This window comes from Phocoena phocoena, chromosome 4 (genome assembly GCF_963924675.1).
Source record: "Phocoena phocoena chromosome 4, mPhoPho1.1, whole genome shotgun sequence".
In the NCBI taxonomy this organism is placed as follows: Eukaryota; Metazoa; Chordata; class Mammalia; order Artiodactyla; family Phocoenidae; genus Phocoena; species Phocoena phocoena.
The window spans coordinates 90,524,438-90,596,526 of NC_089222.1; the positions used below are offsets into that span (position 1 = coordinate 90,524,438).

At 37.4% G+C, this 72,089-nt stretch overlaps 2 protein-coding genes across 2 annotated transcripts; one reads left to right on the forward strand and one right to left on the reverse strand.

The window, feature by feature from the left end:
* Positions 1–953: 953 nt before the first annotated feature.
* Positions 954–31,585, reverse strand: TRAT1 (T cell receptor associated transmembrane adaptor 1). The gene is made up of 7 exons (XM_065875873.1): positions 31,483–31,585; positions 23,260–23,370; positions 15,519–15,555; positions 9,259–9,320; positions 7,073–7,158; positions 3,283–3,288; positions 954–1,208 (listed from the first exon to the last, which is right to left on the reverse strand). The coding sequence occupies exons 1-7, from the start codon at positions 31,583–31,585 to the stop codon at positions 954–956; spliced, it is 660 nt and encodes a 219-aa protein (XP_065731945.1).
* A 29,274-nt stretch (positions 31,586–60,859) lies between these two features.
* On the forward strand, positions 60,860–61,080 carry RETNLB (resistin like beta). The gene is given in 2 exon segments (XM_065875874.1): positions 60,860–60,991; positions 60,994–61,080. Coding segments are annotated over 2 exon segments (219 nt in total).
* The last annotated feature ends 11,009 nt before the right edge of the window (positions 61,081–72,089 follow it).

A 72,089-nucleotide genomic window follows, 5' to 3' on the forward strand; every position in this document is an offset into this window, starting at 1 on the left:
TGTTATTTGTAAAAGCAAAAAAACAGAGATTGGAAATGAGCTAAATGTACTTCAAAATTATTTAAATGAGTTTTGGTATAATCAATGAAATGCTATGCAGGCATTAAAATTATAACTGTAGTTAGTTAAAAATAACAGTGGAAATAAATCTATAATATATTATTGTTAAGTGAAAAAAGTTTAAATAATATGTATAAAATAATCATTCCCCTTTTTTCTTTTTTGGTTAAAAAAACAACTAATGGTCATATATGTGGGTATATATATGGTCATGCCCAGAAAAACATCTAGAATATATAGAAAGTTGATCACAGTAATTATCTCTGGCTAGTAGAATATCTAAATTCTTTTTGATACTGTTTATTGTTACAAGGAATATGCATTAATTTTATAATAATTTTTAGAAGTAATAAGGATATTTCCATTTGTGAAAAGTATTTCTTAAGAAGATTATCCCTCTTCTCTTAGAAATAAGTTTTAATGTCTCCCATGCCTTTCAGTCAGAAATTTCTTCCAATTATGGGATGTTTCACATTGATGAGAAACGAGAACTGTTTAAAAAAAAAACATTGACTTTCATTTCTCTTTCAACATGATCCAGAACATATTTATGCTTAAAACCTTTTTTTTTTTGGTTTATTTCGCTGAGTATTAATAATTGTTTTGAAGTTATGATTTTGTTATCAGGATCAATTTGCAAACTTGATTTCATTTACATTTGACTACATCAGTATTTTTTAAGTGAATTCAAATAACTAATTTAAATAACTAATTTGTATGGTATTCCATTTGCTGTGTATAACATAAGCTCTGTATAAAAGGTAAGCCACCATCGCACCAACAGACGATCAGCTCATCACCCTGACAAATCATGTTGTGTCATATGGGGTCTTCATTTCTTTAACAACCACTTCCAGTAAGAGCTGGGTCACTGAGCTAGATCCATAGTCCAGCTAGTTTACAGTTTCTTTCTGTGCACGGATCAATCCAAACAGCCTGATGGGATCATCATGAATGTTTTCCTCTATTGCCTGGCTTTCTGGTGGGAAACTGTCCACCAAAGTGGTCTTAGAAAGGTTGATATCCATTGCATGTACCTGCCCATCTTCATCCTTGTCTGACAAATAAGTTTTCTGTTTCTTGTGCTTTCTGCGCTTCCCCTCACAGCTGTGATCTAGTGAGGCATAGAACATCTTTACTTCAGTTTCCTAGAAAGAAAGGTATATTAATTCTTCATTGTTAGCCATTCTTTAACGTTGATAACCTCTGGGTATTTCTAAGGCCTATAAAAAACACACAGCTTGTTTTCTGGGCTTCAGCTACCTTATTTGCCAAATTTGTCAATTAGGATGATAAGACTTTGGGGTGGAAAATGCTTAAGTGAACTTTTTGTGTGTATAGTTTTATTTCTTTTTATACTCAAAATATACATGAACCTTTTAGATGGATTTTTACCTGTCTCTCCCCCTGCCTTCACCTCAGGGAGTGCCTGCCCTGTGTTTTGCCTATCAAGTAACAATACTAATTTGTTAAACTGGGAACAAAGCATGACCGGAAGGAATTTAACCAATCAAAAATCTGCTTTACATATGTTTAATACTTGGTCATTTGATGGTACCCGCAAAACTCCCAAATTTTTCTACATTTTTGAGACCCAGAAGTATAATGTTAGGGACTTCCCTGGTAGCACAGTGGTTAAGAATCCTCCTGCCAATGCAGGGGACATGGGTTCAATCCCTGGCCCAGAAAGATCCCACATGCCGCAGAGTAACTAAGCCTGTGTGCCACAACTACTGAGCCTCTGCTCTAGAGTCCGCATGCCACAGCTACTGAGCCCATGTGCCACAACTACTGAAGCCCGCATGCCTAGAGCCTGTGCTCTGCAATAAGAGAAGCCACCGCAATGAGAAGCCCGTGCACTGCAACAAAGAGTAGCCCCCACTCGCCATAACTGGAGAAAGCCCACGTACAGCAACAAAGACCCAACACAGCAATAAATAAATATTAAAATCGGGTTAAAAAAAGAAAGAACTATATGTGTTTGCTACGTTATAAAAAAAAAAAGTATAAGGTTAACTGTCCATTTATATGACTGGCATTTGGCAAGAATTGCATTTCTCATTTTCCCATTTTTTTCCTTTTTTTCCTTTTTTTTACTTCCTTCTTGCCTACCTGTCCCCAGATCCTGTTTGAGCCCCTTTAGTTTGGTCTTGGAGATACTCATTTGCATCCAAGAAAGCCTGGTAGTCCTCTCTGGCCTAGAGCTGCGTCAGTACTAGAATAAGAAGGGCAGGAGACTAGAGAAACTTGGGGAAAGCAATAGGCCTGAAGACAAGACCTTGAATTTGGTGTTTGAAAGTTTAGGATTGAATTCCGGCTCTGTAATATACTGGTCATGGGACCTTGGGCAGTTTTTATTTGTTTGTTTGTTTTAACTATTTTGAGCCTCTTGCTATAAAATGAGAGTACCTATCTTACAACATTATTAGCAAATAGAGATAATATACAGTGGACCCTTGAACAACATGGGGGTTAGGGATGCCAACCCCTTGAGCAGGTAAAAATTCATATATAATTTTACGGTCAGCCCCTCCATTTCCGCAGTTCCGCATCCACAAATTCAACTAACCCCTCACCGTGTAGCACTGTAGTATGCATCTGGTGAAAACAATCAGCGTTTAAGCAGCCCTGTGTGATTCAAACCCGGTTTTTCAAGGTTATCAGAGCTGTAGGCTAAATTAAACTTTAGGACAGCTATTGAATAAACCAAAATATTCTGTATTAAGGATTTACCATTCAGAGTAAGCCAAAGGTATATCAATTTGTGGAGTCTAGGGTAAAGAAAGCAACATTTGGATTAACAAAACCCTTATGCATGGATAAGCTTCTCCCTGTAGGCACTTGTTTTCATGCTAAAAGTTAAATGTCTTAAATCTTCTCTACCAGGCAGGGGGATGGCTCTATTTACAACCTCTTTTGTATGTTTGTCTGACTTTTTATTTGTAAAATAATCATTTCTGGAAAATTGTATAGAAGATAGGTAACTTGTATCTTTGCTTGAGTCTCTACACTCTGCCAGTTAGCCCATATACTGTCTTCAAGTTATCTTCCTAAGGCATAACTTCAATATTTTACCATTCTGTCTCAAAAATTTTAGCCTAGAATCTGAATTTTATAGCATGGCATTCAAGGTTTTCTATGCTTATACTTCCACACTTTCTATTTTGATTCCCAGTACTCACCTACATAAACTCTCTATTTCAAGCAAACTGGACATTTCACTGCTTCCTGAATACACCTCATGCTTTTCAGACCTGCCTTGCCTTTGACTAGATAGATAGAGAAGATGTCAGTGAAGTTAGAAAAATAACCAAAAGACACTTGGTAATACAAAGGGGTGGATATCTTTTTTGACTGTCCAGCACTTTGTTCTATTCTCTTTCTTTGATAAATTCTCCATTTTCCTTTAGGAAATTTCCCTCTTCTATCTGGTCCTGGAGAGCCTATCAATCACAATACTGTACTCCAAGCTTAGCACAGGATTAAGCATGCAACCCAGGCTGGAACCAATTACACTACCCATCCTCCTGCCAACAGAAGTTGGCCCAAGGGTGGACATGTGACTTCAGTAGAGCCAATTACATGGCATCTTTGGGATTGAGGTACAGATGCAGAAATAGAAAAGATATCTTTTTCTGGATTTGGGAGGAAGAAAATCTGAGTCTCCAGTGGCTTTCCCAGCCTCAATGGAAGAGTCTGTTGGTAATAGTAGAGAATGAAGTCAGTAACAGAGAAGGAGGGTGAAGAAATGGAGAGAGCTCTCATATTCAATCATTTCAAAAACACAAGACACCCTTTCGTCTCCCAGTTACATGAGCCAGTGATTTCCCTTTTATGCTAAAGTGGTTTGAATTGGGTTTTTGCACTTATAACTGAAAGCAAGTAATGTATGTCTGGTCAACAACTGGTCCGCTTTATCAAGTCCTGCAGAGTTCAAAGAACAAGAGTCCTGAGAAAGGACCACAATGTGTACGTGTAATAGTCATTTGTGACTTCCAGAGTGTTGTTCTACTTGAATAGATGCATGGAAAATATAGACAGGGAAAAAAGAATTTGTATCTATGAAAAGAAATGGAAACCATGGAAGAAAGTAAACACCAGTTTAGGAATTAGAGAGAAAAACAGGTTGAAGTAGAGCTTTGTTGTTTTATTTGTTTTTAAATATTGCAGGGATTTGTGTATATTAGTAGGTCAGTAGTAATTCGTTTAAAGAAAGAAATGGAGACAAATTAAATAATTGAATGTGCAAGATCTTGAAGGAAATAGGAGAAATACTCAAGAGTACAAGTAGGAGTATTGGCTTTGGAAAGAGGAGAGGTTGCTTCTGACATAGGAGGGAAAGGAGGGATAGGTGAGAGGTTTTAACAGGAGGATAAGAGAAGAGAAACAAGTTCACACTTGCATCCTTCAAATTTTTTTAAGACATGGGAACTCTCATGAACTCATTTTATCGTTAGGTTTCCTGATCATCTCTTCCTAGTTAATAGTAGACTTAGATACTGAATTACAACTTCTGAATTGTACACATCATTTTCAAAGGACAAGAAGCTTATTCCCTTTTCCGACAAACACTTTATCCATCAGGCTTTATTGCATTATATTATAGGTTCGTTATGCTTTTGTAATTGACCAAAGTAACTATGTATCATAGTAGCTAACTGGGTAGTGTTTTTTTTTTTGTTTTTTGTTTTTTGTTTTTTTTTGCGGTATGCGGGCCTCTCGCTGTTGTGGCCTCTCCCGTTGTGGAGCACAGGCTCTGGACGCGCAGGCTCAGTGGCCATGGCTCACGGGCCCAGCCACTCCGCGGCATGTGGGATCTTCCCGGACCGGGACACGAACCTGTGTCGCCTGCATCGGCAGGCGGACTCTCAACCACTGCGCCACCAGGGAAGCCCTGGGTAGTGTTTTTGATGATAATGGTCATTCTAATAAAATGGAATTGATCAGGTATGAAGAGATGACTTCTGGGTGGGATAAACTGGGAGATTGGGATTGACATATACACACTACTATATGTAAAATAGATAACTAATAAGAACCTACTGTATAGCACAGGGAACTCTACGCAATACTCTGTAATGACCTATCTGGGAATAGAATCTGAAAAAGAGTGGATATACGTATATGTATAACTGATTTACTTTGCTGTACACCTGAAACTAACACAACATTGTAAATCAACTATACTCCAATAAAAATTAATTTAAAAAACCAAAGAGATTACTTCTAATTTTTGAAATTGAGCTTCCCTGGTGGCGCAATGGTTGGGAGTCCGCCTGCCAATGCAGGGGACACAGGTTCGTGCCCTGGTGGGAAGATCCCACGTGCCGCAGAGCGGCTGGGCCCGTGAGCTGTGGCCTCTGAGCCTGCGCGTCCAGAGCCTGTGCTCCACAACGGGAGAGGCCACAACAGTGAGAGGCCCGCATACCGCAAAAAAAAAAAAGAAAAGAAAGAAAAGAAATAATTTTTGAAATTAAATTTGTCAGAAGGGTGAAATAGAATGAAGACTGGTCTCCTTAGAAGTGTCTTTAAATATATAATTTATAAAGTAGCAGACTTTGAAAGATATTTTAAGGCTTTGCACAATTTCCAGTTGAGTAAAAACCAGACGCAGCACAAATAAAGCTGGCCTGTTTAATTTACATGTTTTAAACAGCAACTTCTACTCAGAATTCTCAGTTCTTTCATAACTAAGGTCCTGTGAATCTCTGCATTTCAGGTGGTGTAGTTACATTTTAACCTTCTTGACAGGTTTTCTCTTTATTGTCATGAATATTACCATGAATTTTGCAGATCATATTATAACATGCAGTTTTTCATATCTTTTATCTAAAAAATACATTTACAATTAATTGAACATCACATGACAGATTTGCCCATGAGAGGACGACCTTACATTTTGCTTAAACCTCACCACATCTTGGTTTCTTAATAAAAATTTCAAGAATTTGATTTTTTAGGAGATTCATACAAAGAAAAAGAGAAATTCTATCTTAATGGGAAGTTTCCAAGTTCTGACCCATCTTTGGGAGGAGAGTGTTTTCTATTAGGCAAGAATAAGTTTGGATTCTGTCTCCCCACTTAGTTTCTAAGTCTCTAGGTTAAGTTTTTCATCTTTTGCAAGCCTCTGTCAAATGGGAATAACCGTGCTGTCTCCCTTACAGGAATCTAAAAAGATATGCCTGTAAAGCACATAATACAAGCCTGACATGTAAAAACTGCACAGGAAATGCTGGCCCTATGACTGTTTCTAGGGAATAGCACAAGAGCACATAATAAAAGGGACGAGATCGAGGAGAAGAAAGAACCATCAAAACTGAAATTTATAACATTTCAGCCTCACGTATGCTAAGAATCGTGAATGGCAGTGCTATGTCTGAGGATGCTGAACTGATTGTGGTAGTAAAAAGATAAACTACCCATTTCTTCCTGGGTTTTTCTGTTTCTACTTAGGCTTTAGTCCTGCCTATCTCCACACAAGCCACATGTAAATCTCCTGTCATAAGACCATAGCCATAGGACTTGTATTAAATTTACACTCATTTTTAAAAAATAAAACAGAAGTATGGTCTTTTATAGTTAGTTAATTTATCTTTTCACTAAAGGTCTCTTTCTCCCCATCTGCCATAAATTCCCGACATCTAGGTCTTCTGAGAATTCTGCATGTGTCACCTTTTATATTTATTTCTATGATACATGTAATTTTTTTTCCCTCTGAAAGGAAAAGCTTAACTAATACTTTAGGAAGAGAATCCACTTTTCCCTTGAAATCTACTGCCTTTGTAGTTGTACGTAATTTTGACTCTTTAAGTGTAGCTCTGAGTACTATTTATTTGCCTTTGAGCTTTTCATTAGAGCTCAGGCTCCAGATTTGACACCGACTCAGAATGCAAAATTTCTAACAGGCTGCTTCTGATGTTTATCAGAATGTGCTGCTTTTATGCTCTTGAAACATGCAGCTGTGCTATGACCTAGGCTGAACTTGGCCCTTGATACGGAAAACAAGACTTACCTGTGAAGGTGGGGCGTCTTGCAGTTTGTTCACAGATCTCTCTGGCTGGGCTTTCATTTGTTCATAGTAGTTTTCATCCACTGGTTCTTGGGAGTGGAAAAGAGATTTACAATGGAAAAATAAAAAATCCTGGCATGAATAAAAATACATGACCCAAACAACATTTAGCTATAAATGTGAAACCTTCAGGGATCATTTGACTAGGCTTCTTTGTGAAGAAACAAAGAGGTAAGGAAGCACAAACTGCTCTGCAGATCAGACTGTGGAGAAGTCTGTTGGCCTACAGCATTAACAATTAGACAAAAGAAGGTCACTTGGGATAAGGACTAGATCATATTAATTTTTTTATACCATTGTAAGACATGACAATCTCAACTTAAACTACCATTTAGATATTATTGAGATCCCACGAGTTAAAGGATTGTCTGTGTTCTCTTTAAGCGTGATTACAAATGGTGCAGATGGCATAAAGCACAGAGCACATATATTGATGATTACGATTTGGTAATTTTTTCCCTAAGTAAGACATTTTACTAAGAGGCCTTCTTAACCTTATGTACCAGTTTTGAAAAAGAGGGTTTAGATTATGTTTGTCGTCCCATAAATCAGTGACAGGACAGTTCAGCCAGGCTGTTTTGAGGGTCTGGGGTGTATAATGCTTTTACTAAGTACTTGGGTGTTTTTGTACATGTCCACCAGCCAGCAGACCTGCTGCACTTATTTCATCCTGCGGGGATGCTTACTGAATCATCCGTACCTTTCTTTCCCCAGATACTCCTATTTAAAAGGGAGAAGAAGGAGAGTTAATGACTTGTAGGATGGCAAGTAACCTGGCAGAGATGTGGATTGCACCAGTTTGACCCCATAGATAAAAATATATGTTTACTATAATACAAGGTACTTCAAAATCATTCAACCCTTTCTGAAAAGCAATGCAGAGAACTGGCCCGTAGGGTGATGTTTCTCAAAGCATGGGTCATGGAAAACATGCATTAGAATCACCTGGAAGGCTTGTTAAATAGCAAGTTCCTGAGCTCTATCTTGGAACTACTAAATCAGAACCTGTAGGAGTGACACCTGTGCTTATTAGACATGGCTACTGCAGATATGGTGGGCTTTGAGCCACCAGAATACATAAGAAATTAAGTCCTCAGATATTACAGGTGGGCACCAAAATTCTGCAAGGGGAAATGGGAAGGAAAGTTATTTTTAATAGTCTATTCCTGAAAAATAGTTTCTGATTCCTCAGAGTGCAGAGCTTAGAGGACACTTTACCATGGGGGGAAAGACAAAAATTAAATAAATTCTTGACTCCTATAAAATTCTCATGTGTGTAACGTTAGGAGATTCCATACTGTTTTGATATATAGAGATTCAGATAAATTTAGCCCATTACTGGAAATCTCTGTGTTTGAGACTCAGAGATCAACAGGAATTAACCCCCAAGTCTCCTATCATGAATTAAGTGAACTTCTTACAGGGCAAGGATAGTGTTAAATGCTAGCGTTACTCTCAACAGCTTCTCTCATCAGAGCGCTGGAATTAGATCACAGCTGTTTGTTCTGAGGCATTTAGGGGCATTTTATTTTTGGGGTGGTTGGGATATTTCAAGTAATAAGGGTTGCTGGGAATTGAAGAGTACTTGCTACAAAAGAACAAAAAAATGTATAACCCACTCAGTGATGGTTTGGCGCTTCTCTTTCCCTGCTTGTCATCAGTGTAAACCTAGGTTCTCTACTTTAAAAGAACCAGTTAAAACAAGAGAAACCAGAGAATGTGTTCTTTGTTCCAAATTATTCACTGTAGATTTGCTTTTATACACAGAGTGTAAAGCACTGTTTTCCTGGGTCATTTACTGTTCTAGAAATAACTTTATTTCATAGAATTCTGTGTGTGTCAAAATTCATGGTAAGAGAGTCTTCCGGTATTCTCATTACTACTAGAGTAAAATAAAGAGAATAGAGAAAAACAGGATGTTGATTTACACTGAATGTTGCAATATGATTTATGATATGCAGCTTTGGAAATATATGCTAAATGATATGCTAAAAATACTGAATTTATGGTTACCATTGGAACGTTTAAACGTGACTGTGACAAAAAATAAGCTACCTCAAATTCTTTGTGGAATTAAGTGAGGTAATTGATTTATAAATAAATTTAATTTCTGGAAAAATAAAACTTACCTGGGACCACATTATCTAAGTTACCATAAATTGGTGTGTCTTCAAGGTCATACTCATTTTCCCTATAATAAGGAAACAATTTGCCTTGTTAGAATCTACTTTACACATAGTTCAAAACTAATCTCTCAGCTAAATTCAATATTGGGTAAATTATTGCATGCTCTTATTCAGCCTTGACCAGCCAAGGTAGATAGGCAAGTAAGTCAGTAAATGCAAGTGTGTATGTGTGTGTATGAATTTGAAACGATGTGTTTTGGACCCTCTTTGGGGGAACAAAAATAGCAAATACTTATTTAGCACTTGTTGTGTGTCAGATACTACTTGAAGTGCATTATATATATTCATTCATTTAATTCTCACAACAATTCGACCCGATAGGCACTACAGCATTCCCACTTTAGGGATAAGGAATCTGAGGCACAGATTGGTTATATAATTTGCTGAAGGTCACAAGACTAGTAAATGGCAGAGCTGGGATTAGAACCTAGATTATCTGTGCTCTAATCTATACATTGTACTTCCTGTTTATTTGCCAAGAATATCACTCTGAACATACCCCTAACACTCTGTTTACTAAATAAATATTAATTGACAGTGATGATAAAAAAATAAGAGGCCAGAGAAATATCATAGACTCAGCTTGGCAGATGCAATAAAATGATTGATCACCTATTACATCCAAATACTGTGCTGTTTTACATGCATTGTATCAAAAACCAAGGGAAATTCTGCAGAAATATTATTATTTTCCACTTTACAGATAAGTCTGAGATTCAGATAGATTAAAGTATTTTCCCTAACCTTATGTGTAATATCAGCAGTAAATAACAATTGTGAAAGCTTTTCTTTATGCCAGTGCTCATTCAACCCTCAGGACAACCCTATGAGATGCATTTTTTAAAAGCCCCATTGTGCACATAAGGAATTTGCAAGCTAGAGAGGTAAACTGTCAAAAGACACATAATAACTGTCAGTGCTAGGATTGTAATGCAAGTCTGGTCCTAAAACTCTGAATACTATTTGCTCTTGATGTTTGATTAACTTTCCTTGTAACCTCATCTGAATAATCCTAATAGGATTACAGTAGACAACCTACCATTGTCACCAAACAGTGACAATGGCCCTGTTGACCAGCTTTCACAATAGCAGGTTGGGGACAGAAGAACATTTCAGGCAGTGAGAGTGGCATTTCATAAAACAGCAGCAAATGTTTTAACTTTGAGATTACATATCATTGAGAGCTGGAGGGAATTGCATCAAAGGGAAAAGAACTCTTATCTCAAGGCAGAACACCTATATTACTCCCATGCTTCTGAAAGAAGACAGTATATGTAAATAGTACGTAGGTATCGTTAAAAAAAAAACAACAGATCAAATGATACCTGTATGAAATGATTTGAAAATCCAGATGCTGGCATGTATTTCGCTTATCTGATAACAAAGAAACTCATCCATAGCCTTTCTTTCCATTGGTAATTCACTACAGCTTAATATTGGGATATGGAATAGTCCCTGCTCATGGTTTTTCTCTGGCTATACGGAGAATATAATAGCAAAAGGTGAAGAATTTTTAATAAGACAATCCATCCATTTTTCCTAGCCCACACAGATAGCAGATACAACCTGCAAATGATAAATCATGTGCAAAAAATGAACATCATTTCATTCTCTATGAATGAAAATAAGACGTGATTTATAATGCAGTGCCTTGTGTCTACAGGCAGGTCTCAAATGATTAATCATTGCAAATAAACTATTATAAAGAAGCAGTTGCCTAACCAAATTAAAATGTACGTCTTTACTTGGCAATGCCAAATAGCTCCAGCCTATTGCAAATATCTAATAAACTTCAAGCACAAATGTTTGGCAGTGTTTTATGTTGAAGATTGATTACTATTTAAAGTATATTAATAAATATGCCCAGAGACTAGCGCACCTCTGAGTTTTGGGCCAGATCAGATTCTCCACTGTTCTCAACATGTCTGAAATGATCTTCTAACTAATCAGCACATTTACTGACATTCCAAGATTTAAAATAATATTAATTGCATCTTTTACTAGGGCTCAAATTTTCTACTTTCATATAAATTTTCTCTAGTCTTTTTAAAGTTTGTATTTATATTTTATTATTATTTTATTGTGAAGTGCTTTAAGGAAAATGCCTCAAATACTTTATTATCTAAGTAGATTAAATAAGTAAATTCAATTTTTAAAAAAATCATTACTTCTGCATGGGTGATTTTGGACATAAATTCTCTGAATTTCAATTTCTTTATTTATGAACAAGGATATTAAATTATTTAATCCCTATTGTTCTTTTCAGCTCCCAAATTCTGTGACATAAATGTAGGGTTCCAATATCCAAATAAAAATGAAAGATTTCTGTAAAACTAAATAAAACTATTTTAAGGGGCTGGGAAGTTGTAAGATTGATAAAAAAGAGTAAGCTTAGGGTCTATCAGAAGTTGTTTTTGCTAAGTGTTAACCTGATTTGCTTAGTAGACATTTCTTTGAATAGGCAGATATATGTTTCGGCTTCACCAGTGTTTAAACGTTACTGAAAGCCATGAGAGAGGATGAAATTACTAATGGAATGAGTGTAGATAGAGAAGAGGCTCACTAGACTGAGCCCTGGGCACTCTCATGTCGAAGGTTCAGGAACCAGCAAAGGAGAAGAAGCTGCTACTAATTGAGGAGGAAAACCAAAAAGGGGGTGGCCCAGAGTCTGGAGAAGCAAGTGTCTCAAGAAGTAGAGTGTCAATGTGTCAAATGCTACAGATGGACCACGTATAATGAGACTAAGATTTGCCATGTAGATTTCATTGGTGATCTTGACAAAAGCTGAGTCAGTGGATTATTGAGGACAGAAGATCGAATAGAGTAGGTTCAAGAAAGAAGAGAAGAGGAAGAGAAGTCAGCAAATATGGACAGAATGTAGATGGCACTTCCAAGTTTTGCTATGAAGGGTGCAGAGCAATGGAGAGGTAACTATAGGCAATCTAATATCAAGGGAACTTTTCTTTTTTTTTAAAAAGATGTCAAACAGTACTGTCTGTTTATATACTGCTGGGAATGAGACAAAAAGGAAAGAAAAAGCAATAATAAAGGAGGAGAGAAAAGGCAAAGTTGTTGCAACAATGTGTTCCTGAGTATATGCTCATTAAATTTTTACTTTCTCTGGCAGGGACTGTGCCATGGGTGTAGGTTTCTTGAATTTGGGGTGAGTGGCTATCAAAGATAGATTCTTGGTCCAGGAGAAAAGTGTAAACCCCAGCAATTTTTGTATAACTAGGGTTAGTATGACTAGGGTTAGCTAAGAACCAGTAGTATTTCCTATGAGGGGGGAAGTTAATGGACTCTCAGGCAATGATATCTAACATTAAATTTTTATTCTCTTGATGAGTGTTCATATGTCCTTCTAATGATGTCTACTTTTTTGTAAAGTCAGTCAAACACAGGAGCTTATATTGCCAGCGCTTTGGAGCCCTTGAAAAGAAGAGTCTTTGTCAAAGTTTGGGGGAAAGGAGACTGGAAAGATCTGCCAGCATGAAGAATTCTAAACAAGATGGGGAAAGAAAACTAGAGCAGTGACACAGAGCTAGGGGTGCCCAAGAGGCAACCAAGAATAAGGTTTTTGGAACCTATAAGCACATTCTGGGGGATTCCCAAAAATACTTAGGTTAGGGACTGGACTTCTTGCATTCGCACAGGGTTGGAGCTTGGATTATGGTTACTTGTACATTGAAACAAATAAACAGAAGGCTTGAAAACATGGAGATACTTTGGTTCCAAGTGTGGCAGTGGTCACAGTGAGGGTCTCATCTGCATATCTACTTGGAAGTCTGAGGCACCAGGGAAGGCTACCCAGGAGTTCTATTGTCATCAGGATACTCAACCCTGGGAACAGGTGGGGATTTGTCCTAAGTCCTTGAGAGAGATTCTGAACACTGAGGAGCTATAATAAGCTTAGTGTAAATCTGCACTGCTTTCCTACATTAAGGGGTAAATATAATTCAAACAGGTGGGAATTTTCTTAGACCTTAATTTTCACCTAATAAAGCATTTAGCCTTTTTTTTAAAAAATCAGTCAGCTACCCTTGTAAGTACAGTATTATATTATAATCCATACTTTTCAGATGATAAAATTCCACTTCAGCAATGCTCATTTTCCCAAGATTACAGACCTGGTAATTGCAAGAGTGATTAACATCCAGGACTGTTTGTACCTCAAACCAATGCTATTCTCACTGCATTATCCTCTTAACACAGATCAAAAGACAAGAATTGTGTAGAATTACGTTTAAAGGACAAATAAAGTGGCCCAGGGGTAAATACCAGGAACTGTATATTTAACTTTCTATTAGATATAGATGCTTTGCTGTCCTTAAAGTGATCATGTTCCTGACTTACTAATGTAGGAAGGCAGGGATTTGGGGAAGCAGGAAGATAAGACCAGAGAAGCAAATTTCTTTCCCCTCCAGCATAGCTTCCCACCTAAACCAATGCTGAGTAGGAGCAGGGGGACAGTGCAGCAGGGAACCCAGTGTGAGGGAAGTTGCCTCCCTTCTACCCAGCTTTGAACCATCTAAGGACTGAGGAAGCATCCACAATTCTAGCCCTTCCTAAGAAAGATAGCCCTTATTTCCACCTGCTGTTTTAATGTTTATTTCTTAATGGCCGGAGATAGTTCATTCGTTTTTTTCTGAAGCCTCCATGCTCTCCTATAAAGGTGACTTTGGCTCCCAAACTACATAATCAGAGAAATAGACAATCTGTGAAGTACATACATAAGCTTGTGAATTAATATGCCAGCCTCTTTTTAATAGATACAATCTGCATTGTATATTCAAATTTTGCCTAAATGGAGATTTATTACAGTAGATAACAGATTATTAAATCCTTGAGGGAAGGATCGCATCTTTTCATCTTTGTATCTCTGTTGTCTAAACAAATGCTTATTTGTTGAATGAATATTTATTGAAGGAACAAATGTTATAAAAGAACAAGCCTCCTTTCTGAATTTTCCCTGCAGCTAAGAGCCTGCTTGCTTTGAGATGGGTGTTTTACCAATTTTTCTTTCTGATTCTTCCCATCCTAATCCAAAAACCACCAACCCAGTCTTTGGTAGAACGATAGTATCACAAGACTTTCTATCACACTGCATCTTAACTGCCTTTCAAATGACAAGTATCAAATCAATCGTCAGATTAACTTCTACATGGTTATGTAGGATTCTTTTTGTCATATTTTTTGTTGTAACCAAATCAGCAAATCACTCTTGAAATGAACTAATGACTTAAATTATCTCATGTTATAGAATCCAGTGTTAAAAACAGTCATAAAATATAGATTGTCTTTTTTGTGTTGGTCTGCCTGTAGCCCAGATCTGAATCTTCCAGAGACATTTCCACACGGAGAAGAATTGTTTTTTAAAAAAGGACATTTTAGAGGCCAATAAAAAGCTTGCAGTCTTACCCTGTACAGTGAGAAAGCTTTGTGTTTTTGAAAGACCTTTTCAGCCTTTCAGTTTACCATTTCAAAAAGGTCTTGAAGAATCCTCTAGGAAATTTTCTATATTTAGATTTTTTTTAATCCTAAAAGAGAAATTTCCAATCTAATGATACATTTGGGTCAGAATATATTGTCCAAGAAAATGAAACTTCTTTACTATGCTTTATATTATAAACCTTCTTTAAAAAAAGTTTTATACGACACAAATTTATCTGCAACATTCTTAATAAGTATAAGCGATTAAGTTATGTTATATCTATAACTGCATATTATTTTAGAGTTATTTATTGGCAATACCCTTAAAAATGGCACAGCACAAATCATCCTTGTTTATGTATGTGTGCATACATGTCTTAAATTGTATCAATATTGCCAGATTCCTTACTACCTTGAATTCTTAAGAGCCACACAATTCTATATTTAATTAGACTACATTTTTACAACCTGAACTGAATCCTAATCTAGGATATCTTCTTCCAAAATTAATGAGGATTCTGTAGATACCGGGTTAGAGTTTCATTTCGTCTTTCATCCAGCTCTCTCACTGACTCAGGATGAGTAAGTAACTAGGGCAGATAATAATATTCTAACTATTATTCTTCAGGTGGAAATAAAAGTAATTAAAACTCACTTTTCATTTTATTTTAACCCAAGTGAAACATTCCTGAGCCAAACCTATAAACAATATAACATTAGTTACTTCTCCTTACTCCTTGGGAATCATAATCTATGACTCATATTCTACATACCTGGGAAAGTAGTCATCGGAGTACGTGTATGTTTTATCTGAAAGATATTCAAAATAGACAAATTAAAAGAAATTTTGGCGTACATGTCTTAAACCTTCTAGAGCATGCTCTGAGGGGAGCTTAGCCTCAATGTCAGTTAACATCTTTAATCAAGCCACTTGACCACCACTGTTTGAACTAGGGATAAGGTTATTCTCTGATTTGGGCCAGTCAGGTTCTCTCTTGGTAATCTGGAATGAAAACATGGTGCAGCTTGGCAGTAATGCAGAGCCCAGCTGTGTGGCCATTTCATGCAGGGAAACACCAAGCAGAGTACACTGGAAACCTATCCCTGCCTTTTCTGTGGTTCCAGCCTGTTGTGGGGCCTGGCTGTACTCTCTGCCTTCAGGTTCTACGCAACACCTCTGCTTCCTTCTGACAGATTTCCCTATTTGCCCTTGCTGGTTTGGTTAGGCTTTTCTTCCTTATCAAGAAAAAAAAAAAAAAAAGTCCCTAGAAGACACTTCTATTTATTTACTTATTTATCTAATCTTGGAGTGCCCATTATCATTTCTTGCTATGTGACAACATCATAAAAATAATGTTCAGGAAGTTCCTCTGGTCATGATTACATTTCACCCACATGGTAAAAATAGAGAGGTAAGGAGAGATAAGGGTTCTAGAGAGAAGAAATCTAGAAAAGGTTGGCAACACAGTCTCTAAAAGTAATCAAAACAGTAGAATGGCTTTTAAGGGAAACAGTATGCTGGTCTGCAAAAACCAGACTGACAGGAGATTTGGTGTAAGATTGTAAAATCATGAAAAAAGTAGGGGTCAAATCTCAAAGTATCCACTGTTGAACCTTGGAGGTGGTGGTTCAAAGGCAAATGAAAGGAAGTATTTGTACTTCAAATTAAATATGTGTATTCAAAATTGGAAAAAAATAGTTTCAAGAAATTTTTAGAGAGGCAATAGGGAAAATTAAGAGAAATTCAGAGTTCAGTTTTAATAATTAAGGTCAAAATTATGAAGCAGTGTGTATTACTGGTTTCTCAATAAATTTTCTTTGAACTGAATAGTTGTATATAATACGATATTTATTATATTTTGATTGCATTTTATTAAACCTGGCGTTAAATAAAAACCAAAATCTTGCAAAAGCTATCATATGAAAGTAAAGCCCAGTATTATCTAAGTCTCTGACAGTGACTCAGAGACAATAGCAATCAAATGGTGATCTTTCCGTTTTAACATATGGAAAACACTGTGTGTTGGTAAGAAACTAACAAAAATGTTTCCCAATAATTGAGCAAGTCACCAAACAACTACAAAGACTATTTTTAGTTAGATTTATGTGTGACAGAGTTGTTATTCTCCAGAGAGGTCATTAACTCTTAGAGAAACATTATTAAATAATGTTTCAAACAAATTATTAAAATCACCACATTGGAGGGCGAAATGGATATGTCATGTGTCAATGTGTTTGGAAGAATTCTGTAAAGGACCAAATGCGGGAAGTTTTTGCAAAGCACAAACATCAAGCAGCTATGGGACCGAAAGTGATGAATCCCATTTGGGATCTGTCAGAAATATGTTTCTTCTAGCCCACAGTAAATGTCTTACCGTGGACTGCATCTAAAAGATGCAGCTGTTTTCAACTACCTTCGGACTAGTTTTGTGAATATGAATGCAACATGGATGTGGGGAGAAACCTAGAGAAGTCTACTGTTGCACAGTATCCATAAGTTAATGGAAGCCCAGCAAAATCAGAAAGCTTGAGAAATGTAAAAAATATCAATAAGCATAGGAATAAAAATTAGTTAATATAGATTAGAGAATTGTTAACTGGAAAATATAAAGTATGTATTGATTTCTTTTTATATGAAGTACATGTTTATACTCAGGTCATTAATTATTATTCAGATTTGTCTGGAATTAAAGTGCATACACAAGAATTTAGCCCACCTGTAGCCTGAGGTATCATGGAACAAATTCAGGGTTAGGAATCAGAAGACACTGGATTTGGGTACCAGCTCTTCAATGCATTTCATTGCAAATGAACATGAAAATCATTGCAAAACTGATTCTTAGTTTATCAATAAAATACTGTTAATAATGCCTGTATCATGGAGTAGATGTGGAAGATAAATGAAATAATTTATGTAAAAACATTTTAGAAAATGACAAAGTTGGTTATCACTATTATATTTCTAAATCCATATCGTGCAGCAAGCCACGTTTAATTGTGCTGATTTGAATTGCGAAGTTTCTTCATTAAATGGATTAGCTGAAAAGTAGTTGATATAATTTAAATGCTATTTGAAAGATAAAAAAATTATAAGTAAAGCTTGATTTGAAATGAAATAATCAAATCTCACCTTTCGCAAGAAGATTTTCACCAATTGAGTAGTAAATTCAAAGAAAAGATAAAAACAAACAAAAAATAATGACAGTACTTAAATAGAATAAAAAAAACTAGGTATGGAGTAAAAATGTTTCTCCAAACAGACCAATAGTTCTTAAAGATAATGTGGATTTTCCATTTGGAGGTGCTTAGAGTATGAATGATGGTGCCTGGAAAATACACTGCTGTAATATGTAAAAGGATAGTTCTATAGAAGGAAAAGGAAAATGTAGTTCAATGTATTAGCAGCAGAGAAAAGCAAATAAATAAATAAATACTTAAAAGATTTAGACCAAAAAGCTTTGTGTGAAAAAGGAAAGAGAAACAACTATATAAAGGCTACAATATAATAATGTGATGCTTAGGTGGAATGAAAGGGAACTAAAACAATGTGAAGAAGGAGAAAATAAGTAATGGGTAAAGGATATTACACATCAAAACCAACTGTATTGAAGAAGCACCCTGAAAGGGAACCTTAAAAGTTCGAGGTCACCACATCACATTACTCTTAACATTTAAATGTATAATCTGGAGTGGGACAATCAGTACTTGCGTGGTTTTAGTTTTACAATACTTACCATAAGAAGTGTGATAGAATATGATCTCTTTCAATAGAGGTATAGCAGTCAAAGGTTTAGAGATTACGGCAAAGGAGAAAGGTCTGCAAGCTCAGGCTCCCGAAAAGAGCTTGCTCTGTCCTCAGGCCTTATAGGTTTATTTAAAAGTAACTGGCATGATTTAAAACCTACTTAAACATTTCAGTTATATTTAATAAAATCAAACACAGTTTTTATTTTATTATAAAGCAGTTATGTTTGCAAGACTCTGTGTGAGAAAAGCTGGGTGAGTTTTCATAATCCTCTCTTGTGATTCAGATATAAACACTGTGGTCAGGTTCATGGTTGAAAGGGTGTGAGCTAACATTTTCTTTTATGTTTTCCCCTTTATAGTGTTCACTCTTCCATGTGCGATACATAACAACAAGAAACAAGAACACATGGTTTGAACTCCATAATACAAATTTTATGATACATTTTTAATGTGAAATATGTGCCATAATTTTCTAGCAAATAGGAGATACACTGATAGGACTTTGATGTATGAGCAAACCATGCAGTTCTTTATCCTTCTCAAAACAGAGAAGAAAGATTAGATAAAGAATATTTTGGGGACTTAAAGGAAGAAAAAGTGAATGCATTCCTATCAGGAAAAGAAATAAATATAATCCTACTAAAGAACAGATTTGGACAAAGAATCACATACAAATGAAAGATTTATTTTGGGGGAAGGAGGACTCCATTTCAAAGCTTCTACCTAGCCCTGCTACAGAAAACATCAAGGAGTGGCTTATCTTGTCTATCTGATTGAATGTGTAGATACTGCATTGTTGCTGGGATAGAGATTTTCTTTTTTAAGCTATTTAATACACCTGCAAAACTTACTCACTAACTGTTTGCCAAGGTGGAGTCATATCTTGCAAGTTTCTTAGCCACAAAGAATAGCACAAAGACATAGAAATAAAAAGCTACATAAGGCCAGGTGCAGGGGCATTGTGTACACAGACCAAGGGGCAGAAAAACTGGCTAATATGATGCAATCTCTTCTAGTCTGTCTGTCCAGGAGAAACAAAGCAGTGAGGAGTCTTCAGGAGGACCGAAAAGGAGTCAAACAGTTTGCAGAGCTAATCCCAAATCCACTTGGAATCTCTGGGTGAGAAAGACAGACAGTGCTGTTTGCTTTTATGAGGTAGAAAGGATGGGTCATTAGTAATACTTGAGTGGTTGGGAATGGACTGCAGAGAGAAAAAGGGGAGATGGGATAAGAACAAAGGGCCTTATTTGGCAACAACAAACACTGTTCCAAGGCTAATCTTAAATTTGCACATCTATAAAGTGCAAGACCCAGGGTCGTGTGCTCCGCCTAAGGAGTAAAGATCGAGTGAAGTCTCAGTCTTCTTTTGTTTTTTTTCTGGATCCATGAGCTCGGGGGTGAGCCTACCCATGACCCAACCCAAGTCCCGGTGGTGGAGGTGGGTGGTACCATAATTCCTAGCAGATTGCAGGTCTAGGGTATTCAGGGTGGGGTGGGGTGTGGGGGAAAGAGGGTGTCCTAAAAGGATGGGAAGGTGCACATGAGGGTATGAGATAACACTCCATCCCTATACTTGACCCAGTGCTGAAAATTGTGACTCCCCTGCTGGACACTTCATCCTGCCTGGAGTAGTCAGACAGAGTCTGTGGGACCTGGCTCAGACCTGGGTAAGGGCGTAGTGTCTTTGGCTGGTGGGAGTGATGGTGCAGTGCAGTAGTGAGGGGCCTGAGCATCAGGGGGCTGTGGTGGAGACTGGAGCACTCTGGCATGTCTCCACTCCCCTCTCTCTAGGTGTCTTTTTCTCCCCCTCCCACTGGCGTCTCTGTCTTTTTCACCATCCTTAGAAAGGGAGAGGCAGGGCTCTGCTGCAGGGCAATCCGCTGGGCTCATATGCATCTGTAGGGCATAGGATCACCATGAAGGAGTCGGTGAGGGTACAGAAGAGGGATGTGTTCGAGAAGTCTTTAGCTCTTTACTGCTCAGATAAATTAATTGGAGACAGACTAATATTTAGAACCAACTCCATGGAAGCCTACAGAAAACTCTCTAAAATGAACCTGTATGTTCACAGACTTGAACACAACCGTTATCACTAAAACTCAGGTTATTGTACAGGCATGTTAAATAATAAAGAGACGGGGGCAGGAAATGGGATGAGAGCTGGAGAGGGCTTAGAGAGTTTAAGGATGGTGGGAGGGGTGAAAAAGCCAGAGAAACTAATGTTCACTGAAATAACAGACATTAAAATTAAATGAAGCCATAATAAACCTCTAACAAACATTTGTGGAAGGAGCGGAAGAAGGAAGCACCCGGGCCACCAGGAACAGTGACGTGGGCTGTACCCTATCCAGGACCCACCTACTAAATCCTCATTACTGTGCTAAGGTATCTACATACTTCTCACAAGAACTCCATGGTCTAGATAGTATTTCCCACATTTTGTAGATAAGGAATCTGAAAGTCAGAGAAGTTACGTTCCTCAGACAAGTTCTCCCAGGTAGATATTGAAAACAGAGTTCTAATACAGGTCAGCTTGACTTCAAAAGCCGTGATTTTAAAAACAATTGAGGGAACTGAAATTGATTTTTAAAAGTACGTCAATAAATGTCATTCACAATTTCCTGTTTTTTTTAAGCGTTCTTTCCCACTCTGTTGATTTTAGGCAATAGAGTCACGTATAGCATGCCTGGGTTTGTACAATTAGAAAGAAGAAAAAAAAAAAATCTGCCTTTGTAAAAAAAGAAAAGCCTGCTTTTTTTTAGTTAGGCAACTGTCTTTTAACAGTGGTCAACTAATCATCACAAGCAAATAACTCCCCCCAAAACTTTGTATGGTAGCAAAACGGTATGAATATGGGTAAATAAATTCCAATACACAAACAACCAAAAATGAGAATTGGAAAACCTATTCACCTTGTGTTGTAATAGACTGGTACAGCCAAATAGTTCTGGGCAGAAGTAATAGGTCAGTAAAATTAGACCAGCCCTGGTCTTGATCACATTGATAAAAAGTGATTCTAAACATACATATTCCCCACAATTCAATGCAATCATAGGGCTGAAAAAAAGGACTATTTAGGTTGAAAGTATATAGGTCAAATTTGCTAAATAAAATTTAAGTTAAACAGTTGGGTTTACATTAAACACATAAAACCGCTTGTTCCCTGGCCCCATACATATCTCCAGAGGATTTCGGCCGGAATCAAGCAAGAGTGAAGTACTGGCTCAGATAAATTCTTGTCCTGGTTCCCACCTTAAATTATTTCATCTCTTACAGATCTCAGTTCACCTTTTACTAATTCAGGTGACAATATTATCTGCATTCATAAAATACTTTAATAAAATAATTGAAGTGTAGTCATCTTAAGCTATTACACAAAGAAAAGTGCTACTCTTAGCTCTCTTCTTTCTATAAAGGAAGGAAACTTTTTAGAAGATGTCTGATGGGTCATCTTGCCCTGACATATAAAGTTTGTTAGTCTGAAAAATATTTGAAAATAAAAAATAACTACTGAAATCATTGCTAATGAAAATGTGTTGCTTACCTGGAATTTCATCTTTGGCATAGAAATGATATAATAGAGAGCCTAAAAGAGTGTTGGGTTTCTGGCTGAGGACATTTGGTCAACAGTGTAAAAGTAGCATGTGCTGGTGGAAACTGTTTTAAACAGATAATTAGAAAAACTGAGCATTTATCCTTGATTTTGGTATTGAATAGATGTGAGACCTCAGCCATGTCACTTCATTTGCTAGTGACTCTCATCTTTTTTTTTCAAATCTGTATGACAATAATGCCTTCTTCATACCTTACATTAGCATTATCAACACTTAAGACACTCTTAAGCGGATCAAGGACTCTCTCAGGAATCTGAACATTGTTCTAATTTAGCTTCATGTACTTTTACTTGGACACATGTACTTAACTTAGTTTTGTTAACTTTGCTTTATTTATTTTTTAAAGAAAATGTATTTACCTTTTCTTTTCTATTTGTTTACCACTTAAATGTCCTGCCCCCAAGAGTTTTTTGGTTCTAGAATATTAAGAGCACTCCAAGAAATAGCTGAACTTTCATTCCTCCATTCACCTGTCATTGTATTCAGCATACATACCCATGTTGAGTGCCTACAGTGTGCAAATATTGTGCCACTTGATGCGCACCACACTAATTCAATCACGGCACAAGAGGGTGAAAGCCACGGGGTTAATACTTCTGCCCAGCTTAATGGAAAGAAAAGCCGTCGGTGGCAGATCTTAGACTCTGGGAGTGTTTGATAAAAAGCCCGTGGTTCAGTCTATTGCTTTTCCAGTTCCCTTCTGATCCCAACCAAGCCTGCTGCACTCTAGAGGCCAACTGTTGCTGAGAAGTTTGAATAGACTTGTGTGGAACCTTAAAGACCTAGTCTTCACTCTTCTCATCACACACCAGAAAGAACCTTTACAGATGCTCCAGAATAGGCTACAATTTCATGAGTTGTTCAACTGGAGGAGGAAGATGGAAAAATACATTTTCCCAGGATAATCCCTTCCTACGCTATACCCTCTAGTAGAAATAAAGCTAAAATTGGGATTCTGTTTGCATTTCTAACATGATTACATGTTTAAATTAAGAGAACCCTCAGCATGAAAAAAAAGTACCAAATAGATTTTCTACAGATAAAAATATCTTATTGAATAACATTTCATAAAATCGTCCTATTCTGTAGGTTTTCCAGTGACTCAATATCCGCTCAAGCAGGTTTCATATGGCTATTTCTGAAAATGTCTTACCTTGTCGCTGCTTTTCCACATAGTGGGAAATGTTGAAGATAAGCGATATAGTCAGAGCTAAACCCAAGAAGGCTAGAATTGCCCAGACATAAAAGTGGCATTCAGAGTTTTCTGTGAACAGAAGAAAACACACGCTTAATATAGTAGCTGCATACTCATTTGTTTTGAGCTAGGTATTCCCACAATTAAAACCACTGTGTTTATTCACAACAAAGGACAAATCTCTGTCAAGAAATTAGTTAGCATTGACAGCCAAAGGCTTTTTACAGATTTCAGAATGGGTATTCAAATTCCCGCCTGGGTAAAAGGAAGCAAGTGTCCCACATTCTTAGTAAAGATGAAATGGAAGACATTTTTAGTCTAGCTACTAAGATTTGACAAATAGTGACAGGTTATAAAAACTTTGGTTCAAAATTAAGAACTTCCATATTATGCAGAGTCATAATAGGCTATACTTTTCCCGTTTCTTTAATCCTTTGTCTGTAGTCATATTGAATCCATGCTTTCATTATTACGGAGAATCACTTATCACCTTCTACTAATCCCAGTACTGTAGGACACTGTGTGTTGGGATAAAACAATAATACTGGAATAATAGTAACCCAGTTTTGTCAAGACTGGCCATAAGGAGTTTTCTCATACTATTTAGAGCTCCATGAGCAGATAATGGAGGGTTGATTCTGCTCTTCCCCTCTGCGAAGGCCTCTTTTTTCATTCCTGAGCTGTAAAGGGGGTTTTGTGGGATATTGCCTGTCAGTTGCCCTTGATTATCTATGGCAATCTTTACACGTATATAAGTGACTACTAAGATAATTAGCCTAATTACAAATATATTTGTAAATATATTATAAAATATGAGATATAGTTACATACATATATAATATTTGGCTAATTATCTTAGTAGTCATGTACCCATGTGAATACTGACCCCAGAAAAATAACTTGTGATTGTATAATGCTATATATTTATGTATTCAGTCAGTATCTCTTCTGTGCCAGGAACTATGCCCTATATTAGGGAATCAAAGGTAAAGAAAACAGAATCTTTGCCCTCAAGGAACTCTGTTTAGTTGGGGATGTGAATGTGTGAGCATATAATTAGAAATGCAATGTGAAAATAGCTACAATAGAGATTATGTTCCTTCATAGTCCCAACTCTCTCTCTGTGGCTGCCTAGAACATTTTAAGCCCTCTCAAAGAAATCCAAATACGTTAAACACAAAAAGCAGAAGAGGCAAAATCTTTAATAGGAGGGAAATTAGCTTTACTTCCCTATAGCCTGTCTTTAAACCATCAAATAAAGACTCCCTAAATCCAGATGTTCTTTGTGTTGCTCTATTTTACTTATTTTCTGAATCTCAGATTTGACGTTTGAGTTGTTAATTTTCTTTGAATTCTTAACATTGCAGTGGTGGTTGAACTGCCCTCTATGTATTTGAGTTGCTTTATTTATTTATTGGCATCATTTATTTTTAAATGAGCATAGTTAGGCATAGTGGTGATTAAATATATATTTATTTATGATATAGATGTACATATTCATATATGCATATAATTTGCATATCACTTATTCATCTATACATTGCTTTTGTTTGAACTAGTTTGTGTCTCTTTTAACACCTGTCTACTAATGTCTGCTACCTCCTTAATTTTGTACCATGTAGTTAGATGTTCAAAATACTATATGCTCCACAGAGAATAGGACCATTTCTGCCTTCTACTCTGCTGTGCCAGACATATACTACAGGATTTATAAAAATTTTTCAAGAATTAATAAATGGGAAAAGTTAACTGATAATGGTAGTGAAATGAGTGGTTTCATTTTCTTTCAGGGAATTTTTATATTTCATAAAGTATTAGAAAACTGAGAAGACTTGAGCAGTCTTTTATCTTCTGCAATAGAGCTACCAATTAATTTGGTTAAAAACACTAACATTTGGAGGCACCTAATTTATCATCATGAACATAATCCCATAAATACTTACAGGATTCTATAATATAATAAACTATTTTAAATATATTAAAAATTCTAGTTATATGATACTGCACATATTTTTAGATTTGATTTTTGTCTAATTGTTTATTTAAAAAACAAGTGCCTGCTGAGTATAAATTTTAAAAATTCCAACCATCAAATATAGAATAACACTTAAGGTCCTCTATTAAAACATAAATGGGACACTAATATTACACTTATTAGCCTTTTTAAAAAAACTCACCACTGTGTTTGGGGGATTTTTACCATGTTAGTATGTTATTTTCAGTTTTTGCATAGAATTTCATAGTGTTACTGTAATATAATTTATATACCCAATTCTCTAAGATGGACATTCTGATTTTTAAAACATTTTTCTTACAAACAATAACGCAAGAAACTCCATTGGATAGACATTTTCCATGTATGTAGACTTATCTGGAGAAAGGTTCCTGGGAGTAAAATTGCTGGGTTAAAGCAAATTTTTAAGGCAAACTTTCAGAGCTCGATTGTTCCCCACCTCCTGTTGATAATAACCCCTTTCAGGTGGTTGATTTAACTATCATGGTGAACAATCGGGCCAGCAAGCTGTCTCACTTGCCAGATGGGTCTCAGTTTCCCTCTTTGCTGTCACAGTATAGGGTTATTAATTTCTGATTTCTGTTATTAAAGTAATGATTAAATTAATGATTCTATTATTAAAGAGTTTTCTTCTTTTCTTTTCCTTGTGTATGTCCCTTAAGGACCCACAGTCTAGATACAGTTCTAAGTTCATTCACATTTTAAAGCAATTTGAGTGCACGCTATATTTTCTACTGTGGTATGTTACAACTATCATTTTAGGTTATTCACTCAGCCAAATGTAGACTCTCATCACTCACCCTCTACAGTCAGTGTTTGGTGACACTGAAATAAATGAACTTTAATTGCTACAAAGAGGCCAGACTTATTATACACATCATGTATGTTCAAAGTTAAAAACAATTAGTAAACTCAGATAAGCAAAACAAAAAGATAAGAATCAACTCTAATCCTACTATCAAGAGACAATCACTGTGAACACCTTGGTTCATACAATTCCAAACTTATTATTATTTTATGAGTAGAAGTTGTTATGGTCGGAGGCATAGGATTTAGTTATACTGACTACACTGTTATTTACATTTCCCCTGATAATTTTATAGCATGAGTCTTTTCCTATAAGCAAAATATTCTTCCATTTCTTTTAGCTGCTGTCTATTCCACTGTATGGATTTTCCATTATTTATTTATTTGTTTGTTTGTTTATTTATTTATTTCCGGACGCGCAGGCTCAGCGGCCATGGCTCACGGGCCCAGCCGCTCCGCAGCATGTGGGATCTTCCTGGACCGGGGCACGAACCCGTGTCCCCTGCATCAGCAGGCGGACTCTCAACCACTGTGCCACCAGGGAAGCCCCCATAATTTATTTAATCAATCCCTTATCGTTAGACATTTAAGTTGCTTCTAATTTTTAGTTATATAAGAAATCTTGTGATGACTAGCTTTAGCTAAAACTATACACCCAACCTTAATTTTTTTTAAGGTAAAAATTCCTGAAGGTGAATTGCTGGATCAAAGGACATGCACATTTCAAAGAATTTTGGTGTCTTGAAGGCCAATATTTTAAAACACAATACTAAGCAGACCCTGCTCAGGTCAATTTGGCCTCTTTTCCTATTAGTTCAGTTGGCCCTGACTTTATGTTGATAGCTCTTTCCATTAATCCTTGCTCCATCAAGCACCACTCTTAACCCAGCTACTATCTTTACACACATGATCCCCATACACTCTTCTCCTCCATGGTTTCTGGAGAAAGTTGTCCCTTTGTTTTTTCTTTGGAGCCTGTGACATAGGTCCTTCAGGAGAAGGTACCTGCTCCTATCTCTTCCCTAAACATAGAGGATGTAACACTTTTCTTTCCTTACCATAAGTAATTTCTGCAAAATGTTACTTTAAGTTTCCTGCCTGTCTTTTAGGACTTACCTACTATATCCACCCAATAATATACCATGCTTCAACCATTCTGAAGCACTTGCAATTTTCAGTAGATACCATACTTACCATTTCATGCCTTTATGTCTGTTTATTTGCCCCTTTTCCTGAAATACTTTCCGCCTTGGCCATCTGACAAACTCCTAGTCATCCTTCAAAAGTACCTTCTTTCTGAAGAACTCACTCACTAGACTGTGAGCTACCCAAAGGACAGAAAGAATGATTTATTGATCTTTATCTTCATTCTTTAATTTCCTCATTATACCTATTGTTATGGGTATTTGTTAAGACATATAATGAAATTTGTAGAATAGCATTTCTTACTAATAGATGCTCAATAAATGGTAGCTATTGTTATTATTATTATCTTACTACTAGTAAGACTCCCACTATTATTTTGGCAACCTATTCAGCACAAAGTAGGTGCTCACTAAACATGTGCCAACTAAGTAAATGAAGAGTGGATGAAGAAGGATAAATGTAATAACCAGGGCCAACAGAAAGGTTCTGATCAAGTATGACATCTAGACACATCCACAACCCAGGAAAAGACCAAGTGAAGATTCTGCTACATTTGTCTCTAGTACTATTGAGAAAGGATCTATCTATCTCCCAGCAGGTGGAAAACAGATCGCTGTGAGGAGAGTGTTCACTGTAGCTTTGGTGAAACTACTCATCAACCACAACCTAATTCTCTCTGCCCAGAATCTATATTGCCAAACAAATCTAATGATTATTATTTGTTTCCTAGAAAACTTGGTACAGGGAAGTTGGAGCTAACAGCTAGCTATCTGATTAGATTTATAGGGGTGATAACAACTATAAAGGTAAAATTTTATTTTCTTGTTTAGAAAAATCAGTCTTTGGGAAGTTTGATTAGTGTCATTAAAATCTCCAGAAAAAGAAATTTAGAAAATAACACTAGCTGAGGTCTATTGCAACTCTAGGACATATATGCTTGCATAAAACTTGGATGCTTGCATAAAACGTAAGAGTCAGGGTGAGTGGAAACAATCTCTTCACAGACCACATAATAATTTTGAGAAGCATGAAATGGGGATGTGCTTCCATTCTCTTTTCTTCAACCTTTACCTTAAAGACCTAATATGTTTGTTTTGACATATTAAATGCACACTCTCCTACTATGAGAACAGAAAAATGGATGTTTTCCTGTATGCTCTCAACATGGTTCTACCAGCATAAACCAAGAGTAACCTCATGAAATTGTTGTTTTGTCTAGCCATTGTCAGAGAGAGAATGACTGAAGATTTACTACTGCACTTAAAACTCAAATTATTGTTTTTGGTAGATGTTCTTTATTATTTCTTTTTATTTTCAGCCTAGAAATTATATACCATAATACAAAGTAGTATAGTATAACTTACCTGAGAACACAACACATTGACCAAAAAGCTGCACTGCTTAAAATTAAGAATTTGATGGATGTTTTGATAACTTACCTGTAGCCAAATTGGGTGACTTGTAACCTTGCTTTAGAAATAGTCCAGTCTAGAATTATTGCATCAAATCCCCATGACATATTTTAGGAATTTGTTCATTCATTTATACACATGCTTAAAGGGTACAAAACTGATTTTGGGAGGAGATTTTTGACCCTCCCTGTAGGTTTTCCCTGGATCAACCTCTAAATGGTGGCTTCGATGATTTCTGTACTGGGACATGTGCCAGTTATGTACCCAAGATTTCTTAAGGGAATATCAAACTTGCTTCCATCTCAGCTGATGACCTGCCTAAAATAGAAACAGAGAACTAAACTTCAGGTTGTAGCCAGAAAATAAAAATTAACTCTCTGTTGCTCTTTTTGTTTTCTTCCATTTCTACATTTTCTGTCTTTGTTATCAGAGCAAAATAAAACTCATTCTAAGAAAAAGAACCAACTGTATGAAACTTGCTGTTGAATTTATTAATTATAGAGATGCTATGGACTAGAAGATATTGCTTAATACATCACTTGGTATCAAGTATAAGAAGCTGAGGATCTCCTCAAGAACACGTTCATTTTTACTCTTATAATCCATGTGAATATTGTCACTGGTCATCTGTCTGGCCTTGCGTATCATCTGACACACACTCTATCTTAACTAAGTCTCTAGGAATTATATGCTACTCATATTTGTGAACTAATCGTACACCTTGCTCCTTATTCTCTCTTTGTGTTGATGTATTTGGTTGTCCTTTATACTGTTCTGTGTACTTCTAATACCACTCTTTCTGAGGGAAGGGTAAGAGAGCAAATAAATACATAGAAAATTATAACAAATCTCTAGAATTTATTACCCTTGGGAGAATTAATAAAATCAATCTCCTTCATACTTAGTTTTTTTCCATTTCTCACAGCATCTAGTATTTAGTATATACTGTGGTTTGGGTAAATAAAATATAGCACAGTATAAAAAGGTGTACTTCAGGGCTTCCCTGGTGGTCCAGTGGTTAAGAATCCACCTTCCAATGCAGGGGACGCCGGTTCAATCCCTGGTCAAGGAGCTAAGTTCCCACATGCAGTGGGGCAGCTAAGCCTGTGCACCGCAACTACTGAGCCTGCACACTCTAGAGCCCTTGCACCACAACTAAAGAGAAACCTGTGTGCTACAATGAAAGATCTCTCGTGCCGCAGTGAAGATCCCGCATGCCACAACTAAGACCTGACACGGCCAAATAAATAAATAAATATTAAAAAATAAAAAGGTATACTTCAAGGCAGTAAGCAGAAAGCCCTAATTTCATTTAAAAAATTACACTAATTCTAGCTAGAAATTATCCTATCATTCGCAAAAATTATATTTCAATTAGAAATTTTCCTTTCTCCTTTTTAATTAAAGGGTGCACTGAAAAGTTGTATTAGTCCATTAATTGCTACAAGAAGACAATTTTTCTCTCAGCTACAAAGAAATAATCAAACCAATATCATAAGACTACACTTACACTAAAGGCTTTAGGAAAGTCCCTAATAATTTTCATGAAATATGTCAGCAACTCCAAGGTAAGAACATGGACTACACTGCACAGTCCTTTAGGGCTGGGTTTTGTCTTTGCTGTAACAGTAAATTTGTTTTACATAATCAATTGGAGGCCTTTTAAAACACAGGCTGAATTCTAACGTGGGGGTTGGTTTAGCATGGTCTCCAGTGTTCCTCTCTTTCTAGGAGTCTGTGATTCTTTTCTAACCCTTCTGCTTTCCAAGATATTTTTCTTTTGTAATGTGATCTGAGTTACAAATAGGAAGATTTTCATTTAGAAGCTTTGTATTTCATCACATTCTTGGTATCTTTCATAATTTGTTGATTGACAACAATAAATGCCCCCATCTTGATAAACGAAACAAAACACACAGAGATAAGAAGATATTGAATAGCTAAATGATGGAGACTTTCAACTTGAATGGTAGATTTGTGTAAATGTTCACATACACACACTCACATACATACTTTGCACCTCCCCTTACCCAGTTACTTTCCATATGTAGTATAGAAAGTACTCTAGCCCCATGTGGGTATCTATTCAATACAGACAGTCCCTCTTATAATAGTGCATGTGCAAAGTACCTAAAAATTCTTGCCTGACAAATGCTATCTTTAGTATCATTATTCATTAATTGCAATTACTTTCATTTACGTAGCTTTTATCAATTTAAAAAGAACTCCTACACAATTTTAATTTAACTATTTGTACTGTTAAAAAGCCAAAAGCATCAGGAAGTTGTTAGTGAGGCAATGACAGCTAGGAAAACTATGATTTCAGTTTCTAAACAGCTTTCAACTACCAGGGGCTAATAGTAGTAAGTTTAATTATAAGACCTCTGACTCATTTAAAGCCAAAAGTTCTTGGCAGGTGCTGTCTTTGGAATTCACAATTACATGTACTCTGGAAGGAAACCCAGCTAAGCAAATGTAATGTCTTTCTGCTGGCAGGTTTGATTCATACAGGAGCCTTTACTTAAACAATTAACAATAGAAAAGCAATACATATAATGCCTTAACTATTTCTCCTTCAGAGGATCTGTAACTGAGACAAGTGTGTGAGTTTATAGTATATAGGATATGGCTTTCCTTGATGGTTTCTCTTTCTTGGCTTGTAAACTCTCTCAGAGCAGTGACCATCTCTTCTTTGCATTCCATGAATGTATATATTTATTTTAGGCACCCTAGAAAGTTCAACATGAAAGTTCTGATATTACAATCCCCATGGATTCTACTCATAAAATGAATGTTTCCTACTGTGGTGATCGATTGGTGTCAAACTAGGCACATGCTTGATGACTCTTTGATGTGGCATGTTGTCACTGTCCACACAGCCTCTGCCACCACTGTCCATCCCCATCATCCCATCAGTAAAAGGCATTAGAGTTGTGGACTAATCACTGGAAGAGATTCTCAAATCTAGTCCCAGGCTTTCAAGTAAATAAGATACTGGTTTTTTTTGTTTTTTGGGTTTTTTTTTTTGCAGTACGCGGGCCTCTCACTGTTATGGCCTCTCCCGTTGCGGAGCACAGGCTCCGGACGCACAGGCTTATCAGCCATGGCTCACGGGCCCAGCCACTCCGCGGCATGTGGGTTCTTCCCGGACCGGGGCACGAACCCGCGTCCCCTGCATCGGCAGGCGGACTCTCAACCACTGCGCCACCAGGGAAGCCCTAAGATACTGTTTTTAATGCAAAATTTGAAAACTGCCAAATTTAAATGTGTCTATTATGAATAGAAGGTTATTTGAGAAGTGAATGATGTGTGTCAGGGAGGGGCCATGATGGGGAGAGGGACAATGGCAATGTGAAGCTTTGGAACATCTGTTTTCAAACAGTATAGGGAAAGAGGAGTGTAGTCACTTACTAGCTGTGTGACTTTCTGCAAAACACTGACCCTCACACTAAGCCAGCTGTAAAACTGGAGTTCAGATCCCCACCTGTGTGACATGAAGGTCCCCTCTTTCTAGTACATCACGATTCCTCTTAACCAATACCTGCTGAATTTAATGGAGGAAAGTGGACATACAGGAGTGAGATGGAGGGTAGATTTTAAGACAGTATGTTATGATTCCTCCAGTACTAGACTCTGTCTCTTTCATAATTAAACTTGGAATTGGTAAACTTGGGAAATCCTATTGGGATTGAAGTGCTGCCAAATTCCCTGCTGTAGACAAACCTCTCTTTATCTGTATGTAGCTGCTCCATTTTGTATATGTACTTATTGTTTCCTATTGGAGAAGCACCTTGGTAAGAGCCTCTGAAGATGGCATGGGTGTGTGGAAACTGTCATCCAACAAAATACTGTAACTACTATGTTTCTTTAATGTTTTTAAGAAGGCCTGTTAATTTTTTCTCTCTTCTTTTTAATTCAGGAATGCTGAATAAATTAAATGAAAAAAAATGCCTGGAAAAGAGTCCAATATTTATTTATGTATTATTAACTAGCAATTTGTGGATATTTATTTCTCAGAGCTGTGACCTTTAAGTGGCAAACATTCCTGGGTCAAGTTTTCTTGAAATCGCCTGTCAAATGTTACCTAAATTAAGTGATGAAACACTGTCTTTGACCTATTTTTAATTTAAAGAACATCTGAGTTTAAAAGATGGTTCATAAATCAGTCCTATCTAGTCTCTAAAAGACAGGCTTTCATTGTTCTCAAAAGGTGATTGAGGCTCACGGGAAGAGAAAAGTGAGAAAAGACAATGAAAATCCTTTTTTTGAAAAACAGCGAGGTGTAACTAAATTGTGAATCATTGTTTAAACTAAATTAATGGTAGCCCAAAGGAGTTGTTTTTGCCTTTGATTTAGCTAATATTGATTTTATGTGAATGCAGAAGCACAGTAGAAAGTAGGATGCTGGCACATTTATTGATGCAGTGACTACAAGGCATATACGTAGGAGAAAAGGAAAGACTTGGGTTTTTCTTTTCATACATTGTTTTACTCAACTAGGAATAATCTCACTTTTCCATTGTGTTCACAGTTATTTTCTTTTTTACTTCACCTATCTAATGTAAAAAATACTATAATCTGAGTCTCTCCTTTCACATTAAGGATTTTTGATTTTTGGTTTTGTTTCTTGGCTTTTAAGATCTATGAGGCTTTAATGGCAAATACTGTATACATTTTATCTCTTCTGTGGAACCGTAGGTCTTAACTGACAATGGAGGAGCTCCTGTATAGCACCTGAAGGGATCTAAACATAAACTATGAAATACTGTGAAGGAAATTTTATCATCCCTTCCAAATTTAAAATTAATTAATGAGAAATAGTTGAACATCATATTCACTGCCTTTGGCCTTCCCACCCTTGCCAAGTTCCCCATGACTGTCAGCTCATAGCAATTGTTCATAGTATTGCTAAGTCCATTTCTTGCAGGGCACTAGCAAAACTGGAACAATTGTTTTTTTTCTTTGCTAATATATGTACCTGGAAAAGATAAAGAGAATTGTGAAAACCATACATCAGTTTATGTTCCCTGTGTGATTAATCCAATCAATCAGTTTTAAAATCCATGGAACAAAACACTGGGAAACAAATTCACAGGAATTAAAATATCTATTATCTTTATAAATGGCTTATACATATTGATATTAAAAATACTATTAGCACAATTATAAGCAAAAGTGTAATTAGACAATTCACAAATGACAGAATTATAAACAGTTTAAAAACCCATGCACAAATTTTCATCCTCATTATAATCAAAGTAAAACATATTAAACAATGGGTTAGCGTGTTGTGCTTATCAAATTAGTAAAGATTTTTAAAAATGAGACCAGCTTGTTAAGGAGAAACACTCTAGGATGAGAGTGAATTGGCATCAGCCTTGGAAAAGCAATTTGGCAATAATGAGACTTAAAATGTTCATAACTTCTTATTCAGTAATTCCATGTCTAGAAATCTTTTCTAAGAAAATAACCCTTAATATAGAAAAAGCTATAGAGCTGTTCATCTTTCTGTCATTTAAAATATAAAAAGACTGTATACAACATTAATGTCTAACAATAAACAACTAAGTAAACTATAACACAAAAGATGTCACTTTGTGCATTCATGTAAAACACCTAAGCAGAAGTTATCATAAAGATGGAGATGGTTATGTTAGTGAAAAAAGCTGAACATATGATTTTATTTACATTATTATTTCAGTTATGAAAAGCAAACCATGAAGATATATAGAAGCAAAAGTTGGAAGGAAATACAACATAATATCTTATTTTTCTAAGGTGATGAAAACTATGTAAATTTTTTTTCATATATATTTCACAGTTCTGCCACGTTATATAATAAGCATGTCTTCTCTTATTACAAAAAGATGCTTATTAAGGAAGTTAAAAGTATGTAAAAGAATAAAGGAGGAATGATAGATGATAGTCAATGTGGAGCAGACATTCGGCTAATCAATGTGGATTCAACTCTCATAATCTATTCCACAGGTGATGGGATTTTCACTGGTCTTTGCAAATTGTCATCTCTCTGAAAGTTGATGATTGAATTGATTTCTGGGAAGATAATATAGCGCCTAAAATCCAAGGAATTAGAATGTTGTTACTCCTAACCAGCTTTATTTTTTTTAACTTTATATTTTATATTGGAGTATAGTTGATTAACAATGTTGTGTTAGTTTCAGTTGTACAACAAGGTGATTCAGGTATATATGTCTCTATTCTTTTTCAAAATCTTTTCCTGATTAGGTTGTTACATAATATTGAGCAGAGTCCCCTGTGCTATACAGTAGGTCCTTGTTGGTTATCCATTTTAAATATAGCAGTGTGTACATGTTAATCCCAGAATGTTGTTACTCCTAACCTGCTTTAGAACTAAACTAAACTAAAGAGGAATATGCATGGTCCACGAAAGTTCCTTTAAAAATAAGTACTTTAAATGGCGTGATTATCAAGGAACACTTACTGAATAGCTACAACTAGCTTTATATTATAAAACACTGTCCAACTTTTTAAGAGAAAGTAGTCAACTTATGCTTATTAATATATTTCAAAATATGTTCTAATTGTGGTAAAAGTTATCCCACATTTAAAAAATAATTCTGTAAACGAATTTACTTTCCAAACCTTAAGTGCCTTTTTGCTAGAGGCTTGGAAATTATTATGTAAATTCTTAGGCATAGGAATTGAACACAAGAATTTAAAATGCCACTTACCTGGCATGCTTCTTTTCTCAGAAAAATCCTTATGTAGCCATAGGCAAATGTATGGATTAAAAAGGCTCCCACAAACTTTTTTTCTAAGTAATATTGCTCTGTTATGTTAGAAGCAGTGTGGCAGTAAACCTTGTCTTATCTGTACCTCAGTTTTTTCTCTCTTCTGTTTCTTAAAATCTTTTGTGTGTACTTTGTTCAGTTACAAACAGGAAATGTGGTGATGGAGGCTTCTAGAGTTTTGATCTGAAACCAGTAAGCTGTTAAATTTTTTGTGAAACGTGAGAAGAAAAATCCCACAGTCCTCTGTACTCTGCTATTTGAATTTTTATCAGTACCTAAATCTAATTTTAAAACATATAATAAGTCAAGGTATAAATTAGACTAGGAGGGATTCCCCGTGTCTCTGGAGAGAATCTGCGGATCTCCTCCCAAGTGAGGTCACATGAAAGCAAAATAAAATATACTAAACTGAGGAGGAAACAGTAAGAAGCCCCCAGGCATGCTCAGCTGTTGATTGTGTTTTCTTTGAGCCATGTCAGAGGAAAGAGAATTAACACGTTTTGAACACTTACTGTCTATCAGGTACCTTCTGTACATTATCCCACGAGGAGATTGGGTGCCTGCCTTTCCCCCCGCTCCAATCCTTGCTCCAGCCAATGTGAGTCCCTCTGTCCAATCTAGGGTCACGTGGTGACAAGCTCCAGCTCTCTCCCACCCCCGAGTCTCAATATCAGAAGTTCTTAAATGATAGTGTGCATAAGTATGTTATTTGGCATTAGTTTAACATGCATATTCCTGGGCCCTACTGAATTAGAATATCTGGAGTGGAAATCTGCATTTTCACAATTACCCTTGCTTATTTTAATATAGGTGTTGTGGACAATTTTCTGAGAAACTCACATATATTTTATAGTGAGTAGCATTTTATTTCTAGCCTCAGTCAGATAAAAAATTGTCTTGGTCATATCTATGTATACAGTTTGTATGTATTTCTGTGTATGTATGCCTGTTACATACTATGTGCTTGTGAATATTTGCTTATGTAACTTCACCAGTTTTCTTTAATTATAGAAGAATGACAAGTCTGAATCCAGTTTATTACAAAAAGAGATGTACTCAAAACTTTAAGAACTCAAACTCTAAAGGAAACTTAAAAATGAGACTTTTGATGCATAGACTCAGAGCAAAGATACTAGGTGGCTTGCTCTAGCTGATTTCTCTAAGATTCCTGAGGGCAGGCAGAGCACTGATCTTATCCATCATTAACACTCCAGTGTCTAGAATAATGCCTGGCACATTGTGAGTTTCAATAAATATTCTCACAATGATCGAATAAATACAAGAATGTTAGTTTTCTGCTTTCTCCCTGCTCCATCACAGAAAACAACTCCCTAGTAAATAAAATACAGTGCTTCTCTATTCCAGAGTTAAACTAAACACTAACAGATTTTTCCACTTTGATCACTTTCCCCCAAAATAGTTCTTGTGAATCATTGAATCAGAATCCATAAAACTGAAAGAGACCATGGGATTCCCTAGTCTAATCTTCTAAAAAAGCAATTTCAAAATATGTTTCCTAGAACACATTTAGTTCTAGGTCTTCAAGAAACTCTTGGAAAAAAAAATACTCCTTCAGAAAATATATTTGGAAAAGTTGTATATTATTTTCACCTCTGTGGATGCATATTAGTATATTAAAGGCTTAGATAAGTCCTACAAAGAAGGAAACCTGAGAAACTTTCTTACCAGAGCTTTTTCTAAACCTGTTTGTTCAGAGAACTTTTTGTTCAGCTTCCATCTGTTAGCAGGGTGGCAGGTTGTATGAAGCAGGCCTGGATGCCCACAGACCAAGAGCACAAGGGAACAGAAATCTCAGGTTCATTTAGAGACCAGAACACAACAGAGAATCAAAAGGATCCATCCAAGAATTAGATAGAACTCAAGAATGGAGACTGTCGAAGAGCTGACTCCCAGACTTCCAGGGAGGTTTGGACAATTGACAGACACATCAGTTCAAGAGGAGAGGGCCCAGCTGTGTGGTAGTCATGAGGGGTTAACCTTTGGTCCTAAAACAGGATGACTGGCAAGAAGGGTAGAAGCCTCAGGCTCAAAAGGGAACTGCATAGATTACCCAAGCAGGACCTTAGCACAGGGGCAAAGTAGATTCCCATTTTTATCAACTGGGGCATATGCAGAGGACATGGGAGAGAGAAAGAGTCTCAAGACTGGAAACTGAGGTGCAGGCATCCCCTTGTTAGAATGAGAACAGTGCAGAGGATGGGAAAGGAAGGTATGAGGATGCCCTCATCTTGGCTGATTCATAAAGCACAATTCTAGAAACAATAAGTGTGTTCAGTAGTTGGCTTTGGATACAGAGAAGGTCAGACTCAGCAATAATGACTCAGGTAAAAATGTAGGAATTCTGTCGTTTAGCTCAAGAAGTGTAACTCTCAAGACAGCCCAACAGGGAGAGAGACAAACAAAACCCACTAGTGGGACAATCCCTGAGGATGGCTAAGGTTTGCCTGTCTCAAGTCTGCAGCCTCACACACACAAGTCTGCAGAGATCTGGAGAAGACAAGAGCAGAGGAGACAGGCAGGGACCAAGGAAGGGTATAACCCCCCACTTTGGGTCAATAAGGCAGTCCGTGGTACGTGTTGAGTAATTACCTAATGGCTTAGAAGGGTTAATGTACATGATTACACATAATGTGCATGATTGGTATCTCTAAAATAGTCAAACTTAGGTTGATAAATCTGAACCTCTTCACAATTTCTAATAATTATAATGTTCTTGAAAAGTGATCTGCATTACAATGTTGCCCATGCCATAGATTTATACACTCAGGAGATAGAACAAGATTGTCCAAGGTCACAGAGAAAGTTCATGTCTGTGCATTAGATAGCTCCACAGATGTTTGAAATTTGCCAGGGGAAAAAGTGATAGCTTTTCATTAAATATAGATGGCTGAACACATGAAGACGTTATCAGAATATAAAAACACCTACGGATATATGTTCGTTATGGGATATATTAGTGAGTGCATTCAGAGATTTGAATGATGCCTTCAGGAGTCATGTTCAAATAAAAAATAAACATGAGGCTTCTGTAGTGCTTTTTCATGAGAGGGGTCATCGTAATGAAGTTTGGAAGATAGCTAGACTAAACAGAAACCTCCTGAGAAAACTGAAGAAATTAGAAATGTTGTAGGAAATTTGAGGGAAAGGTATGTGGTTTTGATGGGCACCTGTCAAGAAATGAGGATTTTAAGGCCAACAAAATTGATGTTTTGTTGCCAAAAGAAACTAGAAAGCGTATCAAAATGGCAGCTACCATTCAGAGCTTCCACACTCAGAAAAATGCGTCACAGAGTATAAAAAGAGGCCCAGTTTCCAACCTCTTTTTTATGGTTATCTATTAGCTTTATAATTAATCTTTATCACCATAGTGTATTTATTTATATCTGTATATACACACGGATATATTATACAGACACACACACATAAATTTTAAGTCCAAGGAATTCCAAAGTAGTAAGAGTAGGCAGGGGATTACCTGGGACTTCGACATTACATTTTATATATTTATCTATTGTTTAAACTTATTTACAGTAACTTGTACTACTTTTATAGTTGGAATAAAGAACGCTTCCTTATTTTAAAGACTCTTGAAAATACCTTTATTTTATAGAAACAGAATTTATCTCTCTGGGTGATTTTTTTCTTTATTCTGGTAAATCATTCTTTGGTAAGACTGAAGCTAGTACAAAGTAAGCCAACAACTTTATGAAAGACGAGAGGGAAGGGGCCCCTGTGCTTCTAATTATGCTGTTTTAAAATGTGAAATTATTCAGAATTAATTATAGTGTTACAGTTGCGTCTAATCAGACTATATTGACGATTCGTATTTTCATTGAGTTTACACTATAAGATCCTCCAGAAAACATAATTATCCAGACAGAAAAGAAAAACGTTAAAAGCAATAGAACACTGCATGGATTTGGCATAAGATTCTCAGACCTTTTTATTACGTTTATTATAGCCAAATAGAACCAGAATTATTAGAAAATCAAACACTGAAAGAAAAGAGTGGATAACAAAAATTCAGAAATAAGAGAGAAATAGCTAATAGCAGATAGAGTCTATTTTCCTACGTGTAAAATGCTTAAGCATCCCAATTTTCTGGAAGAAAACAATTTGCTCTATTACACAGATTTCTATGTGATGCCCTAGAGGCAGTGTTATTAGCAAAGTTAAAGCATTCTGAGAAATTTTGTTCTTATTTGAAACACAACTGGCTCAAACAAAGTAAAACCAGTTTATTTATCGTAAGACTTATAGTTTTAGTGAGCTAATACGCAATTTCTCTTCTCAAGAGGAGGATTTATTATGCAGCATTTCCAAAAATTGTCACATAAAAGAAGAATTCCCTTATTTTTTTCAAAGCATTTTGTAGAACTACTGTTCTGAGGTATGTATTTTAGCATCTTTTTCTTCTTGTTGAACAGGCTCTTACCTTCTGGCCTCCTTCCACATTTGGGGCCTGGATTACTTGAGAGGCACCACAGAGAATATCAACTTTACCACCTTTATAAGAATTTCCATCTTGAAATGTTTTGCTTGAGATTATAAAGGAATTAGCCCTTAAAATTCAAATGCCCCAGGACAGGTAACAAAATTAGCATCCTTAGAATATCTTAGACAGTGATACTTGTTCTAGTGGATCCTCTTTCAGGTGAGATATACATTAGATTAAATTTTGAACAAAATAAGATATTTGGGGCTAGGACCTTTCTAGGAGAAGGTAAGCTCTAGTTGGAGGACCCTAGGATGAGGAACATAGAGTAGAAGTAGAAACAGGAACACCAAGAAGTGATGCACAGTCAGAATCCTGGCTAGAAACAGGTGCACCTGTCAAAAGGAATTGAATGAGGTGCAGGCAGGGCTAATGGAAAGAACAGGAGATGATGAAGCACTTGCCACTTAACAACAGAGGGAGCCCATGACAACTCCTAGGCTTAAAGGTATTAGAGAAGTATCAGTTACTGGAACCCAGTGAGATATATAGCTGTAAGAAAGGACTGCCTGGCAGGAACTATGGCTTTCAGTTAAAAACCCAGCCATTTCCAGTTATGACCAGGCAAAGAGGGATTTGTGGGAAAACATCCCAATTTTGTTCTATGCCCTCCAATCTCAATCTCCCACTCATTTTCCTCATTGGTCAAACCCAGTCAAGTCAAAGAGAAAGGCAGCCTTCAGGATACAGTCTGTAGAAGTCAGCCTCACATGATCTAAGAAAGGTGAAGAACAGAGAATGAGTCTGGAGAGATAAATATGTAAGTAAGGGGTGCTGAGAATGAACTTAATTTTAAATAGATACTATCTGTCCTGCCAGACATGGACTTTATAATTTTGTAAGTAGACTTATTCTCCAGAGCACAGAAGAGTAAATAAGAGCAATCAATTTTGAAATTTTTAACTAGATTCATCAAGACAATTTCATTGACCCTATAATAATACCTGCGATGTCCTAAATGATAAGTTGGTTCTGCCACAGGAAAACTAAGGATAAAATTTATCCAGAGATTGTACTAAAATGATGGAAGGAGTATATAATAAAGGAAACTATGTGTGAAAAGTTCCCAGAGTTTAAGAAAAATAAAAAATTTTAAAGTGAAAAGACTCAAAGGTGGCCAGAGGGGAGAGAGAACAGTAAAGCCAATGTGGCAAGGGCTTCACATTTGAGAAGTTTAAATGAAAAGTATATGAGACTAGCCTGTATTATTCTTGCAGTTGTTTTGTGAAGTCTGAAATAATGCCAAATGTAAAAAGGAATAAATATATGTAAATTACTTAGAACAGTAGCTGCTATATGTGAAATAGTAAGTATAGATGTTGATGCTGTCGGTATAACCTGATAACAAAATAAGATAAAGACACTACAAGGAAAGAAAATGACAGAAAAGTTATTCCTCATAAACACACACAGGAAAATTCTTAACAAAATTTTAGCAAGACTAATCCAGCAACACATTAAAAGGATAATATATCATGACTGAGTGGGATTTACACCAGGAACAAAAGATGGTTTAACCTTAGAAAATCAATCAATATAAATCATCAGGTTAATGACTAAAAAACCTCAAAAAACAAAAACAACCATGTGATCATTTCAGTAGAGGCAGAAAAACTATTTGACAAAATCTCAACATGCATTCCTGTCTAAAAAAATAAAACTCTCAGGAAACTAAAAATAGAAGGGAACTTCCTCAACATAATTAAGAGTACTTGAAAAAAGCCTACAACTTACATCATCCTTAATATTAAGGATGTCATCCTTGTCAATTACTGAAGGTTTTCCCTCTAATATAGACATAAGGCAAGGATATATACTCTCACCACTTTAATTCAACATTGAACTAGAAGTTCTAGCCCAAGCAATAAGCAAAAGAAATCAAATGCATCTGGACTGGAAAGCAAGAAGTAAAGGAAGAGGTCTCACAGATGACATGATTCTGTGGAAGCTACAAAAAACGATCTGCTAGGATTAATTAGCAAGTGTAGCAGGGTTTCATAATATAAGATTAATGTATAAAATTTTATATTAGCAACAAAAAATCAGAAATTAATATTAAAATAGGAACAGAAATGAGATCAGTAGGTTTGAGGGGCTAGAGGTTGGAAGAGAGATTGACTGAAAAAGGACAAAAGGGAACTCTCTTGGGAAAAATTAAAAAGTCTATTTTTACTCTGTGTAAAATTATACTTTGGTAAGACTAACTTTAAAAACTTGGAGATAGGAAAGAGAAAAAAAAAGAATCTATGTGTCCATGTTGATAAGTAAATAAACAAAGAAATGGATGAATAAATAAAAAGGGAAAATTGTTTCTTGAAATAGAGTGGAAGGAATAATGGAGTTAGAACATCCATCATCTATCAACTTAATAACTGATTCAGAAAAAATAGTCAGTAGGTGCTAAGCTAGTAAGTTAATGATCAATGAGCAAAGTGATATTTACCTATTTTAAAATCACAAACTTTGACCAAAAAGTCTACAAATTACTTATTAATTTAAAAGGAAAATATTAATCTCTTGGTAGAGAAACCTAGCAGATATAATCTTAACTAAGTATCAATGTTAATGTTATCAACAATGAAACAACTAAAGTCATGTCTCTCCTGATATGGTACACCAAGATAAACTTGAGAACTGGCTGCAACTTTGAAGGTGTTCTCCACACACATACCTCAATTGGCAACATCTGAGGAAGCCTTAGATAATTCAGCCCAAATCACTGGCTGACCACTAAACCATGCAGACAGAGAGGTCCCCCAAAAAGAAATACTTAAACAAAATGACCAGATACATTGTCAGCTTCAGAAGAAGATATCCTGTGGTTTAAGTCCAGGCAAGTTACTAAAACAAAGAAACAAACAATAGAAAACCACAAAACACTGAGCCTTAGAAACATAAAACAGAATGCACAGGTGCTACAATTTTATCTAAAATTCACACAATCATTACAAGACATGCTAAGAAACAGAAGAGTGTGACCCATATTCAGGGAAAACAAAGCAGTCAGTAAAAATTGACTCTTGAAAACCCAGATGAAGTACCCAAATGGAAATTTTAAATTTGAAAAGTATAGTAAATGAAATAAAAAATTCACTAGGGAGACTCAACAGCAGATTTGAAATAGCAAAAGTCAGTGAATTAGAAGATAGATCAATAGTAATTGTCTAATCCAAAGAACAAAAATAAAAGAGATTAAAAAAAAAGAAATAGTCTCAAAGATCTGTAGAACAATTTCAAGAATATATCTATTGGGAGTCATGAAAGGAGGGGTGATATGGAAGTAGAAAATTATTTTAAAATATAACGGCTATAAACATCCCATTTTAGTGGAAAACATTTATTTCCAGACCCAATGAACACCTAGAAGCTCAGTGAACACCAGGCTGATACACAAACAAAAGAAAACACAACTAGACACATTATATTCAAATTCTTGAAATCCAAAGAAAAGAGAAAATCTTGAATGCAGGAGGAGAAACACAACTCGTATAAAAGGGGACTAGAATGTGATTAATAGTTAACTTCTCCTAAGAAACAATAGAGGCCACAAGAAGAAATGATATAATCAAAGTGCTGAAAGAAAGGAAAAAAAAAGGCAACCTAGAATTCTGTAGCCTAGTATAATTAGCCTTAAAAAAAAAAGCAGAATAAAGATATTTCCAGATAAACAAAAATTGATAGAATTCACTGCTAGGATACCTGACAAAACAAGGGAAGTCCTTCAGGCTGAAGGAAATGACACCAGATAATAATTCAGATCCACAGGAAAAAATGGAGGTCACCAGAAATATGTGAGTAAATAAGAACTATATGCATGTATGTATAATTTTTTTCTTTTCCTTCCTTAATTTCCTTAAAATTAGAAGATTGTTTAAAGTCATAATTCTAACACTATTATTAGATTTACAATATATACGAAGGTTTTATACATATGTCAATAATACAGAAGAATAAGGAGAAATGACATAGGGCTTTACTAGTATGCTATACTTTAATGAAATTATGTCAGTGCTAACTTGAATTGTGAAAGTTAAAAATGAATATTTTAAACCCTAGAGCAACTAAAAACAACACAAAATCTCAAAGAATACAGCTAAAATGATCAATGAGGGAATTAAAATGGTATCAGGAAAGGTTTTGTTTAACACAAAAGACAGTAATGGAGCAATAGAAGAACAAAAAAAATGAGATATGAAGAAAACAAGCAAAATAGTGGATATAAATCCAACTATACCAATAATTACGTTAAATATGAGTGAGCTGAACACTCCACTCAAAGGCAGAGGTAAAGGGATTAAAAAAAAACCCCAAAACACCAAGATCTTACTCTGTTTACAAAAGAAATATGTAAAATTCAAAGATACAAATAGGTGAGGGTAAAATGATGGGAAAAAAATGCATGTATACAGTAATGATAACAGAGTTAGAGTGGCTACATTAATATGAGGTGAAATAGACCTCAAGACAAAGAATATTACTAGAGAACATTTTGTTGGTAACATTTCATAATGATAAAAGGGTCAATACATCAGAAAGATATAATTACAAATGTATATGCTCGTAACAAGAGAACCCCAAAGATAAATGAAGCAAAAACTGACAGAATTTAAGGAGAAATAGAAAATACAATAGCCAGAGTTGGGGACTTAGCAACTCCTGTCTCCATAATTGATAGAAATGGAGAGAAAATTAGTAAGGACATAGAAGCCTTGAACATTGTAAAAAGGATCCAACTGACATTTTATTTTATATCTTTAAGTTTTATTTATTTATTTAAATTATTTTTTATTGGAGTATAGTTGCTTCACAATGTCATGTTAGCTTCTACTACACAGCAAAATGAATCAGCCATACATATACATATATCCCCTCCCTTTTGGATTTCCCTCCCATTTAGGATACCACAGTGCATTAAGTGAAGTTCCCTGTGCTATACAGTATGTTCCCCTCAGTTGTCTATTTTATACATAGTATCAATGATTGACATTTAAGGAGTATTTGCCACATAGCAATGGCAAAATACACATTATTTATAGGCACAGATGGAACAATCTTCAGGATAAACTCTATGCTAGTCCATAAAGCAAGTCTCAAAAATTTTAAAAAGATTGAAATAATAAAAAATACGTTTCATTATTACAGAATTAAATCAGAAATCAATAATAGAAAGATATTTGGGAAATCCCCAAATTTTTGAAAAATAATGACGGACTTCTAAATAACTGATGGTCAAAGAAGAACTCATAAGAGAAATTGCAAAATACTTAAAACTTAATGAAAATAAAGGCACAACATATCCAAATTTATAGGCTGTAGCTAAAGCAAAGCTTAGGAGGAAATATTGATCATAAAATGCTTACATAATTAAAGAAGAAATGTCTAAATCAATAATCTTATCTTCTACTTTGACAAGCAAGAGGGAAGAAATCAAACAAAGTAGAAAGAAGAAAATAAAGATCAGAGCAGAAATGAATGGACTAGCAACTGAAAAATAATAAAGAATAGCAATGGAATCAAAAGCTTGTTCTTTGTAAAGATTAATAAAATTGATAAGCATAACTATAGATCCTATAGGAACTAAAAGAATTGTAAGGAAACATGAACGACTTTGAGCCTATAAATTTAACACTTAGATGAAATGGATAAATTCCTAGAAAGACACCAAGTACCAAAAACTGACTTGAGAAATAATAGAAAATCTGGATAGACCTATGCAAAATAAGGTTATAATTAAATTAATAATTTAAAATGATGGAAGAGGGAGAATGCAGGGACGGAGAGTTTACTTTATGAAATTCTATAGTATTTGAACCTTTTACAATGAGAATGGAGTTCTGAATTATCTGTGTGATAATAGAAATGTCTGTTTCAGGACTTCCTTGGCAGTCCAGTGGTTGAGACTTCATTTTCCAATGCAGGGGTACAGGTTCAATCCCTGGTCAGGGAGCTAAGATCCCACATGCCTCAGGGCCAAAAAACCAAAACATAAAAACAGAAGCAATATTGTAACAAATTCAATAAAGACTTTAAAAATGGTCCACATCAAAATTTTTAAAAATTAAAAAAAAAAAAGTCTGTTTCTGCCGGTTGTAGTTATTTAGAGTTCAGCTTAACAATTAAACTCATAGGACACATTAGAATTCACCCAGCACCAGTTGTTATTTAGTTTTAAGAAGGCAAACAGGAAATAGCACACACAACAACAAAGCTGTGGTCTTGGACCTCACAGGCATAGCTTGCAATGTGCCTGCTATGCTGTTTATAGAACACACATGGTCATAGAAATGAAAACATGCAGCTCTCATAGCTCAGGGAATCATCAGCTCTGGGGACCCTGAAGCTTTTGGTCCTTGTCACGTTGTTCTCTCAGGTGTATGTGATTAGCCCCAAGTCTCTGCAGCTGCATCTCATAAATACCAGTTAATCATCACTCAGTCTCAGTGATGAGGTATGTTTTGGTCCTTTAGTCCTTGGCCAGATCCTCTCTTAGTATAGAACTGCTCTAGTTCTTGTCCTAAAAATTCTTTCAGTTAATATTACAAGGAAGAATGAACATGGATCAAATCCTCAGACTTTCCTAAGACTAAAACAAAGGTCAAAGAAACAGCTGTTAACCCCCTTTAAGAGTCTGGACAGACATCACTCAAAGATTAATAACAGATATGTGTTAATATTACAGGTAATTTTTTCTTTCTTAGTTAAACTTTCACCTGTTTCTGTAATTTTACAATGAGTATTAATTAATTAATTCAGAAAAATAAAGGTGTTTTCCAAAATTTATAAACAAAATCAAGTGTTTGCTCAATTGGGAAAATGAATAGTTGGTACAGATGGCAAAAATTCTCACACTTGCCAATGTTGGAGCCACAAAGAATTTCAGTGCCATGTGGCAGCCTTAAAAATTACATTTTAACTTTAATAACTCTAATTAAAAAAAAAATACTTCGAGCTTCCAAACAAACTTCAAGACTAAAATAGAGAAAGGAACATGTTTTGAGTATATCCGATTTCTATTTTTGTAGCAGGTTGGGTTCTCGGGAAGGACTCCGAGATAGACATTAGCTTGTAGGTTTACTAGGAGTGCAATTGGGATCAGGTGAACCTGTGGAAGACAAGCATGTAAATAAAGCAGAACTGGCCAGAGGGAAGAGTCAAGCTGCAATGCAGTCTCAACAGAAGCTTCAGCAAAGCCCCAGCTCTGAAAATAGGATGACCTTTCAGAGCTGTTGTGAGTGTGGCAGGGCGGGGAGAGGTAAATGAAGGGAAAGAGGAGCGGTGGGGCCCTTGCAGGCCCATGTAGATAAAAACCGCCTTGGGGCTTCCCTGGTGGCGCAGTGGTTGAGAGTCCACCTGCCGATGCAGGGGACACGGGTTCGTGCCCCGGTCTGGGAAGATCCCACATGCCACGGAGCGGCTGGGCCCGTGAGCCATGGCCGCTGAGCCTGCGCGTCCGGAGCCTGTGCTCCGCAACGGGAGAGGCCACAACAGTGAGAGGCCCGCGTACTGCAAAAAAAAAGACCGGCTTGAAGGGGGTCCTTGGTAAGTTGACTCTTCACTTGGAGGGATGCCTAAAGGGAGCTGATAGCTTGAGGCCTGTTTTCCTTCCGACAATCCTACCAGCAGCTGGGTTATCAGTCCTTTATTGCTGAAGGGGAATCTGGGCAGTACCTTACGATGTTCACCACAATTAGCAAAGGACAATTGAATTATGCTAAATTTGTCTGGTAATACAGTCTGTGTAGCAGACACTATTAGTTGCTTAGGCAAGATCCAGCTTCTCCTTGTGTCTAATTTGTTTGAAGCATGACGTGCCCAAGCCAGGTGAAATAACGTGAATGTCTAAACCAATTATGAGAATCCTGTTCTGGGCTTCCCAGAGCCTCCACCTACCCTCCCACCCTCTGCAACAGTTACATGTGGTCAAGGAACCTGATGGTAATAAGATAATGAGACTCAAGGAAATATCTGCTATAGGCATTCTGAAAAATGTTTTGTTTTCTTTGTTAAAGAGGAACAGATGAAGCTGATATCCTCTTACCTCTTCCTAATTCCCTCTTTTCTTGTACACAGCTGTGGTACTTGCAGCTGCAGAAGTTAATTTGCAACTGAGAGGAAAAGAAAGGTGGAGAGAATTTTTAAGAGTTTGTTTTGACTTGTGAGCCTCTGAATAGAGCCACAAACCTACCTCTTGGTTTCTTGCTCCTTAAGGAAAATAACCCCTAATTATTTAAGAAGCTAAAATTGGATATTCTGCCACTGACAGAAAGCATATTGCAAACTGACCCTAGTTATAAGATAGGATGATGATTCTATTGAAAATATATAGTCGATAGATGTAATGTGTGTATGTGTGTGTGTTTATCAAATTGTGATATGTTTTCAATAAGATATGTTTTCCATAAGTTTGAAAACAAATACTGTATCATCGTTCTGGGATTTCACACTGCATATTAGCATGAATGATATTATTTACATTAAGATGTTCTACCAAAGATAAACCTACTTCAGCAAAGTTATGCTTCTTAAACATATTTGACCAAAAAGTACCTTTTGAAACTTCACCTACTAATATGGAATGGTTTGGGAAACATTATTTAGTATGTGTTCTGATCTATGGTTCATTAACTTGTTCCCTATTTCTATGATTATTTTCTGAAGCAGTATTCCTAGGAGCATCCAGCTGAAGTTGAATTAAGTAAAAGCAATAAAATGTGGTCACATTTTTTCTTATGCTTATGACTTGATTACTCAAGCAAGCAAACTAGCTCTGAAAACTTGACATGCTGAACCGTGTTTTAGGATGTGGTTAAAGTCCCAAAGAGAAACATGTGTAGCAGCACATTTACAGGTCACAACTAATCTGCAAACTTTGTTTGCTGGTCACAATTAGCATCCTGTGTCTCTACAATTGTTATTTTTATCTGCCTGCAATCAGCCCCCTTTCACTGCTGTGCAGGCTTGCTCATTGATGGTGCAGAAACAGAGACACGAAGTGGAGGCATGCAGCTTCCTACTTCTGGAGAAGGAGTTCACCCTCTATTTTGAGACAGGAAGTAATGATTGTGGCCACTTTAACAAAAGTCCTGAGTTGAGTTTGCTCATGTAACTTCACAACCCGGCATATATATATATGTATATATACATATTACACACATACATATGTGTATGTATATCTCATGATCTACAGAAGGGCTTTGGTACACTCCCTCCAAAGCCATTCTAGTGTGAATGACTGGATACTGGCCTTGCTTCTCTCTTTGACCTGCTTCAGAAATGGCCCATTTTCCCTTGTAGTTATTCAGGCATTCTTCTGAAGGATGACTCAGTGTCTCACAGACATGTCAAACTAAAACTTTCTGAAACTGAACTTTTGATTCCTTCTCCATCTTCCACGTTTTGATAACAGCACTGTCATCACCCGGAAATGTAATTCAACTCAGAAACCTAGAACTCATCCTTGCTGTCTTGACATGTCTCTCACTCTAACATCCAATCCATTTTCATGTCCTGATTTGACTATTAATTAATGCACACCATCTCTTTGCTGCCCCCTGGAGGCCAGTCACCTCCATCTCTTGCCCAGACTACTGCAAAGCACCTCCCTACTTCTACACTGATGGCTTTTATGAAGAATAATATTTTAAAAACTAAATTAGACCAAGTCACTCCCTTGCTTAGTAGGAGCTTTCCATGGCTTTGCATTGCACTACGAATAAAATTCCAACTTCTTACTATGCCCTCAGCCCCATGGTCTGGATCCTGCAGTTTTCCAATTTCAACACGTAACACTATTTTGCTCTATAGTCTAGAGCACGGCAAACTATAGCCCATGGGCCAAATCCACCCATAACCTGTTTTTGCAAATAACGTTTTACTGGAACACAGCTACTCTCACATCCACGGCTACTTTTGAGCTGTAAAGCAGAGTTGACTTTTAACAGAGAGCATATGGGCTGAAAAGCCTAAAATATTTACTGTCAGACCCTTTAGAGAAAAAGTGTGCCAGCTCTTCCTCTAGAGCGTCACTAGCTTCCTTTCCCCCCCTTGATCAAGATAAACTTTTCATTACCTCCAGTCTTTGTATTCATCCTCCCCTCTGCTTGGAGAGGGTAAAATGTTTCTTTACAAACCTTCTTCCATCTTCTCCTCAATGACTCACCTCAAACTTAAATATTCAGAACAGCCTTCCTTTATAACTCTGACTAAAGTAGGGCACCCATCTCCCCAGGTGCACTCTACACTATCATATCCTGTTTCCTGCATTACACATTAAAAAAGAAATTATTTTGCTTGTTTTGGTTTATGGTCTACTTTGCTCCCCAAGGCTCTAAGCTCCAGGAAGTCAGGTCCTGTGTCTGTCTTCCTCAGCATTGTTTCCCCACTACCTAGAAAGTGACTGCACAAGGTAAGTGCTCAGCAAATATCTGTTGATTTTTAAAAAGTAACTACTATAGCTAACTTTCCTAAATGGCATTCAGTCATTTAATTTCACATCTAATATGAATTTCCCACAAAGAATACAGTGCTTTTCGTCTCCCTTCAAATGCATGAGAGGATAACAACAGACCCTGTGACTGCAGCTCCTAGAGGTCATCTAGTTGCTCTTTGTATTTATTCATGCATTCATTCATTCAACAAACATAGATTGATACCATCTCTGGGACGTGTGGGGCAAGACACGATTCGATAGACTTGTCCGTTGAGCAGAAGTATGACTTTCGTTATCTTAATATGACTAAGAAATTTTGAAAATCAAAGGGACACCTTCTGAGATTTCCCCAATGCACTACCTTACTCATCCAGAGCCAGTGCCTCAGAGACTCAGCAAGAATTTTTCTGTTAACCCCAGGACAAGAACAGTCAGCACTGATCTTAAAAGCCCCAGTAGAAACTGCTCTGTAGAACTCAGCACGGTTAGATGAGGCTAAAGCATTCTGTAAGTGGGTGTAAAGTTACTGGTGTTTCTTCCAGTGGTTGTGAGTCTGGTGAGCTATGGAGAGGGGGGAGCAGGTTGGGATGGAGGACTCTTTTGGAGCTCAGTGATATTGGGCTTAGATCTGGCTCTGTATAGGAGGGCTTTGGACAATGCTGTCACTGGGTATTTGTGGAGTTATCCTAGCTGACAGCTAAGAGTAGGGTGGAGAAAAGTATAATTTTCCTACCTTGCACCTATGACAATTGTTCCATCTACTACTGCAAGTCATTTAATCGCTTCTCTTCGGCCATGGCCACATCTTGCAGGGTCTTACCTTATTTATCTTTGCAACTCTCAAAGTGTCCAACTCAGAGACTTTCACATAGAATTCTCTTAAATATTTGCTAAATTAAATAGCAAACACACTTTGAGAGAAGGGATTTTCCCTATGATTTCATCTGCAATGAATGCACCAAAAGCACTTGCAAGGTTTTTTTTTTTTTTAACTTCAGTAAGGTTGGTGTTCTATGCTACTAAACCCACAGTTGGCTAATATAATGAGTTTCTGAATCTTTCTGTTAACTGTACATACAGATAAATGTGCAATGGCAGTGTTAAAAGATACTAAGGCTTTCTGGTGTTACAAGATAAAGCTGCCTGGCAATTGTCATCTTGTTTGGAAATGGCCAATGATGCGTTTCAGAATGATTAGCAAGCTGTGATCTCATTAACCTTCCCTTGAAGTCAGTTTTACTATGAGCTGCAAGATGGATTGATTTCCTGTGGGAAACCACCACTCTGCTCCTAACCCTCCCCTTCCCACCACTAAGTCTTAACTGGCATCATTTTATCATTTTCAAGGAATCTCTGCAGAGTCACTAAATAATAATAATAATAAAGCGATGATTTTTAAGCATCTACATTTCTAGACAAAAAGGGGAGAAGAAAGAGCATATAAGTGTTATATATACAGTTGCTATTTGTTTAGTCTTATTGAAGTGCTTTGCATACATTGGTACAAACCCTTTCAATTTTAGCCTGTTCTCATTATGGAGAGAATTAAGTTTTTCAAAAAGGCTCTTTTGCCTATTTTCATTTTCACACTTGAGAGCCTTCCCTTGCTAAATTATTCCAGTAAATATTCATACATATTTTTCCTATGTGCCACTATCCTTCTTATATCAGTGAGACTTTGTATTAGAAATATCAAAACAAATTGCTAGCAATCCATGTTTATACAAAAAGCTCAATATTGCCCTGTTGTTAATAAAAGCAAAACTGTTTGGGTGGAAGAGATCACAGCACAGGGATATCACTTTGCTCAGAAATCCAGGTCCTCATGTGATACCAAAAAGCTGCCAGATTAAAGTCCTTAAAACCATCCAGACAAAATAAAAGGCTAATCAATCATTTTGAGAATTGTGGCCAAGGATAAATATTGGAATTTCACAGCTCTTTCAGGAACTTCCATGTATTTGAACAACACTGAATTAATTATGACCGAAAGAAAAATGAAAAAATAATTTTAGTCAGGTAAGGAAATACATTTAATGTTTTATAATAAAAGAATAGTACTATTAGCTCAATGTAAAACGAACTATCCTGTGGTTGAGAAGAAATCAACACTGTTTCCCCTACAGGTGAAACACACAAACTCATTGTCCAGCAAAACCCGATGAGGCAAAGATCCAATTTATTTACTGAGTCTCCTGGTATTTTAAAAATCTGGATTTGTAGGAAAGGGTAAATATAGAAGTTGTTTTTAAAGGACTACAAGCTATATTATGCAACTTCTTAAGGCAGAGACTATTTCTTATGCATTTTTGTGATTCTCCATGATGCCTAAACCAGTTACACAAATGTAGGAGGTGCTCAGTGTTTATTTACCAACAGAATGGAATTAGTGCTAAATCAAACTGGTAAACCTAGACAGTCCTCAACTATAGAATGACTTAACCATACTGTACTTAGATATTGTGAAAAACTTCATTTTGTCATGTATTTAAACATTTTTTCTCTCTTCTGAAATTCAAATGCATATAAATGGATAAATTAGTAGCAGTTCTTAAGGAACAATAAGCAGATTTTATAGAAGACTAGCTTTTATTTTTATAAATTTATTTATTTATTTATTTTTGGCTGCGTTGCATCTTCATTGCTGTGTGTGGGCTTTCTCTAGTTGTGGCGAGCTGGGGCTACTCTTTATTATGATGCACGGGCTTCTCATTGCTGTGGCTTCTCTTTGTCATGGAGCACAGGCTCTAGGTGCGTGGGCTTCAGTAGTTGTGACACGTGGGCTCTGGAGCGCAGGCTCAGTAGTTGTGGCACACGGACTTAGTTGCTCCACAGCATGTGGGATCTTCCTGGACCAGGGCTCGAACCTGTGTCCCCTGCATTGGCAGGTGGATTCTTAACCACTGCACCACCAGGGAAGTCCCGAAGACTAGTTTTTGAATTATTTATTCTATTAGCCTAACGCATGGTTCCCGTTTATCATTTAGAGTAAGCTAAAGAGATGCTGTGATCTTTAAGATGCACTTTTCAGAGCAGCTTCTTTTTTTAATTCAAAGATATTTTATATTTAACTGTTTTGCTTTGTTTTTCATTCAAATAATTTATTATCCACCTTTTAAATAAATTTTTAATTTTAGAACACTTTTAGATTTACAGATTTATAATAAAGATAGCACAGAGAGTTCCCATATGCCCCACACTCAGTTTCCCCTGTTAACAGCACACATTACACTGGGTACATTTATCACAATTAATGATGGTGTATCTTTCTCTATCCTTTGACTTTTAACCTATCAGTGTCTTTCTATTTAAAATGATTTCTTGTAAACCACAAATAATTGGGTATTTTTAATCTACCCCGACAGTCTCTGTCTTTTAATTAATGAATTTAAACCATTCAAATTTAGAACGATTATTGATATATTTGGATTAATAACCAGTTTTGGAACTGTTTTCTATTAATTGCCAGAGGCTTCTATTTCTGTCTTCTCTGCTTTGATCTTTTATAAGATTCTAGTTTCTCTCCTCTCCTGGCATGTCAATTATACTTTATAAAAACATATTTACTGTTTGTCCTAGAGTTTGCAATATTTATTTTTAACTAAGTCTACCTTCAATAGGACTATTCCACTTCATGTGTAGTGCAGGAAATTTCTAACAGAATACTCCTCTTCATCCCTTGTGACATTGCTGTCATTCATTCATTTATCTATAATGTTATAATCACCCAATACATCATTACTATTATTGCTCTCAATAGTTATTTTTTTAGATTAATTATATAATATATAATTTAGATTAATTAAATTTTAGATCAATTTTAGATTTTAAATTTTAGATCAATTAAATTTTATTTTATTTTACTTACATTTAGTCCTTCTCTAAAATATGTTCTTTCTTTATGTGGATCCAAGTTTCTGACCTATATCATTTTCCTTTCAACTGAAAAAAGTCTTAACATTCCTTGCACAGTAGGTCTGCTGGTGATGAGTTCACCCCATTTTAATTTGTCTGAGAAAGGCTTCATTCCTCCTTCACTTTTGAAGGATAATTTCACTACATATAGAATGCCAGGTTGATGATTTTTTTGCTTTCTACACTTTAAATATTTCATTACACTTTCTTCTGGCTTGCCTCTTTTCTGACAACAAGTCTGCTGTAATTCTCAGCCTTGTTCTTCTATAGATAGGGTTTTTTTGTTTGTTTTTTTCCTCCTGGATTCTTTCAAGATTTTCCCGTTGTCTATGGTTCTATGCAGTTTGACAGTGATCTATCCAGGTGTACTTTTTTGATATATATTATGCTTTGTATTCTCTGGGTTTCCTGGATTTGTGGCCTGGTATTGTCATACTTTTTGAAAGTTCTCAGTGACATTATTTCAAATATTTCTATTATCCTTTTCTCTCTTTCTTCTCCTTCAGGTATTTCAATTACATATATGTTACACTGTAAAAAAATTATCTTAGAGTTCTTTTTTTGTTTGTTTGTTTGTTTTACATCTTTATTGGAGTATAATTGCTTTACAATGGTGTGTTAGTTTCTGCTTTATAACAAAGTGAATCAGTTATACATATACATATGTTCCCATATCTCTTCCCTCTTGCATCTCCCTCCCTCCCACCCTCCCTATCCCACCCCTTCATGCTGTCACAAAGCACTGAGCTGATCTCTCTGTGCTATGCGGCTGCTTCCCACTAGCTATCTACCTTACGTTTGGTAGTGTATATATGTCCATGCCTCTCTCTCGCTTTTTCACAGCTTACCCTTCCCCCTCCCCATATGCTCAAGTCCATTCTCTAGTAGGTCTGTGTCTTTTTTCCTGTCTTACCCCTAGGTTCTTCATGACATTTTTTTTCTTAAATTCCATGTATATGTGTTAGTATACAGTATTTGTCTTTCTCTTTCTGACTTACTTCGCTCTGTATGACAGACTCTAGGTCTATCCACCTCTTTACAAATAGCTCAATTTCATTTCTTTTTAAGGCTGAGTAATATTCCATTGTATGTATGTGCCACATCTTCTTTATCCATTCATCCAATGATGGGCACTTAGGTTGTTTCCATCTCCGGGCTATTAGAGCTGCAATGAACATTTTGGTACATGACTCTTTGAATTTTGGGTTTCTCAGGGTATATGCCCAGTAGTGGGATTGCTGGGTCATATAGAAGTTCTATTTGTAGTTTTTTAAGGAACCTCCATACTGTTCTCCATAGTGGCTGTACGAATTCACATGTCCACCAGCAGTGCAAGAGTGTTCCCTTTTCTCCACACCCTCTCCAGCATTTATTATTTGTAGATTTTTTGATGATGGCCATTCTGACTGGTGTGAGGTGATACCTCATTGTAGTTTTGATTTGCATTTCTCTAATGATTAATGATGTTGAGCATTCTTTCATGTGTTTGTTGGCAATCTGTATATCTTCTTTGGAGAAATGTCTGTTTAGGTCTTCTGCCCATTTTTGGATTGGGTTGTTTGTTTTTTTAATATTGAGCTCTGTGAGCTGCTTGTAAATTTTGGAGATTAATCCTTTGTCAGTTGCTTCATTTGCAAATATTTTCTACCATTCTGAGGGTTGTCTTTTGGTCTTGTTTATGGTTTCCTTTGCTGTGCAAAAGCTTTGAAGTTTCATTAGGTCCCATTTGTTTATTTTTGTTTTTATGTCCATTTCTCTAGGAGGTGGGTCAAAAAGGATCTTGCTGTGATTTATGTCATAGAGTGTTCTGCCTATGTTTTCCTCTAAGAGTTTGATAGTTTCTGACCTTACATTTAAGTCTTTAATCCATTTTGAGCTTATTTTTGTGTATGGTGTTAGGGAGTGATCTAATCTCATACTTTTACATGTACCTGTCCAGTTTTCCCAGCACCACTTATTGAAGAGGCTGTCATTTCTTCACTGTACATTCCTGCCTCCTTTATCAATGATAAGGTGACCATATATGCATGGGTTTATCTCTGGGCTTTCTATCCTGTTCCATTGATCTATTTTTCTGTTTTTGTGCCAGTACCATACTGCCTTGATTACTGTAGCTTTGTAGTATAGTCTGAAGTCAGGGAGCCTGATTCCTCCAGCTCTGTTTTTCGTTCTCAATATTGCTTTGGCTATTCGGGGTCTTTTGTGTTTCCATACAAATTGTGAAATTTTTTTTCTAGTTCTGTGAAAAATGCTGGTGGTAGTTTGATAGGGATTGCATTGAATCTGTAGATTGCTTTGGGTAGTAGAATCAATTTCACAATGTTGATTCTTCCAATCCAAGAACATGGTATATCTCTCCATCTATTTGTGTCATCTTTAATTTCTTTCATCAGTGTCTTATAATTTTCTGCATACAGGTCTTTTGTCTCCTTAGGTAGGTTTATTCCTAGATATTTTATTCTTTTTGTTGCAGTGGTAAATGGGAGTGTTTTCTTGATTTCATTTTCAGATTTTTCATCATTAGTATATAGGAATGCCAGAGATTTCCGTGCATTAATTTTCTATCCTGCTACTTTACCAAATTCATGGATTAGCTCTAGTAGTTTTCTGGTAGCATCTTTAGGATTCTCTATGTATAGTATCATGTCATCTGCAAACAGTGACAGCTTTACTTCTTCTTTTCCGATTTGGATTCCTTTTATTTTCTTTTCTTCTCCATTTGCTGTGGCTAAAACTTCCAAAACTATGTTGAATAAGAGTGTTGGGAGTGGGCAGCCTTGTCTTGTTCCTGATCTTAGTGGAAATGGTTTCAGTTTTTCACCATTGAGGACGATGTTGGCTGTCGGTTTGTCATATATGGCATTTATTATGTTGAGGAAAGTTCCCTCTATGCCTACTTTCTGCAGGGTTTTTATCATAAATGGGTTTTGAATTTTGTCGAAAGCTTTCTCTGCATCTATTGAGATGATCATATGGTTTTTCTCCTTCAATTTGTTAATATGGTGTATCACGTTGATTGATTTGTGTCTATTGAAGAATCCTTGCATTCCTGGAATAAACCCCACTTGATCATGGTGTATGATCCTTTTAGTGTGCTGTTGGATTCTGTTTGCTAGTATTTTGTTGAGGATTTTTGCATCTATGTTCATCAGTGATATTGGCCTGTAGTTTTCTTTCTTCGTGACATCCCTGTCTGGTTTTGGTATCAGGGTGATGGTGGCCTCGTAGAATGAGTTTGGGAGTGTTCCTCCCTCTGCTGTATTTTGGAAGCGTTTGAGAAGGATAGGTGTTAGCTCTTCTCTAAATGTTTGATAGTATTTGCCTGTGAAGCCATCTGGTCCTGGGCTTTTGTTGGAAGATTTTAAATCACAGTTTCAACTTCAGTGCTTGTGAATGGTCTGTTCATATTTTCTATTTCTTCCTGATTCAGTCTTGGCAGGTTGTGCATTTCTAAGAATTTGTCCATTTCTTCCAGGTTGTCCATTTTATTGGCATAGAGTTGCTTGTAGTAATCTCTCATGATCTTTTGTATTTTGTATTTCTGCAGTGTCAGACCCTTCCTATGTCCATTAAAGGAATCTCCAATTTCCCTCTCTCTCTCTCTCCCTCCCTCTCCCTCTCTCTCCCTCTCTCCCCCTCTCTCCCTCTGTCTCTCCCCCTCCTTCACCCCGGGTCAGAGATGCATTGCAAGTCACAGCCCCCGTCCCCCAACCCCGTTCCTTGCTGCCTCCCTATTTCCTTTCCTGGGGCCTTTCCCCTACTAAAATCCTGGTGAGTTTAATCCCATGTTGGCATCTGCAGCTCAGAGGACTCAAAATACCACAAAGTGTTTTACTGTTTTTCAAATATGTAAGGATAACGATAGAATAAACACAGACTCTTAAAGGTATCACTAAATTCCTAAGCAGTTTTTGTTATTATGTATTACTGTTTACATCTCACATGTCTGCGCTTCTTTCAACCCTCCTGCTGTCACCCTCCTCCAGACTTCAGCGTCTTTCCCCAAGGTTACTTATCCTCCTAAGGGTCTCCCTGAAAGTGCCCTTGTTCCCCTCTAAGCCGTTCTCCACGTGGTACCCAGGGAATGCTTCCTAAATGCGGATATTTAACAAACAGAATCTTGCCTAATTCTTTTAGTGAATGAGCAGGACCTGACAGGCTAAAATCATCATGCAATTCTATTCTTTCTCCCATGGACTTTCAGACCTGCATTTCTGTGCCTACTTTCTCCATGTCAGGATGAAATCTCAAGCAGATCCTGTACCTTTTGTGAGTACTCTAGAAAGAATCAAATAGCCCCTTTGCTCTGGCATGTAAAATCCAGTTCCATCAAATAGTTTTCTAACCAGTTGAGTTACATCTGAGTGAGTTTTCCCTCCTACCCCAGTTTGGCCTGTACCAGTTTGGAAACCTCTCTGTGGCAGGGGCTGCTTCTTTGCATTTAGCTTTCCACCCCAGGCTAAGTTCTGCTCATCTTCAAGTCACATAAATGTCATTTCCACAGGGGAGATTTCTCTCTTCTTTTTCATCCTAACCCTTAACAAGTTGTGAATATACAGCTATTTCTGTGAATCACCGTTTAATAGTTAATGTGGTTTTGAGGGGGTTTTTTTGTTTTTTTGCGGTACGCGGGCCTCTCACTGTTGTGGCCTCTCCTGTTGCGGAGCACAGGCTCCGGACGCGCAGGCTCAGCGGCCACGGCTCACAGGCCCAGGCACTCCGCAGCATGTGAGATCTTCCTGGACTGGGGCACGAACCTGTGTCCCCTGCATCGGCAGGTCGACCCTCAACTACTGCACCATCAGGGAAGCCCCAATAGTTAATGTTTTTATCCCTCACTAGACTATAATATCTATGAAGGCAGAGACTGTGTTTATTTTTTTGGCAGCCCAAATCCTGCATCCTTAATAGTCTCTCAATAAAATATTTGTTTTGATAAATGAATATGAAAAAATTTTCTTACTGGATACTGGAGAGTATGACAACTATCATGGAAGTGTAAGGGATGTTTAAAAGGGGTCCTTTAAAAAAAATTGTTTCAAAACCCTGTTCTGGTTCCCTACAATGGTGACACTAAGGTCAGCATGGGTTTTTATACATTATTTCTCCACCAAGAGCAGGCTCAAGCGTGTGATTTGGAGGAAGGATTTGGGGAGCAAAACTATAACATGAAACAGAAGCGGCATCAGAAATGTCAGATAGAATTCTGTTTCTCAAGTACTAGTCTTTTGTTTAAATAATGAACCGTTCCTCAGGAGAAAACTCAGAGGAAAGGATAATATGTGTCCCATGTACTCCACCCAATGCTTTGTGAAGAAAACGGAAAACAAGAACCAAGAAATGCAAACCTGAAGCGAGCATTTTCCTTTGGGATAAGTTAAAAGTGATTGGAAAGAAAGCTCTGGATGGGATTGTCTTCCCTTATTTGGACTCCAGACCCACAGGGTGCTTCAAGAGGAGATGGAAATCTGGATTTGAATGTGAAATACCCTGGGGTTAAATGTGAACTAGTTTATTTTTTTTCAAAATATTGTGCATGGACTTCCCTGGTGGCGCAGTGGTTGAGAGTCCGCCTGCCGATGCAGGGGACATGGGTTCGTGCCCTGGTCCGGCAGGATCCCACATGCCGCGGAGCGGCTGGGCCCGTGAGCCATGACCGCTGAGCCTGTGTGTCCGGAGCCTGTGCTCCGCAATGGGAGAGGCCACAACAGTGAGAGGCCTGCGTACCGCAAAAAAAAAAAATTTTATAGTCTACTTGTTTATATCTAAAAAAATATTGCAGGGGTTTTGATTTTCCTCATGAATATAGATGCAAAAAAAAAAAAGTTAGTGAGTAGCTTGATTATGGACACAGTTACACCTCTGAGGTAGAAGCGAATTTCAAAGGGGATTATGGGAGACAGAGATTATGGGCAATATCCCTTCTTCTCTCCTACTCATAGCTCAATCCCTCTGCCCCAGCAAAGAGGACCTCATGTTTCAGTGTCACGAACTCAGGCAAACTGTCTTTCTGCCCTGTAGGTGAGTAACTGTGGGGAAGAATGGCAGGTATGATGCTCCATGCCCTCCCCTGTCTACCTCCCAGCACCTACACCTCCCCCCATCTCACATTTGTATTATCCTGGGGCTGAGTCATAATTCTTGGTTCCCAGAGATCCCTTCCCATTCTCATTTCCTTTAAGGATTCTACTGAGCGATTCTGGGCTTCTTCCTCTTCCCTTCCCACCTTCCTTTCATGGCTGCATATACCAGCCCTTCCTCTGTTCAGTAGTCCTGTTACGGTCATGCCACTATCACTCCCCCTGTCCTTCATCTCCCTTTCCCTGTTCTCCTGTGTTGGTTGTTAAGGGACAGCACAGAGTTAAATTTATCATGCCCCTAAGAAAATGGAAATGCCCAGGTCCCTCACTTTCACTGGTCTCTTCCATGGCCCTATGTCTAAATTTGTTTTAGTAGTTTTTATATTTTTTTTCCTAAAGAAGACCTTCAAAATTGAATTCATTTTAGACCCCATAAAACCTAGATCTACCTCTGGGGTGCATATGGATGAAAGGTGATTATGAGTGGACCTCCTCCATCTCAAAATCAAAGGGATCTGATGTCTATGTCTCATGTGCTCATGCAGGGTCGGTTGTCACTGGCTGTGCTTGTGACTACGGCTGTGGCTCCTGGGATGTCGGCGGGGCGGGGGGGGGGGGGAAACCACATGCCACTATCAGTGCAACCCAGTAGATTGGACCACTGCCTGCTGCTGCCACCTGACCTGAGAGGGAGGAGAATGAAAACCTAATTGTTACTGTAATGAAACCATGATCCCAAATAGGAAACCTGACTCAAACTGTCCCTTTCATTTGTTCACAACTCTGCTTCTTGGGTAACAAAAACAATTTTTGCATTTTTCTGTGTTTATATTTTTGATATTATCATCCATGGCCTGGGACTCCTCTAGCCAGAAAATGTTTCCCACATCCCAGTTATGCCATCTCAGGAAAGATTAGGAAAAATATGTGCAGAATGGGACAAACTGAGATAGACACTCCAGCCCCTAGGTCCCTCAGTATTTAACAAAAGGATAATGACTCTATGCCAAACACTTTGCTTGGACTGGAGGTACAGAGAGACGAAGTAACACACATGTCCTTATGAAGCCCACCAACTAGAATGGTGGCCAGACAGACTTTCCAACAAGTAGGCAGGCAAGAGCAGGTTTGAAAGAATCAACATCTTTCATATATACAATGGAATATTACTCAGCCATAAAAAGGAATGAAATAATGCCATTTGCAACAACATGTATGGACCTAGAGATTATCATACTAAGTGAAGTAAGGCAGACAGAGAAAGACAAATATCTTATGAGATCGCTTATATGTGGAATCTAAAAAAATGATACAAGTGAACATATTTCCGAAACAGAAACAGACACACAGACATAGAAAACAAACTTATGCTTACCAAACAGAAAGCAGGGGCTGGGGGAGGATAAATTAGGAGTTTGGGATTAACGTATACACACTATTATATATAAAATAGATAATCAACAAGGACTCACTGTATAGCACAGGGAACTCTACTCAATAATCTGTAATTATGTGTATGGGAAAAGAATCTGAAAAAGACTATATATATATATATATATATATATATATATATATATACATAATTAGAATAAATATAGAATAAAAGAATAAAGTTCTAGATTTTTGGCTTGCATGTGTACTCTTTCCTAGACTTATGTGCCAGAGATCTTTTTGATCAAGGTCCCAATTTGCCCTTGTTTTCTCCCCTGGAACAAAAGAGAAACCCAGCCCTTCCCTGTCATTGAGCCTTACCTTGGTTCATCGCCCTGGGGTATAAACATTTGCAGAATGCCAAGGGGAGGATTCAAAATATTGGCACCAATGTTGAGTGATCCAATGACTGGGTAACAAGTCCTTTATTAGTTGAGAAGCTTCCAGTTCATGATGTAATGTTGAAGGAGGGCAAAACCCAGTTATCAACTGATAGACCATCAAAAATAATTTTAATAATAAATTACAGTGTGATTTTTAACAAATAACTCAAAAAGAAGTAAAACAAATTGAATAACATTACTACAATAAAAGTTTTCCCTTCCTGTCTGCTTAACTATGAGAGGTAGGTATCTCAAAGCTTATTACTATGAAAAGGAAAACTAGGAAAATAATTGGTTCTAAATTTATCTCTTACTAGGATTATTCATTCATGGGTATTTAAACTACTTGGGAACAAAAGCAGCTCCATCTCTCTCATTTAAGAAATACTTTTCCAAAAGGTACCATTTCTGTTTATTAATTACTTATCAAAATTTGTTATAAGTGCTTTGTTCAGTGGGGTACTATTAATCATTGTAATAACTTAAAACTCTTATTTGTGGTAACTATAGTGAGTCTTTAAAAGTATGAAATAAATCATGTCACTTTCCTGTTCAAAGTACATGTTCTAATGACTTCTGATTACATGTAAAATAAAATCCAAAGTATTTATCATGGCCAAGAAAACCCTGCATCTACTCACTGGTTATAGCTCCGACCTCATTTCTGATCCTTGCTCACTTTGCCCAGGCCACATCTGCACTCTTGGTGTTCCTGTGAGTTCTAGCCACCCTCCCACCTCATGGCCTTCCTACTCTGTGTCCCCCAGAGAGACACAAGGTCAATCCTTAGTATTTTTCAGAGATGTCTTCCCAGCGGGCTCTGCCTCTTGTCCTGTTTTATTTTGTTTTGTTTTCCCATAATGCTTCTCAGTTCTGACATCATAGTATGTATTTATCTCTTAATATATTAGTTATCTCCCCTCGTGGAACATGTGATCCAGGAAAGAAGAGAGCTCATTTAATTTGCATATCGAGTGCTTAGAATAGTGCCTGGTCCATGGAAGTGCTATAATGAACAAATGGATTCGTCCACTACCAAGTCCAAGTCTGAGTCAGCTCCTTCTCTTAGTTTCCATTCCTCTTCCTTCACCTCAACCTTGGTCACTGAGGGACAGATGTTGTTTTAACTACTCCATGGATCCCATTTTCAAGTTGCCTGTAGGAGATGTAGCTATACATCAGAAGACACCTCTTTGAAAGAAAAGGGCCAAAGAGTGAAGATGGAGACCAGAGAGGTTGGCAACAGCAGAAGCAGAAGTTGGATTTTGTAGCTCTGGCTGACATAGTTCATTGCACACTTAGTGGCCAGTTTCCCCTTTCTCAGTGTTAACAGCATCTTGATTTCATTCCGGGTAGTCATGTGCCCAGTCCCCCAAAATAAATTATTACTTAAGCCAATAGTGGAGTTCCTGCTCCTCTTAGCCAAATATTCTCTTTCTTACACACCCTTACATGGGTGGGGTTGTGGCCTGTGACCCAAATCAGGCTGAGAAAACAAAGAACTCTGCTTGGGCCTTCTGGAAAAGAGTTTCCTTCCTGAATTAAAACAACAAGAGCTTCAAAATTATCCATGATCCTTGTTGCTTTGGTCGTGGTGTGAGGATGTGAGGTCTGGCGCTGTGACCCTGGAGCTAGTCAGTCATGTGACCTTTGAGGGAAAATTGCAAGGATTGTGAAGCAGAAGGAGGGAAAGAATCTGAGGCTGTAATCATGTTATTCAGCCACTGAAAAAACTCCAGAATCATCAAAACCTCATTTCTTCATAACTAAATACCCAATGTTCTTATGTATTCATTTAACAGATACTTACTGAGTTCTGCTGTGCGACAGGTACTGGCATACATTGGTGGCGAAAATAGACAAAGATTTCTGCCTTCATGGAGCCTTCATTCTAATTCTAAGCCTCTTCCAGCTGGGACTTTATTACTTTCCTGCAGACAGAATTAGCCAAGGGCAATGTACTGATATCTGAGCAGATGGCAACCAGGACCCCGAGACCATACCTTTCCTACCTCTCCCTGTTGAAGGAGTGAACAAAAGAGCTATAATGAAAGATGTTAAGAAACTTGGCAATTCTTGGCAAGGTAGCTGCCAGGCTTGTAGAGCTGTCAAAAAGAAAGGAGAGGGGAGAGAGAGAAAGGTGGGGAGATCTCCCTAGGCAGAGAAACAGAGCAAAGGCAGCTGCTACCACTCCAGACACACACTGGAGATTGTTAGAAGCTTTTTCTCAAAGCGTGAACCTCCCAACTACCTTAGATCCCAAGTTCTGCTGTGTTTGTTGTTGGAGGGGAGGAAAAGCCCTCACAACAAGCCACTAGGGTATGAAACGTCCCTGCCCCTCCAACCTCTGCCTAGACAGCCCTTTCCCAGACCTGGCTGGGGGAGTCTGAGGCATAGCTCTCTTCCTTGATATCCCTGCCTCTCAGGAGGGCTGCAAAAGGATCCAGGCCTCCCCAGCACTGCTGCTTCCCTTTCTCTGCTCCCATGAGCACCTATTCCTTCTTTCTCTTCTCCCCCTCCCCTCTGGACCCATGAATTATTTTTCATCTTCTCTCCATTTCTCCCTTGACCACAGGACGCTGCCTTCCTATAGGATGAATCCATTTCTCACTTCCTTTTTCTCTTCCCCCTTCTCCAGCTGATGCCCTTAGGGGCTGCTCAGTGCTCCTTAGATTTTGCTATGGATGGAAAAATAAGGCATCGCTCAGTGCCCTGGATAGCTGATATTGGAGAAGTTGATGGGGGGGGGGGCACTTATATCCTTCATGCTCAATCCTGCTACTAGACCCCACCCCATTTCCCAACCATCTCCAGATGGCAACCTCTAACTGGAAGATTCATCCCAAAGTCCCTGCCCTCTCTATGCTCACGGGTTCTTAGAGCTGCTGCTGACAATATAACTGACACTGTTGAGCATTTACTGTGTGCTAAGCCCTGTTAGGTGTTCTATTATTATTTTATTAACTCCTCAGTACAAGTCTATGAAGTAAGCACTGTCTTTTCCATTTTACAGAAGCGGAAGCTGGGGCTTAGAAAAGTTCTATAATTTGCCCAACAGCACACAGTTATTTAGTGACCTGGTCCTGGACAGAGTGGCTCCTTTGTCTGAACAGAAAGGCGATACGGGATTTGGGGAAGAGGGCTGGCCACTTTGGCCCCTGTCTTAGCTCTTCATCCCTCCCACAGAGTGTCAGCCCTCAGGTTGTACCAGATCTCCCAACGAGCATCACTAATGAAAGTAATCTGTCCTCTTGTACCTCACGTAAATAGTCATATGAGTATGAAGGAGCTTGCTCACCCCATACGCGTTCTCATGTACCCGGGTTCAGGCTGTCAATTCATCATAGTAAAGCAGGTTGTCTAACTACTTCCCCCTTCCAGAAGGAAGGAGATAAGAATAATTGGGAAGAGGACTTCACTCAAAATCTAAGGCCTCTCTATGACAATCTCTAGGTCCATCCACATCTCTACAAATACAGAGTTAAGTAAGTCAGAAAGAGAAAAACATTGTATATTGATGCATATATGTGGAATCTGAAAAAATTGGTATAGACGATCTTATTTACAAAGCAGAAAGAGACACAGACGTGAAGAGCAAAAGTATGGATACCAAGTGGGAAATGGGAGGGTGGGATGAATTGGGAGATTGGGATTAACATACATACACTATTGATACTTTGTATAAAATAGATAACAAATGAGAACCTACTGTATAGCACAGGGAACTCTACTCAGTGCTCTGTGGTGACCTAAATGGGAAGGAAATCCAAAAAAGAGGGGATATATATATATATACATACACATGTATAGCTGATTCACTTTGCTGTACAGTAGAAACTAACACAGCATTGTAAAGCAGCTATATTCCAGTAAAAATTTAAAAAGAAAAAAATCTAAAACCTCTGGTTTTCTCTCCCCCACCCGATGCCATGCAGGGTACATTGTCACCAGATGCTCATGTGGCTATGCTTGTGGCTCCTGGGATGGCCAAGGGGAAAGCCACATGCCATCGGCACTGTCACTGCAATTCTGTAGGGTGGACCAGCCTTTGCCACCTAATCTAAGTAAAGGAGGTAGAGATCTCAGTCTGGGGATCATGTAAGCAATAAAAACATGGCCCCAACCAGAAAGCCTCCACCCCTCTTATTCAAATCATGACTTCTCAACTCAAGTCCCCTCTGCCTGTGACCCTCTGTTTCTCAAAGATAGCCTATGTGTCTCTCTGTGCTTGTGTTTTTGATGTTACTAGCCCCTCACCTGGGTCTTCTCTATCTATAGGATGTCTCCCCTACCCCAACTTCTCCAATGTGTTCTGGGATGGGGGAGCCTATGAAGAGTATCAGAAGAACTGAAATTAACATCCCACCCTCACCACCGTCATCTCATTCTTCAACAAACATTGAGCAACCCTGCTCCAGGCTCTGTTCCCGGCACTAGAGATATAGAGAAGTAAACCACACACATTCCCTAAAGGTGCACACCGTTTAGAACATTCCTTAGACTTCACAACAAGTAGGCTTTGCCTCTGCTCCTGGGTAGTCTAGCTATCACTCCCCCAATCACCACACACTGTTTTAAAATATGGATTTTATTAATATTTAGTATGTCAAGGCCAATATCCCAGGAGATGGCTGCCACTGAAGATGGTTTGTTACACTCATAGATCTCAAAATAAAGAGGCATGCCATGCCATGCCATGGGAGGTCACACAGGGAAGCACTTGGGTCATTCAGGAGGCACAGGGAGTGGGGGGGGATGGGCAAGAGCCTTTATTGTGGTTTCCATGGGGATGAACAGGTGAGGCAGAGTAAACAGGTGTGGGACTAACTAGTCTGAGTAGTTTCAGCAGGCTCAGAGGCACGGGGGCCATCCTGAATATCTGCTACCTGACCTTGTGATGATTATGGCAGGTGGATAGTGGGGTCTCCTGAGTGTGGGACCCCAATAAAGGAGGTAAATGAGGTTATGGGCTCAATTGTTTGCTTTGAATATGAACTCACAGGAGAGTTGTTTGCTATCTCTAGAATTTAGCTAACCTGGGGAAGGGCAGTCCCTCCTGGGTCAGCAAGTCCCCAAGAGGTCAAAGCATCAGGAAATAAAAGGCATGGTTAATACACACACTTTTTACAGGTGGTCTGTTTTCCTGCCATTCCCTCTAGGAAAGGGTCCTGACATGTAACTCCTTTTTAGACTACTGCAATGCTCCAGCCTGAGAATTCCTATATAATGCCTCAGATCCTTCCTAATGTGCTAGAATTTCTATGTCACAAGCTCAGGGAGACATTCGTCATATTGTGAGCAATTTTTGCAGTACAAGCAGTGGGCAGCTGGGCAAAATGTAGGTACCAGCTGAATCCCAGATCCTCTGAGCAGAGTTCAGCACTTAAGTGTCACTCTCTCAGGTTCAGACTGTCTGAGCGCACTCACTGTGCAATTCCCCTTCCGTGGGATTTGAGCAATTTGTCCGTTAGTTATGGATGTGGAGTTGGGCCCTCTACTGATATCAGAAGAGAACCCCTGAGTTATATATTATTAGTCTATGGATCAGTGCTGTGAAACACTCAGGAAAAGAGCAGGAAAAGTCTTTTGTCTTTGGAGAAGCCAAATCAGAGAGAAAGTGGCAAGTGCTAAAGGCAGCTGCTGATTCTTCCCATAGCTTTCTGGGGTCTCCAGGGCCAGTCCCCGAAGCAGGGCCTCTCTAGGGAATCACGAGGCAAGAGTGGGACATCAACTGACAATGTTCACAGCTTCCCCAAACCATCGGGAGAAACCTTCCCTCTACCGCTCTGGGATCCAGCAGAAATGAGCCTGTCTCTGACTCTAACATGCGGTGACCACTCAGCCCCCACCCCCTTGAAATCTGCAAGGATTTGTCCCTGGCTGACTGGTTCTCAACGTCTCTGGTAAGCAAGATAAATCACCCAGTGTTATAGAATCATATAGCCCAGCACAGTCCTCATCAATTCTACACTAGGCACTTAATACACGACTGCTAGTTACTGGATGTATGGGCAAAAAGACAAAGATAAAATCGGGACTAATATCCAGTGTTCCTGTTCTCTTCCACATGGGTCCAGAACGGAATACTCTCACAGTTCTGGGTTTGCTTTTTCTCCAATCGGGAATGGCTTAACACCATTTAATGTGTAACGATTCAGATCATAGTTCATTGACTAGGTACCATCTTTCCCTTCCTCAGAAGAACCAGGAAGTATGATTGGTGTTCAGATATTCATTCTAACGGTAGGGTGGTAACACCAATGGAGCAGACATGGTGTGGGATCAAAGTCAGATTTTATGTGCTGCTCCCTTCTCTCCTCATTACCTGTAGCCCCACTATAACCATTACAGCAAAGCTCTTGATCCTCACGCCTTTTTCCTTTGAAGTTTGTTACTCTTTTAGACAAGAATTGGCTTACGTATGTTGAAGATGTCTTTCAAAAATATGCATTTAAGACAAATATCTTAAATACGCTATACTACTGGCCTTATCAAGTAGCCCAACACAAAATTCTCTTTATTCATGATACTGTGTAAGCCAGAACATACTAATTTTTTCCTGAACTTTTGCCTTTGGAAGAGAAAAATGGTAGCAATATTCTACAAGGAAAAAACCCTGCAAACAAGGAAGATAACGGCTTTAATTTTACTACCCAAATTTTTAAAATATCATGATCACAAAGAGAATAGGAAAATTTTCAGAAATCTATACATTATTCAGTGATCTTTGATAATTTATTATTCATGAGATGAGATTGGGGAGGTAGAACATTCAAGACAGGAAACAGAAAAAGAAAATTATAGAAAAAGAAAATTAAAGTCCAAAATGTGTGTGCACGTGTGTGTACATTTAGTTCTCTATAATTTTTATTTAAATGCTGAATATACCCCATATAAGCCTCACATGTTGCTCTTTGGATACCTAGAATAACATAATTCACACTTTTTTTTTAATCAATAAATTTTACTTTTTAGAGCACTTTTATGTTCATAGCAAAATTAGGAAGAAATTACAGAGTTCCCATATACCCCCTGTCCTCACACACATTAAATCCTCTTCTATTGACATCCCTTCACCACACTGGTACATTTGTTACAATCAATGAACCCGCATTGACGTATTATCACTCAAAGTTCATAGTCTACATTATTGATGTTGTAGTCGATGAGTTTTGAAAAATGTAAAATGACATGTATCCAGGATCGTAGTATACAGAATAGTTTCACTGCTCTAAAAATCCCCTGTGCTCTGCCTATTTATCCCTCCCTCCCCCAACCCTTGGGAACCACTGATCTTTTTACTGTCTCTATAGTTTTGCCTTTTACAGAATGTCATATAGTTGGAATCATACAGTATGTTGCCTTTCTATATTGGCTTCTTTTGCTTAGTAATAAGCACTTAAGGTTTCTCCATGTCTTTTCATGGCTTCATAGCTCGCTGCTTTTCAGCACTAATTAATATTCCATTGTCTGGATGTACCACAGTTTATCCAACATCTTGGAACATCTTGATTGCTTCCAAGTTTTGGAAATTATAAATAAAACTACTATAAACGTCCATGTGCAGGTTTTTAAATGTACATATACTTTCAGCTCCTCTGAATAAGTACCATGGAGCATAATTGCTGGGTAGTAAGGTAAAGTATATTTAATTTTGTAAGAAACCACCAAACTGTCTTCCAAAGTAGCTGTACTACTTTGCATTCCCATCGGCAACGAATGAGAGCTCCTGTTGCTCCACATCCTCACCGGCATTTGGTGTTGTCAGTGTTATGGATTTTGGCCTTTCTAATAGATGTGTAGTGATATCTCATTGTTGTTTTAATTGTCAATGCCTTAATGACATGTGATGTGGAACATCTTTTCATATGCTTCCTTGCCATCTGTATATCTTCTTTGGTGAGGTGTCTGTTTGTGGCTTTGGCTCCCTTTCTTTTTTTTTTTTGCTGTACATGGGCCTCTCACTGTTGTGGCCTCTCCTGCTGCGGAGCACAGGCTCCGGACGCGCAGGCTCAGCGGCCATGGCTCACGGGCCCAGCCGCTCCGCGGCATGTGGGATCTTCCGAGACCGGGGCACAAACCCGTGTCCCCTGCATCGGCAGGTGGACTCTCAACAACTGCGCCACCAGGGAAGCCCTTTGGCTCCCTTTTTAATTGGATTGTTCACTTTCTTATTGTTGAGTTTTAAGGGTTTTTTGGTATATTTGGATAATAATCCTTTGTCAAATATATATTTTGCAAATATTTTCTCCCAGCCTGCGGTTTGTCTTCTCATTCTCTTGACATCATCTTTCGCAGAGCAGAAGTTTTTAATTTTAATAAAATCCAGCTTAATAATTATTTATTTCATGGATTGGGTCTTTGGTGTTGTATCTAAAAAGTCATCACCGTACCCAAGGTCATTCAGGTTTTCTCCCATGTTGTCTTTTAGGAATTTTATAGGGTTGCATCTTATATTTAGATCTGTGATCCATTTTGAGTTAAATTTTGTGAAAAGTGTAAAGACTGTGTCTAGATTCATTATTTTGCATGTGGATGTCCAGTTATCCCACAGTTTGTTGAAAATACTATTTTTTCTCCAATGTATTGTCTTTACTCCTTTGTCAAAAATCAGTTAACTATATTTATGTGGGTCTATTTGGGGGGTCTCTATTCTGTTCTATTGATCTATTTTCCTATTCTTTTGCAAATACCACACTGTCTTGATTACTATAGCTTTATGGTAAGTGTTGAACTGAGTGGTGTCAGTCCTCTGGCTTTGTTCTCCTTCAATATTAATTTGGCTATTCTGGGCCTTTTGCATCTCCATATAAACTTTAAAATCAGTCTGTTGATATCCACAAAACTACTTGCTGATATTTTGATTGGGATTGTGTTAAATCTATAGATCAAGTTGATAACTCTCATCTCAACAATATTGAGTCTTCCTATTCATGAACGTGGAATCTCTCTCCATTTAGTTAGTTTTTCTTTAATATCTTTCATCAGTTTTTCAGTTTTCCTTATATAAATCTTTGTTATGGACTGAACGTTTTATGTTCCCCCAAATTCATATGTTGAAACCCTACCCCTCAAAATGATGGTATTAGGAGGTAGGGCTTTGATGAGGTAATTAGATGAGGTCATGAAGGTGAAACCCTCATGAATGGGATTAGGGCCCTTATAAGAGTCATAAAAAGAAAAACTTGCTTCCTATGTCTGCTTTCCACCATGTGAGGATACAAGGAGCAGTTGGCAGTCTATAACCTAGAAGATGGCTTTCATCAGAACCCAACCATTCTGGCACCCTGATGTTAGACTTCCAGCCTCCCAAACTATAAGTACATAATACCTGTTATTTAGAAACTGCCCAGTCTATGGTAGTTTGTTATAGCAGCCCAAACAAACTATGACAATTCTTGTGCATATTTTGTTTATACCTAAGAATTTAAAAATTTTGTATGCTAATGTAAATAGCATTGGGTTTTTAATTTCAGTGCTGGTATATGGGAAAGTGACTGACTTTTGTATGTTAATTTTGTATCCTGCAACCTTGCTGTAATCATTTATAAGTTCCAGAAATATTTTGTGGGCTCTTTCAGCTATTCTATGTAAATGATCATGTCATCTACAGACAAAAACAATTTTATTTCTTCTTTCCCAGTAGGTATACATTTTATTCCCTCTTTTTGTCTTATTTCATATGCTAGGACTTTCAGCACAATGTTGAAAAACCAGTGATGAGAGAGGACATCCTTACCTTGTTCCTGATTTTTGCAGGAAAGTTTTGCATTTCTCACCATTAAGTATGATGTTATCTGTAGATATTTTTTGTAGATGTTCTTTATTAAGTTGAGGAAGCTCCCCTATATCCTAGTTTTGCTGAGAGTTTTTGTCATGAGA

Coding starts and splice junctions, on each gene's coding strand:
- TRAT1 (XM_065875873.1), bottom strand. CDS start 31,585: ATGGGGATGGACAGTGGTGGCAGAGGCTGTGTGGACAGTGACAACATG. Junction 23,371..31,482: donor GACACCAATCGATCACCACA/GTAGGAAACATT, acceptor TTCTGTTCACAG/AAAACTCTGAATGCCACTTT. Junction 7,159..9,258: donor CTTAGATAATGTGGTCCCAG/GTAAGTTTTATT, acceptor TCCACTCCCAAG/AACCAGTGGATGAAAACTAC.